The sequence below is a fragment of the Prionailurus viverrinus genome, chromosome C2, assembly GCF_022837055.1.
Source record: "Prionailurus viverrinus isolate Anna chromosome C2, UM_Priviv_1.0, whole genome shotgun sequence".
NCBI lineage: Eukaryota > Metazoa > Chordata > Mammalia > Carnivora > Felidae > Prionailurus > Prionailurus viverrinus.
Window position 1 is genome coordinate 145,463,894 of NC_062569.1, and position 71,705 is coordinate 145,535,598.

Genomic DNA, 71,705 nt, shown 5'->3' on the forward strand with positions numbered 1-71,705 from the left:
TGAAAGACTCACATAATCAAAACTAGTACAAAATAAATATGAAATCTAAATAACCTTATATCTTTAAAATATACACATATTTTTTTAAATGTTCACACACACACATACAACATTCAGGTCAAAGTTCTTAAATGATAAATTACATCAAATATTGAATTTAAAAATATCTATGTCACATTAAGGGAGGGGGAACATTTTTCCATGCAATACATAAGACCAATATTACCAAACAAAAATGTTTTAAGAAATATTTGCATAATAAATCTTTGTCAAATAAAATTAAACTAGGAATGCAAAGTTTTTTTTACCATATGACAATCAATAGATTTCACAATATGGACAGAATAAATAAGGCAAAAGATATCAACGATCGTCCCAACAGATGCAGAAAAAAACACTTAAAGAAATGAATTCACACTCATGTTAGCCAGAGGTAACCACTATTCGTATTGCTATCATTGATAATTAATGTTTTTCCTGTCCTTTAGCTTCCTATAACTTTATATAAATAAAAGTATATTGGCTGTATATTTGGCATCGGTATACATGATTTGTATATTAGATACAAAATATTTTGTTCGCTGTCTTATGGTCCTGTGTTCCAAGCTGCCGGAACAAATACCCTGAAACCCACTTTCACAACATGTTAATAATTAAGAAATATTATTCAAGACTACAATGGCTTCCATCACATTCTAGATCACCAATTTGTATCAGGAATCAGATGTGTGTTCAAGAATAAATATATTTGATATTCAGTTCTGCAAAATGTCACCAAAAATCCTTCAAATTTCCATTTCTGAGAATTGGCTTAATTTGGCATAGCTAAAATAGAAATTAAAATGCTTCACCTATAAATTTGTTGATCCACTAAATGGGATAGTGTATGCAAATACTCAGCATTGGCCCAACATATATTTTAGTAAGGAGAAATCATTTCCCTCTTCTCTTCATATTTTCTCAAAGGAATGATCACCAACTTCTCTACCCAGTCACTAGTTGGGAAAGTCAAGTTAGCACTTCATAATGGATTGACTTTTTCACTTTGTGGAGGAAGTAGATGCCAACACAGGGTTCTTGCCTCTGTTTGCTTTTAGAAAGCCTGCAGTTAGGGACCAATGAGGATAATGCCAGCCTCTCATGTTGATCTACTAAGTATAATCCCTACATGGATCCTTTTTCATTAACAGGCCTGCTATCTACAAAAATGGCAAATAAAAAATAGTCACCATTGTTTCTTTATATTCTACTGCCATTTCTTTATATTATGAGTGCCTAATTAAGACTATCAATAAATAAGGAAAATAAAGGTAGGGATTCATCACCAGGAACTTCACTGAAAGTCAGTTAAGCTACCAGGATTGAGACCATACTATTAAGCCTCCATTTGGGCCAAACATGTGCTTTGTATGATGTGATTCTACCTGAGCCACCACTTCCTGGAAATAGGGACTCTGCCAGGAGATGACCAGAGTCTGACACACTTAAAAGACTCATTGAGACTGACCTTAAAATGAGATCATCTTTGCTGGGGGAATACCAGGTTATCAGGCATATCAACCAGCTGCATAGAGATTCTTATCTGTGAGTGGAAAGGAGATATAAGAATACATAAGGTAGGGGTGATATTATATCTGTCTAGAAGCGCATGTTGAAATATATACTATCAGTATAGAGAAAATTGGGGTGGAAAATAGAATATTTCATAGGCAATAGTGCTACCATTTTTACCCAATGACCTGGATAAAACACTGAATTTTCCTAAAATGAGACTTACATTAGATTAATGTAGAGCATAGTAGGTCTTGGAGCTGCACGTGAAAATACTTTTACGTAGATGCCCATTAGAAAAACCATTAGTCATGACTTACCTGTTTTGCCACACCAGTAGTTAAATAGCTACAAGGGCAGCAGTATCTGTCTCCTTCTCCTCCCCCTACACCACCACCACACACACACAACACACACACACACACACACACACACACACACACACACGAGGGTGCAAATGATGGAGAGACATGAATATTTATGATAAGTACTATATACTGCAAAAGTTACTAGTTTTCTTGAAAAGTAAAACTAGAAATTTTCCCACATGAAAATTGTTAACACTATACATAAATATATGAGAGTAATAAAATATCAAAGTATTTTTCCCCCTAATTGATAGGAAAGTCCACCAATCAGTGCACATATGACCCACAGGAGTCAAAGATTAGATTTGGTCAAATTTGGACAGACGATAACAATATTGTATATTATTTCCAGAGTGAAAATTCCATTTTGTTTACTGGAAAATTCACACTGACATGGTCAAGATCTGTCTGCTAATATGTTCCTATCAAGAAGGACACTAACATTTCACAACAATCATGTGTTTATGTATTTTGTTTACAAAAATATATTTACAAAGACATACATTGAAAGGAAACATTTTGAATAAAGAAAAAAGTTGTTTCATTTATAGGTTTGACTGAGTTAAAATCCTCTTTCCTTATTTGAATTTCTTATCAAGGCAGATGAAATCAGTAACATAAAGATTTTGTGTCCTCGCACCTCTGATAATTAGGGGAGAGCTGATTGAGATACAGAGGATCGCCCAAATTAGTTTCATACTATATTTAATCTTTGTTCCCTACTTTAATCTCATTACTGTTACGTAATCCACAAAACATAATTTGACTCAGGCTAGAACAAGAGGTAAAACTATATTATGGAGGGCAATAGAATTTGGGGAGGTCAAAGAGAAAAAAGAATTGCGGTCAAGAGCAAGTCAAGTGAAACTACTGAAAATGTTCCCTGCATTATATGATATCTGGTTATAGAATGTTATAGTAAAGATTTGTTATGAAAGACAGTTTTGTACGTGTGACTCTACCATCTTATTAAAGGTCTTCGGTGGTTAAAGCAAGCCTCCTTAATGCCTTCAGGCATTGGGCTCTGGTCTTGAAAAACACATTAATTAGATGAGTCAAAAAATTAGCCAATGACAGGAGCACGTATGGGAGCCACCCCCCAACCCTGAGGCATATAAAAGGCCCCCTGCAGGGAGAAATCCACACCTAAGTGACACTTCTCTCCTCTAGCCAAGCACAACCTCAACAGCCAACACCATGTGTGGAAGCTACTACGGAAACTCTTATGGAGGCTGCGGCTATGGAGGCTGTGGCTATGGAGGCTGTGGCTATGGAGGCTGTGGCTATGGGGGCTGCGGCTATGGAGGCTGTGGCTATGGAGGCTGCGGCTATGGAGGCTGCGGCTATGGAGGCTGCGGCTATGGAAGCTCTGGCTACAAAGGCTGGGGCTACAGAGGCTGTGGCTATGGAGGCTGTGGCTACAGAGGCCTGGGTTGTGGCTATGGCTCCTGCTATGGCTGTGGCTCTGGCTGTGGCTACTAATAACGAGGGCACTGTGGGGGAATCTCACCCTCTACACCTGGACGTGGGATTCACCAATTCTGCGCCCCACACGTTCTGAGCCTTTCCCTTGGGTGATGATATCCTGCAGGATGAAAGTCTAGTAGGTCTGTTGCTGTCTACAGCCTAACCTACAGATTCCCTGGATTTACCTCGTGGAGTGGAAGATGGTGAAATTCACCTGTGACCCCACAGTTCCGCCTTCATCAGGATGATGGTGTCACAGCAACTGCCTTGATGATGTCCATGCTGGAGTTCATTTCTGTGTTGACCTAATAAAATTGTCCAGTCTGAACAGCAGCCCTGGTTTTTATGTCATTCATTTGCTGTCCCAGGTGTCTTCCTAACATATTTTGGTTTCAGTTTACAAGAAAGGTAACAATTATCTCCTTAGGGAGATAGTTTCCTGATATTCCTAGGTCAGCTTCTTGACCAATTCCATTGTCAATTGTCTTAGGAAAGTAACTTATTTTTTGGAAGCTTCAGTTTCCTCCCCTGCTACTGAGGGAATAATCTTTTCATGCTGTGTATCTCTTAACACCAAATGAGATATTATTTTATAAATTATAAGTTAAGTTTTGTGCGGTGTATCATAAATAATTAAGAAAAATAATAATTTCCCCAATGTTATATTCATGTATCTCTTAAAATAAATGGATGTGGTTATATTCTTCTCTACTTCTTTTTAAAAAAATATTTTAATAAAAGAAACAACCTAAGGAAAATTTTTATAATCTATTACTTCCTAAGGTAGGAGTAGATTGTAAAACTATGTGGCATGCATGGTGGGCCATAATAATTGGATAAAAACAGCACTGAAGGTATAGGCAAAGTTTCAGGGTCTCACAATGCAGTAACCAAGATGTTTGCCAGGTGCTTGGTCTCATCTGAGTCTCAACTGAAAAAGGATCTGCCTCCAAGCTCACATGCTCGGAAGAATTCAGTCCCTTATGTGTAACTGAAGCTCAACATTGACTGTTGGCTACAGGCCTTTGCAGGCTGTCTCCTGGAGGCTACCCTTAGCTCCACTAGGCTGCCTATAAGTGCCTGTCATGTGGATTCCCATATACTGTTGCTTGCCTTCTCAAAGCCAGGAAGGAAGGCAGAGAGACTCCAACAAGAAGGGTGCCACAATACGACACAATTCTATGCAACATAATCACATACACACAATTACATATGTCTTACTATCTTTGCCACATTTTATTTATTATAGGTAAGTCACAAGATTTGCTCAAACTCAAGAGAAGGGGATGATACAAGGCACTGACACCAAGAGGCAGAAATCACAGAGGCACCTTAACTGTCTGTCCACCACTGTTATCAGTGCTGTGTGTCCTTCCTAATAGGGAGTAGGAAGTTACCCTTCGCCTGCAATGCTCTGGAACCATCTATAACGCATTCAAAATACCTTGTCTCTAAAGATTTGGTAGAATTTCTCTGAGAAAATATCTGAATCTGGAATATTTTGTGAGTCACTTCCTTAATAATTTTCTGTTTGTTCTAAGAAAATTAATCTCTTTGTAATTCCTCAGTGTAACACTATCAATTTTGATAATCTCTATTCCCCTAGGAATCTGGGTTTTCAAGTTTATACCCATAAAAACGAGCAAAGTAGATTTGTATAATTTTAAAACTTATTTCCATATTTCTTTCTTTCTTGTTATTTATTTTGTACATACCATTTCCCTTTTTTTTTCTTGACCAAGTTTGCATGTGATTTATAAATGTTAGTTGTTTCAAATAATAGCATTCTGAGTCATTTTTAAAATTTCTTTTTTTGTCTTTTCTCTACTAAGTTCTGTTTATCTATTTGTTATCATTTATTTAAAATGTTTCCTTGCACTTTATTTGGTTTACTTAGTTGTTAGTTATGAAGCTTCTCTTAACTGGGTTGTTAACTCATTCATGTTATTTCTTTCATTTTCACTGACAGAAAGTGTTTAGCGTTATGTGCTACGATTTTTTCCTCTAATTACTGCTTGAATTTTCTTTAATTCTGTTAACTACTCTTTTTATTACTGTTATTTTAAAATGCTATAGCATTTATATCATATTAATATATACTCTTATGTATATTAATATGATATAATATTCATATTATATTTTATTTTCACTTGAGAATTGTTTAACCAAAGAATTACTTTCCAGGTGAAGGGGATTTTCTATTCTTTGTTTTTGTTAACAATTTTTAGCTATACTGCATAAAAATCAAGGAGTGTTTTTGCAGTATTTTTACTCTAAAAATTTACTAATTTTTTCTTTGTGACTTAAATTTTTTTTCAATGTTTATTTATTTTTGAGAGAGACAGAGACAGAGACAGAGACCAAGCAGGGGAGGGACAGAGAGAGTGGGAGACACAGAATCCAAAGCAGGCTCCAGACTCTGAGCTGTCAGCACAGAGCCTGACATGGGGCTGGAACCCATGAACTGTGAAATCATGACCTGAGCCGAAGTCAGATGCTTAACTGACTGAGCCACCCAGGCGCCCCCTTTGTGGCTTCATATATGATTAATTTTGGTGTATTTTATGTGGAAGCTTGGGAAGGTTTATTTTCTACTATCAATGTAGAGATAGATGGATAGATAGATATCCTTAAGTGCTACCTTTTATTAACTTTTTGTGAGAATGGTATATTAAAGACTTCATTATTAGTGTGTTTCTATCTACATCTCCTTGAAAAATAGAGAAGGGATAGAGTCATAGACATGTATTCTTCATAGAAATAGTTTCTGGGTTCCAGGGCACCTGGGTAGCTCAATCAGTTTAGCATCCGACTCTTGATTTCAACTCAGGTCATGATCTCACTATTCATGAGTTTGAGCCCAACATTGGGCTCTGCGCTGACAGTGCAGAAACTGCCTGGGATTCTCTCTTTCTCTCCCTGCTCCTCCCCCACTCACACTCTCTCTCTTTCTCAAAATAAATAATCATTTAAAGAAAAGAACAGTTTCTGTGTTCTGTGTTTTGGGCACAAAAGTAAAATACTCACAAGTGTAATAGCTCTTGTTCGGTATCACTTTGGGAGAAAAATATTGGGGTTCAAGTACCAAGGCTTCTGCGATTTTCTTAAGTTACACGTAAGAATGTGGCATAAATATTTAAAAGAATTTTCCAGTGAAGACACCTGGGCCTACAGATTTTTTTTCAAAAGTTATTTTTTTAAGTTTATTTATTTATTTTGAGAGAGAGAGAGAGAGAGAGCAAGGGAGGGGCAGAGAGAAAGGGAGAGAGGGAGAATCCCAAGTAGGCTCCATGCTGTGCACACATAGCCCAATGTGGGGCTCGATCCCATGAACCGTGAGATCATTACCTGAGCTAAAACCCAAGAGTCAGATGCTTAACCGACTCAGCCACCCAGGTGCCCCTCTGTCTTATATTCTTGATCAATCTGTCTATAATTTGTCAATTTGGCTGATTTATTCAAAGTGCCAACTTTGGGTATTATTGATTTTCTTTTGTTTCTTTCCAGTTAGTTGACATACAGTTAACATACATTAGTTTCAGGTGCACAATACAGTGATTCAACACTTCTGTACATCACCTGGTACTCATCACAGTACACTCCTTAATCCCCATCACCTATTTAACCCATCCCCCCACTCACCTCCCCTCTGGTAACCATCAGTTTGTTCTGTATAATTAAGAGTCTGTTTCTTGGTTTGCATCTCTCTCTCTCTCTCTCTCTTTTTCCCTTTGCTTGTTTTCTTAAATTCCACATATGAGTGAAATCATACGGAACTGTGTTACGATCCAGCAACTGCACTACTAGGCAGTTGACCAAAGAATGCAAAAATATTAATTCAGAGGGATACGTGCACTCCAGTGTTTATCACAGCATTATCTACAATAGCCAAATTATCAAAACAGCTCAAATGTCCATCAACTGATGAATGGATAAAGACGATGTGGTACAGATATGTAAGATGCAATATTACTCAGCCATAAAAAGAATGAAACCTTGCCATTTGCAATGAGATGGATGGAGCTGGAGAGTATTATGCTAAGTGAAATAACTCAGAGAAAGGTAAATACCATATTATTAATTTTCTTTATAGTTTGTTCATTTTCTGTTAAATTGATTCCTCTCCTGTCTTTATTTTTCCTTCATTCTTCTGACTTTGTATTTAATCTTTCCTCCATTTCTAGCTTTTTAAAGAATCTTATAGCACTGAGTTTTAAAATGTTCTTTTTTCTGACATAAATATATAAAGCTATAAATTTTCTTCTAATAACTTGTTCGATGGTAAGCCACACATTTGGTATGTTGTACTTCTTTATTAATCAAGTCAAAATATCTTTGAACTTCTCATGTGAGTTTCCTTTCATCTATATATTATTTAATGGGAGTTATTTCCTGATCCAGGAAGACTCTGTCCTCATGTACCTGAGGCTCCCATGCTCCTTTCATAAGACCTCTAGGCAGTGAGGGAGATAAGTGGGGATTCTCACCATGTCACTGCTCCACCAAAAGACACACAGCAGATAAGCTGGCAAAACTCCTTCCACACTTTCAGGTAGCAAAGGCAGGGGCCAGTGGGACAACCGGCAGTGCAAGATAAACCAAATAGACCAAAGTAACACTGCAGCAACTCTGAAAATAATGAATCATAGCCCACAAGACCCATGTGCTTAACCTAAACAGGGTGACTACCTGCTTTTGAAAAAACATTTTTAATAGGATCAGGATGCTTTTAATACACAAAATTACCACCATACCATCATACCAAGAAACAAGAAAATTATAACTCCGATGAGAAAAGATAATTAACTGACCCTAACACTATCAGGTTTTCCAATTATATGAACAAATTTTAAAGTAACCATCATAAAATGTTTTAACAATCAAATCCTCTTGAAACGAATGACCTGAAAGTAAAATAGGAATATACGTACATATTATGCAAATAACAACTAAGAAAGCTGGAATGGTTATAACAATATCAGATTAAATATACTTTAAAGCCAAAAAAATTTGGGGCGCCTGGGTGGCGCAGTCGGTTAAGCGTCCGACTTCAGCCAGGTCAAGATCTCGTGGTCCGTGAGTTCGAGCCCCGCGTCGGGCTCTGGGCTGATGGCTCAGAGCCTGGAGCCTGTTTCCGATTCTGTGTCTCCCTCTCTCTCTGCCCCTCCCCCGTTCATGCTCTGTCTCTCTGTGTCCCAAAAATAAAATAAACGTTGAAAAAAAAAAGCCAAAAAAATTTAATAGCGATAAAGAGAGACATTTTGCAAAGATAAGTAGAGTAATCTATCAGGAAGATACAGCATATGTACTGGTGTTAAATCCACCTGGTGCTAAAAATGGAGCGCTGAAGTAAATAAAAAATTGACAGAATTGAAAGGAAAGGGAGACTGTAACAATAATAACTGAAGATGTCAATATCTCACTTTGCATAAAGGGTATAGCAACTACATAAAAGATTATAATGTGTATAAACTTGAAAAATAAAAAAACACTATAAACCAAATAGACCTAACACCCTTCTAGAGAGCATTTACCCAACTCCAAGAAAACACAAATTTCTTTCAAGTACACGTATAGAATGTTCTCCAAGATAGATCATATGCTAGGTCATAAACAAGAGCCAATGAATTTAAGATAATTGAAATCATACATAGTCCCACGTGCTATCTTCAGCTGATGGAGGAAGACATATCTACCTAATTCTCTTCTTTAGATGCTTTTAGAAAACATGCGTTTGGGGGCAGGATAAGATTTTGGTCAGCCTCATATTTTCATCTCTATTCAGAAAGTAATTTTGTGTGGACCCATGGTCAGTCTTCATTTTACAAAATTCCAGTGTTACTTCTTGAAATATTAATAGATACTGTTGATTCATATTTTATTATCGTTGGCATTGTTATTAATAATAATAATAAATCTAGTCAATTAAAAGAAGTTACCGTAAACACGTTTACTGAACAGACTACCAGGATCAAGGATACACTTTGCATCCTGTATTTTGGATCAGACTTATGTTTACATAATATGTAGTCCACACAAGCCACTGCCTTGTCATGAAATAGGTCTCTTTCCAAGAGGCAAGCAGAGATTGACCCCTTGAAAGTTTCACTGATTCTATATCTTCCTCCGTATTTGTCATAGAACTAGAACAAATAATCCTAAAATTAGTATGGAACCACAAAAGACCCTGAATAGCCAAAGCAATCTTGAAAAAGAAAAACAAAACTGGAGGTATCACATTTCCAGATTTCAAGTTATATTACCAACCTGTAATGATTAAAACAGTATGATATTGGCACAAAAATAGACACATAAATCAATAGACCAGAATAGAAGTCCCAGAAATAAACTCATGATTATACGGTCAGTTAATATTTGACAAAAGAGGAAAGAATATACATTTGTAAAAAGACAGTCTCTTCAACACATGGTATTGAGAAAACTGATCAGCTACATACAAAATAATGAAACTGGACCACTTTCTTACACCATACACAAAAATAAACTCAAAATGAATTAAGGATCTAAATGTGAATATCTGAAATCAAGAATCCTAGAAGATAGCACAGGCAGTAATCTCTCTGACATTAGCTGTACCAAGATTTTTCTAGATGTATCTCCTGAGGCAAGGGAAACAAAAGTGAAAATAAACCTAGGACAATATCAAAATGAAAAGCTTCTGCACAGCAAAGGAAGCAATCAAAACAAAAACTAAAAGACAGCCTACTGAATGAGAGAAGATATTTGCAAATGACATATCCAATAAAGGGTTAGTATCCAAAATATATAAAGAACTGACACAACTCAACAACAAACTAACAATCCAATTTAAAAATGGGCAGAAGACATGAACAGACATTTCTCCCAAGAAGACATTCAAATGGACAACAGACACATGAAAGGATGCTTATCCTCACTAACCATCAGGAAAATGCAAATCAAAACCACAGTAAGATATTACTTCACACCTGTCAGAATGGCTAAAATAAAAAACACAAGAAACAGCAAGTGTTGGTGAAGATGTGGAGAAAAAGGAAACTTAATGCACTCTTGTTGGGAATGCAAAATGGCACAGCCACTGTGGAAAACATTATGGAGGTTCCTCAAAAAATTACAAATAGAACTACCATACGATCCAGTAATTCTGCTACTAGGAATTCACCCAAAGAATATGAAAACATGCATTCAAAAAGATAATTAACCCTTATTTTTATTGCAGCATTGTTTACAATAGCCAAATTATGGAAGCATCCCAAATGTTCATCAATAGAAGAATGAATGAAGAGGATGTGGCATGTATATACCAGGGAATATTATTAAGCCATAAAAAGGAATGAAATCTTGCCATTTGCAACAACATGGATGGACCTAGAGAGTATAGTGCTAATTAAAATAAGTCAGTCAGAGAAAGACAAATACTATAAGATATCGTTCATATGTGGAATTTAAGAAACAAAACAAATGAGCAAAGGGAAAAGAGAGAGAGAAGCCAAGAAAGACTCTTAACTGTGAAAAACAAACTGATGGTTATCAGAGGGGAGGTGTGGGGGGATGCTTGAAATAGGTGGTGAGGATTAAGGAGTATACTTGTCCTGATGAAAAGTAGGTGGTAAGGAATTGTTGACTCACTATATTGTTCACCTGAAACTAATATAATACTGTATGTTAACTGTATCAGAATTTTAAAAAATAAAAATAAAAATAAAAGCAGTGGTTGAATGTAGTTATTCAACCACACCTCTAACTTACAAACTAAAGGTATCCAAAGGGTCAACAATCACACACACACACACACACACACACACACACACACACACGAAACCTAGGTAAATAAATATACGCAAAAATGTTGTAGGTATGCAAAACAGATTGCTTTTAATGAAAAATGAATTTAGACATTTTCCCAAATGGAAATGATGAAGATTATTTGTGTTCGATCATAAAATAATATAAGATCAAATGAATACATTTATAAATTGTTGAAAACTCCAGTTATTTCAATCAAAAAAGTTCTGATGTTACATGGTAGTCTAAGATTCGACTGTCACTATTTGAACAGACAGTAAGTAACATGTCTATTATACATAATAAAGGAGGTACATACAGTACCTCATGGGAAAATTTCCTAAATAGATTAGCAATCTAGAATTTATCAGAAGAATCCAGAATACCAATATCCACCATAGCAGCATGGACGATAACAGGCATATCCATAGCCACGATAGCCACATCCGTAGCCACATCTCAGGCCATTATAGCCATAGCCCAGGCCACCATAGTAATTGTTGTAGAAGTTCATAGTGTGAGGAGAAGTCTCAGATGAAGAGAAGAATCGTTTTCTAGGGTGTTAAGTTTACAATCTACAGGGGCCTTATATGCCAATTGAGTGATATATGGGGCAAACCACAATCTATTGGATTCATGTTTCAAACTAAGTGGCATTATAATCATCTCAAGAATTCCGCGTAACCAATATATCTATAACACAATTTTGCCATGTGTCAGGATGCCTGTAATGAAATCATGCGTTTTAACGAAAGTTTTTTCACCTATTGTGGTGACTTGTTTGCTCCAGATGTGAGATCTAAAGTATATTACTAACTACCACGAGATCACATAACCCATACAGATTTCACTTCTTCAAAATTCTTTTTTTTTTCTTTAATAAGATCCTCCTTCCCATCTGCAAATATGCACCTTTGGAAACAAAAGAATGGTTTCACAGAGGTAGAGAAGGATGGAAAACTTGTGGAGAAGATGTGGCAAAAAAAAAAATTTGTGGGGGGGTATGAAGAATCAAGAACTTAGTTTCACTTTATTAAATTCTTGAGGGATGTCAAGTGATCATTTGGATATGTGTCAGAATTGGAAATGTGAAATGAGATCAATTGGCTAAAATAATGTATGTAAAATAATCCTTGAAGAGAGCTTACATACTATATTGTACACCTAAAACCAAAATAACACTGTATGTTATCTACACCAGAATTAAAATTAAAAACTTAATTTAGAAAAAGAGAATTTCTGGGGCACCTGGGTGGCTCAGGCAGTTGATCATCTGACTTCGGCTCAGGTCATGATCTCGTGGTCAGTGAGTTCGAGCCCTGTGTGGGGCTCTGTGCTGAGCTCTGTGCTCAGAGCTCAGAGCCTGGAGCCTGCTTCGGTTTCTGTGCCTCCCTCTCTTTCTGCTCCTCCCCAGCTCACGCTCTGTCTCTCTCTCTCAACTCAAAACTAAATAAACATTAATTTTTTTTTTTACAAAAAGAGAATTTCTATAGAAACTATAAAAGGGTCAAGCGCCTAGCTGGGCACCTTCATATTTGAAAACAAAATCTGAAAAAGAGAAAAGAAAAAAAAATACTAAGAGGGAGCAACTGGAGATGCTGAAATTAAATCAAATGTGTGTGGTAGGATGTAGGTAAGTGTCGGGGAGCCTTTCAGGAAGGAAAAGAGAAACGGGTGAATCTGAACACTTCTCAGAGACTTAGTAAAATGAAGAAGGCTGAATCTCTAGATGTGACAAGATTGGGGTGTTGGTGAGACGTTCAGGGGCGGTTTTAGTGGGGCGTGGTAAGGACCAAAGACCAAAAGGTGTGATCAAAGATGTAGAGAACAGAAAGCTACGATGGAAACACGTGTGGTTTGCAATGAAACAGAAGAAAATGGGATATTAGCTGCAAAGGAGGACGCAAGGAGCGTTCTTTTACTCTGTTTTTGATTATGGGATGTACTTAAGAACCAAACATAGTTCAGAAAATCACAGCAGAAAACAAATTGTCAATGGAATCTCACTGGGCTGGCAAGCTCTTACTGCTATCATCAGAGAAAGAACTCAGTTCTCCAGAAGAAACAAATCAGCTCCAGGAAGTAAATTCTATAGAGAAATAACCTAGTGAATGTTGTTATTAGAGACATCGTATTGCACAGAACAGTAATGTCTTTTGCAGCTACGTTAATCAACTACCAAAATTTTTTTTAAAAGTTAATAATAGGGTTTTTTTTTTAAATTGACTGTTACCATTTAGCAATACAAATTTCAGGTGATGTTCTAAGAACTTAGCCTCGAGGAAGACTGATCATCACGTTATTTAAATTAGTTTTTATTTGCAAACTTATTCTAAGTTATTACTTGATTGACTGCACTGTGACAGTTGAAGTTACTTTTATTTTCCTTACGAAAAATTTGAAAATGATATAGTGAAAATGTCCTCTCCTTGTAATATCTCAACCCAGCACATGGTGAATAAAATGACCCAATAATGTGTCTATTTCATAAAAATGAAGCTACCAAAAGACATGCATGGAAAGAACATTCAAACACACACATTAAATTACAGGTTGAATGTGTTTCATAGGATCCTTAGTATGAAAACAGTCTATTTTTTTTAATGTTTAATTATTTTTGAGAGAGAGAGAGAGAGAGAGAGAGAGAGAGAGAATGCATGAGTGGAGGGAAGGGAAGAGAGAATTTGAAGCGGGTCCTGTGCTAAAGAACACGATGTGGGAACTCAGGAACCTTGAGATCATGACCTGAGCCGAAGTCGGACACTTAACCGACTGAGCCACCCAGGTGCCCCTGAAAACGTTCTATTTTATTAAGAGGCATTGACTCATTAGATATACTTAAAAGGACAGATGGATTGGAAAAGTTTTAAATCTTATGTCTTCATTCTTATGATCTCTGGAGAAGAGTTAACTAAAACGCAGAGAGTGTCCAACTGCTTATTCTCTCTGTCCCCACCTACGGTTATGAGGGGATACATAAAAATAATAGTTTGACTCAGAAATATCAATACAATAACAGAAATATACTGACAGATTACACATGATGTGTGGGTAATGACACCTCCCCAAATTCATTCTTGTAAAGTCTGTCATGTGAAGCTATTCTCACTTTTCCTGTGCCTCCCCATGGGAGGCATTTTCACATTAATTTGAATAAAGACTAATAATAATGCCAAGGTTATGCAAGAGAACACAATATGATTGGTTACAAAGAGAATAATGATTGGGTGTTTTGCTAAAGGAACGGACCTCTGTGTGATACACTGATAAACATAAATACGTGATGTTAAACCTGTTGGATAGTTACTTAGAATATAATTCTAATATTAATGATAATACTAATTTGTATAATTGTGTGCCTGATTTAGAGGGGAAAAAGCAGAGCATTTGGATTCTGAGGGATAACGTCTGTCTTGTAGTTCTTAGGTAGAGACTGAACATAAGTGAGAATCAGACCTATTGGTATACATAGAAAAGTGTAATACATTTTGCTCAGACTTGGTATTTTGAAAAATTTAACTAGATTATTATCAATATCATGAGGATGAAAGTTACATTATGGTTTTAGTATAGAAAATGAGCTGAAACCCTGAAGAAAACAATTAACTTGGATCAAGAGAAGATGGGGCACCATCGGTTAAGCATCCAACTTGGTTTTGGCTCAGGTCACAATCTCACATTTCGTGGGTTCAAGCCCTGCATCGGGCACTGCGCTGACAGCACAGGGCCTGCTTGGGATTCTCTCTCTCCCTCTCTCTCTCTCTTTTCCCCGACCTTCCCCGACCGCACTGCTCTCTCTTTCTCAAAATGAATAAATAAACCTTATTTCTTTAGAAAAAGAAAAACTGATGAGTCAAAAGTAATTTGGTTCTGGGGCGCCTGGGTGGCGCAGTTGGTTAAGCGTCCGACTTCAGCCAGGTCACGATCTCGCGGTCCGGGAGTTCGGGCCCCGCGTCAAGGCTCTGGGCTGATGGCTCAGAGCCTGGAGCCTGTTTCTGATTCTGTGTCTCCCTCTCTCTCTGCCCCTCGCTCGTTCATGCTCTGTCTCTCTCTTCCCCAAAAATAAATAAAACGGAAAAAAAATTTTTTTTAAGTAATTTGGTTCTTATGAAATGTTAAAAATGTTAGTGCAACCAACCGATGCCAAGAGCAAATAAGATTGAGACTAATAAATGTATTCTTTCTTGATATAAAGGATGGTTATATGAAGCTGAAATGAAAGTCTAATTTGGGACAACACTGCCTTGGTGTGAGGGTGTATCTCCTCTCTTTGAAGCCCTCAATTGGGTAAGGAGAGTCCAAACTGACAGCCAAACACAACAAGCCTCCCAAACACCTCCAAGAATTATTTTATGGTAGAGGAACAACAGACTAATTAGATTAGTCATAAAATTAGCCAGTGGCATGATATATATGGCGGGTGACACCCACATCGAGAGCATATAAAAAGGCCCTCTGGAGGGGGAGTTGTCCACAGTGAAGTGACACTTCTCCTCGCCTTCTCTACACAAGCACAACCTCAACAGCCAACACCATGTGTGGAAGCTACTATGGAAACTATTATGGAGGCTGCGGCTACGGGGGCTGTGGCTATGGAGGCTGTGGCTATGGAGGCTGCGGCTATGGAGGCTGCGGTTACGGAGGCTGTGGCTATGGAGGCTGTGGCTATGGAGGCTGTGGCTACAGAGGCTGTGGCTATGGAGGCCTGGGCTGTGGCTATGGCTCTTGCTATGGCTGTGGCTTCCGCAGACTGGGCTATGGCTATGGATGTGGCTCTGGCTGTGGCTCTGGCTGTGGCTACTGGTAATGAGCACCCCATGGGGGGCTCTCACCCTCTACGCCTGGATGTGGCATTCACCAAATCTGAGCCCCACGCGGTCTGACCTTTGCTGAAGGCTTGCCTTCTGGTGCCCTTTGGTCAAATACAGAATTATCATTCCTGTATTCAACTCATGAAAAGTGGGAGCATTTGAAATTCACCCTGAGCACTGCGTGGTTCCTCATTGCCTTGATGCAGTCACAGATTCTCCGTTTCGATTTTCATGCAAGAACTATTTCTCTGTTTTCTTAATAAACTTATTCGGTCTGAAATAATAAACCTAGCTTTCTGTTCATTTAATGTCCTCGTTTTTCTACTTGGGTAAGGCACTGATAGCACGTGTTATGCTGGTTTATTGTGAGGACGAGAAAAGATAATGTTTGTCGATTTAGTTAAACATTGCCTGGAAACGCTATTTGTTCCAAGTGCTTTTACACCAAAACCATAACCGGCAAAATACTTTAGAAGATACAAAAGTTGGCATACGATTCTCCAGTTCTAATCTGTTTTGGGGCATAAATAAGAAGCATTTCCTATGCTTCTTTGACACAAGAGGTAGAGAGGTTTAAACCTATTCTTCTACATAACTCCAATGTATCTGGAAATACATAGTTTTTTTAAGTGACAACTTTCCTAAAATCCATTACATATTTAACTTTAGAGCCATTTGATGGCATTCTATACTCTTGTTTTCTTGAGATTTCTTTCTCCTGTGATTTATGTGATTTCACAGTGGTAGCTGTAATCACTTGTTTTTCCACTAATTTTCTGTGACTAATGTGCCCGTAAACTTGGCCAATTATCTTCTCTTGATAGAGCATTTCAAGCTTTTGTGTTAGACATGAATGAGTTTAAGTAGTGTTTTAGCGCAAGATAATGGATATGTCCCAATTCATTTTGACTGGCCCAAGGTAGTAAAAAAGTTGAAACCATAAGAAGGAATTAAGATCCCTGGAAAAATCATAACCCAGAAGGAAAGCACCTTCTTTTTTTTCTTTAGAAAGCCATTATTTTATGAAAACTTGTCTTTCTTAATTTCCTTTACTCTTGAAGCTTAGAATTTTCTATTTCATAGTATGCAAAAGCTTGGATGGTCTATGCTGTCCATCCCAAGAAATGGTAGATTTTAAAACTATTTTGGCCTGCCTCATAGGTCATAATAATTGAACACAAATAAATTAGATATTGATGCAAATTAGATAATAGGCCCCTCATTATAGACTCACAAGACAAAATTGTTGCTGATTATAATTTTCCAAGATCTGCCCTTAAGCTTTTTTTTTTTTTTAACGTAGCCTCCACACCTAGCACAGAGCCCAACATGCGACTTAAACTCAAGGCCTGATCTGAGATCAAAAGTCAATGCTCAACCGACTGAGCCAACCAGGCACCCCTGCCCCTTACACGGTCTTAACATGACCATATTTGGTTGACATTGTTATCTTCTCTAACATATTTCACTTCGGGTTAAATACCACTGCTAACAGCCCCAAGCGAACATCTACCTTGTATTCACATTGGTTTGTTCACTTCTTTAATAGCTTCAAATTATGAATGACTCCAACCGAAACTGGAAAACATAAGATTCCTTTACATTTCCCTGTTCCACATTGCTTCTTTTTTTTTTTTCTTACAGTGAACACTCTGGGCCCCAACACATTGCTGTGTTAACTCTATTCAAACCTGCGCACAATATACAGTCTGAATTGCCACACTGAATGCAATGCCCGTGAGCAACCTCTAAAGTTTCTTAGCAGCATTTTTAGCATCAGAAGAGATCCCGCCAAGAATGGACAGATTATTGTGTTCAACATTTATATGAATTAATTTTCTTCCTGAGTAGTTATGCTATTCATTTTATGGGGGATATTCTTTTATTTCCATTTATATTCAATTTCAGGTGTATTTATTCTGTTTTTTTTAATATATTAAGTATTTCCATGGTTCAGAAATCAAAACTATATAAAAAGATATATTCAGACAAGTCTCATGCCTATATTTATCCCTCCCATCCATTTGCACTCACCCCATTTGTATTTTCATTTTCTTCTGCTTTCTTAGTGCAGAAGCAAGCATAAATATTGTATTTATGTATTCTTAGTTTCCTTTTGTGTTACCCAAAGGTTGCATACTTTTTGCACTCTTTCATCATTCTATTTTATGGGTTTTATTTTTCCTTTTTTTATCCTTTATGCTTATATTCAGCCTTTCAAAGAGGAGTCACTTACATTTAGGCATTAAAGAAGTGACTCACTGCAGATTTTGGTACTCCAAAAAATAGTATTTTTCTCTATATAAACTCATTTCTCCCAGCATTTACTTTTGAAAAATTTCAAACCCTCAATTAAGTGGAGAAGGCAATATAATGAACAGCTAAGTACTCTCTACCTAGATTTGACAATTGTTAGCATTTTGCCACGTTGGTTTCCCCCTTTCTGCCTGTCTGTTCTCTGTCTCTCTCTGTGGCTCTGTGTCTGACTCTCACCACACACACACACACACACACACACACACACACGAATGCACAAGCACATGCAATCATTCCTGAACAATACTGTTACATAATTCATAGTAAGATTCAATTTTTTAATATTTCTTTTTTAAATGTTTATTTATTTTTGAGAGAGAGAGAGAGAGAGAGAGAGCAAGCATGAGCTGGGGAGAGGCAGAGACAGAGGGAGACAGAATCGAAAGCAGGCTCTGCACTGTCAGCACAAAGCCTGACATGGGGCTCAAACCTGAGATCATGACCTGAGCCAAAGTCGGATGCTCAACTGACTGAACCACCCAGGCACCCCCTATATAGCTTTTATTTCTGATACAGAATTCAATTCATAAAAACTATCATATTTTGCAACTTATTGCTTATTATAATCTAGCATTTCATGAAATCTAGAGCACTTCCCAAACTTCTATTATTTCACAATGTTAATAAATATATATATATATTTTAATTTTAATGTTTATTTTTCAGAGAGAGACAGAGAGACAGAGTGCAAGCAGGAGAAGGGCAGAGAGAGAGGGAGACACAAAATCTGAAGCAGGATCCAGGCTCCGACCTGTCAGCACAGAGCCTGACCCAGGACTAGAACTCACAAACCGCGAGATCATGACCTTAGCAGAAGTCAGAATCCCAACCGACTGGGCCACCCAGGTGCCCCAATACATTAATATATTCTTAACATTGCAAGATAATTATTTACTAAAACATGCCAAAATCTATTTTTTCTGATTGCATCAATTATAATATATATTTCATAATCCAATACATATTTTAAATTTTTTAATATTTTTATTTTCATTTTTGAGAGAGAGCAAGAGCAGGGGAGGAGCAGAGAGAGAGAGACACACACAGAATCCAAAGCAGGCTCCAGGCTCTGAGCTGTCAGCACAGAGACTGAGGTGGGGCTTGAACTCAAGAACCATGAGATCATGACCTAAGCTAAAGTTGGACACTTCACCGACTGAGCCACTTAGGTGCCCCTCATAAACCAATATTTTCTGAAACAAAGATTAAGATCATTATATATGCCAAAAGTTAGGAAACCGAAAGGTCAATCAAGCATTGAGTGCACGTAAGGCAACTTTGTGCCTTATAATAAATCCTGAGACCAAAATTTCACCTATGAAGTATCAAAATTGTATCTCCGAGAATCCTGGGTAATAGGTGAATTACTTAAGAACTTTACACTATTTTTTTTTTACATTTATGATGCTTATACCCCTAACACACATAAGTTTCAATGTTGTGCATTCACCTTGGATCCCCATTTCCTCGAATTTTGGGGGGCAATAGTACTGTATGTTTTTCAGCAATGAGGAAATGACTCTCCATTTGCTGGGGGTGTTACAAGCAAAGTGCCTTCAGCTGAAGAGTACCCCTGGCACAAAACAATACCTGTTTCCTGCAGCCAGCCTCCTGTGATGGATCAGCGTAGGGTATAATGACATGCCTTCTCGCCCCAACCTCCAACTACTCTTCTGGGAAACCCCAACTTCAGAATCTCCCATATTGTTTCCTGAGCCCTCCACTGAACCTACAGCCAACTCGGCTTCCCCCCGCCCCATCCAGTCTGCCTCTGCCTCTTCATTTCTACAATATTCATTCCAGGAATTAATTGCTCTAAGAATGGTCTCATAGAAAAATAATCTAATCTGGGGTCACACAGTGCACCCAGTTGTCACACTGTCTAGTCTCTTCTATGACCCTAATATTCTTACAGATTATAAGAGATTGTCTTTTCTTTTAGAATATTCCTCAGTTCTGATTTGCCTAATGTTTCCTCATGATTAGAACAAGGTTACGTAGGGTGCCTGGGTGGCTCAGTTGGTCAGGTGGCTGACTTTGCCTCCAGTCAGGATCTCACAGTTCATGAGTTTGAGCCCCGTGTCAGGTGCTGTGCTGACAACTCAGAGCCTGGATCTTACTTTGGATTCTGTGTCTCCCTCTCTCTCTGCCCCTCCCCCTGCTCTCACTCTGTGTATATCTCTCTCTGTCTCTGTCTCTCTCTCTCAAAAATAAATAAACAAAAAAAAATGTAACTACTTTAGAAAAAGATTATGCATTTTGTCAAGCAAATAAAGGGAGTGCAAATGTTTTCTTTTCATTATACTCTGTCGGTTCACACTCGAAGGTGATTTGTTCTAATACTGATGGTGATAATTTTACACTTGATCCTTATGGTGAGGACCAGGTTTCTCGACTTGAAAGGTATTTTTACTATTCTGTTAGCCATTAAGAAGTACTTTGGTAGAGATATTTTGTGACTTTATAAATATTCCATTCAAATCCCCCAGTTGATCATTAGTCTTAGCACTTATTTCTCTTCCTTGCCTGAATTATTTACGATGATGATGGATTGCAAATGTTGATTTTTCTGATTTTCATCTTTTTTCATTACATTGGCTGGCATTCTACTGTAAGGGACTTTTTCCCTCTGCTTCATTGTTCCTTTATTTACATCAGTGTAAATTCATGGATTTCCGTTATAAATAATCCATTATTATAGCAGGAATCGCAACTCCTAGGCTGTCTCACGAGACAAAAAGTATGTATAAATACATTGTGCCAGAGTCCGGCTCCAGAAGGTCCAGGGGTTCCCAAAGGATGAACGGCGTCGCGAAAAGGTGAAAATAAAACTGAAACAAAAATAAAAAGGGACACAGACAACAGCAGTGTGTTGAACTGGCTGATTTATTATAGCAAACGTGGCATTATATATGCTAGTGATTTCCTTGTAGCATACGTCATCTATGTTTTTCTAACATCGCCTCATTTTAAAAATGTTCCTATGTGTGATCAACCTTTAAGAAATAACAGGGCGATTTTCTCGTAAAGTTCTTATATAACCTTTGATTCTTGATTAATTTCTTACATTATTCCATTATGCATCTGCGTTTATCTATAATCTACAAAGCATTTGCTTTGCTGTTCTCGTGAAAGGCCCTCCATTTCTCAACACCTCAAGTGGAACAGTTACAGGGACGTGACCTCCTAACCACATGAGGCCAGAAGAACAATGTGTTTGCCTCGGTCCGAGGTGCCAGAAAGGGGCCGAAAAAGCCTTAGAAACCCGTGCCCCATACATTCTCAGAGAGACAGTGCACCCAGGGACCAATGAACCATTCTGTACCTTATCCGACTAGGTTCAGTCATCATCTGGAATGTCTCCGGGAGGCCAGGTGGGTCTAGGGGTTGAAGTCACCTGTGCCCAGAGATATACTCTTTAGTTGCCGGAGTGGGGCTTTCAAATCCATATGTCTCTCCTTTACAGGCCCTCTTTGCTGGCAAACGTATGAGGCTATCCTTCCTGTAGGTAGAGTCTCCAAGGGGAATGGCAAGGGCTAAACGTAAGGCCGCACAATTTCTTGCGGAATCTTATTTTCTTCCCTGATGGTTCTTTTCCCAGGGGGCCTGCCGAAGGCCATTCCCCAACAGACGATACCCCAGGTACTTTATTAAGGCCAAATTACCTAAAAGTGGGAGGACAAGAAGCTTCACTGTCGGTGGGCTGCCTGCAGTCACCAATCCGTCCACAGCCCGGGCCCTGCCACTCAGGCTGGGGCAGCTCGGCTTCCAGCAACATTGCACTGTGTGAGACTTCGATTCCATCACTTAGCTGCCTATGACATTGGGCAAATTATGCAAATTCTTGGGCCTTGCCATTCTAATATAAAAATCACCACCTACATTTTAGTGCTTTTATGGGAATGAAATGTGTTAAGACATGTAAAGCATTTAAACCATGCCTGGAATTTAATAAATGTTGTCGATGGGGTATCATGCACTATTATATGCATGGTGTATTTTCTGCTTCTTTGTATACATGGGAATATTGTGTGTTTATCTTGCCTGGGGCTGTTCATGGAATTCTTACGTCAGAACTCTGTGTAACAATGTATAATTATTATTTTAATAATAATGACCATTCCACAGCAGTTACTAGCTGTTTACCACAGAGCAGTTACTGCGTGAAACCCCTTGGGTGCATTACCTCACATAATCCTCAGAAAGACTCTGAGATGTGGTAAAAACCATTGACATTTTACACCCGCGAAAAAGTAGAGAGGAGTAACAGACTCAAGCGGCAGTTCTCAGCACTACCTGATTTTTGTCTCCTGTATGTAAATATAAAATATTGTGTAGGTAATATTGTTTTAGAAAATATCTTAGGTAATATTTCCTGGGTGCTATTTTCCCCAGGAAAGGCAAAGCAACTCCCGGGACATTTAAATATTAGTATCCTTCAGGGGCGCCTGGGTGGCGCAGTCGGTTAAGCGTCCGACTTCAGCCAGGTCACGATCTCGTGGTCCGTGAGTTCGAGCCCCGCGTCAGGCTCTGGGCTGATGGCTCAGAGCCTGGGGCCTATTTCCGATTCTGTGTCTCCCTCTCTCTCTGACCCTCCCCCATTCATGCTCTGTCTCTCTCTGTCCGAAAAATAAATAAACGTTGAAAAAAAAATTAAATATTAGTATCCTTTAATTATTAATGTCTGATGATGAAGCTAAATAGGAACTCCCCTCCTGAAAATGCCCTTAAATGTTTCCCTGCTCCTCTTCTCTGTTTGTCACCTTGCGTGTGTACGATTCTTTTAAAAAAAATTTTAATGTTTTCATTTTATTTTTGAGAGAGAGAGAGAGACAGGGAGAGTGGGGGAGGGGCAGAGAGGGACGGAGACAGAATCGGAAGCAGGCTCCAGGCTCTCGGAGCTGTCAGCGCAGAGCCCGGCACGGGATATTTTTGTATCATTTTTCTCATTAGCCTTTTAGTCGAGATTTTAGAATTTCTGAATTTGCCCTCCATCTCACCCCATATTCATATTTTTCTGCCTTTAATGAATGTTTACATTTGGGTATCGACTCTTTCATGACAAATGTATTTTCTCGTCTCGGATTTTGCCATTTGCATGGATGCTTGCTATGCTTTTCTAAATTATGTGGCTCTTAAACATTCTAAACTTAAAAAAAAAAAATGGCCAATAGTGTTTCCCTTGTCTTCTTGTGAAAGGTGGAGTCATTACGCATCCCCGGATTGATCTTCTGATTTGGAACTGCTAGTTCCTTTCATAAAAAGATTGATCTATGCACACCCACTACTGAACTAGAGATTTATTCTATCAGAACGTATGTGTGTTCATATGTAAACCCCTCAAACATAGACAACTTAAAGAAAAGTATTCAGATTACCTCCTTTTAGTTTGCCTCATTGGGAATATCCATTACTCTCAGGGCAGGCAGAGTTAGTTATTTATAATACTGGGTAAAAGACTTTATACACATGTTCATTGATGTTCTACTTTAGATCCTTCTATCTTCTCCCTAGGTGAGATTTGTTTTCTTATACGAAGACCCCTAAGTTATTGTGATTATCTTTCATCCTAACTTTTTGTAGGCAGGTCAACAAGCAGATTGAATCTCCAGATTCTTATAGGAGGCAGATACCTGTGTAAGTCAACCATATTCCTTTGCATTAATCATTTTAGTCATGCTGGAAGTCTCCTACTGAAACCCCTTGCATTCAGCCTGAGGACTTTGTCCCTGCAAGTGGAAAAGATGTGAAGTGCCCCAACCCCCTTTAAAAGAAAAGTGGCAGCTGCACACACACACACACGCATGCCCACACACAGATACAATACACATACCTTCACACAGAGAAATGATGGAGATTAATGAATATACATTTTAAAAATATGCTTCCAGGGGCGCCTGGGTGGTGCAGTCGGTTAAGCGTCCGACTTCAGCCAGGTCACGATCTCGCGGTCCGAGAGTTCGAGCCCCGCGTCAGGCTCTGGGCTGATGGCTCAGAGCCTGGAGCCTGTGTCCGATTCTGTGTCTCCCTCTCTCTCTTCCCCTCCCCCGTTCATGCTCTGTCTCTCTCTGTCGCAAAAATAAATAAACGTTGAAAAAAAATTTTTAAAAAATATGCTTCCAAAGGAGCTTATATTTAGTAAAAATTAAATTAAATTTTTTCCTGAAAAAAAATTTGGTAAATACGTGAAAACATAGAGTAACACTCAGTTTATATATATCAAACATGCTCTACTGACTCCTATGATTTGATTTTTCTAGGAACGTAGAAGTTCAAAGTGGTTATTTGACTTTATCATTGAATTCAACAATGAACTTCATTGTAGTAAAAGCAATAACATAATAATTATAATAGTAGCAATGTGTTTCTCATATTTCCCATGGTATGGGATATTTTACCAAGAGTTTATTTATTAGGGAAAATCTAGTAGGTTCCACGAGACATTATCTCTGCCAATATTATTGTTTTAAATTAAAAATTCCATACTCCCATCAGATCACAAAGAGTATAAACATCTAATTCTTCAAAAAATATTTCATGAAAATGTCATTGCGTAAATCAAATGAAATCTCATCATTTTCCTTTTTCCTCACTGTGAATTCAGGATATAAATTTGAAACCGTGAGGAAAATATTTCATGCTTTAAAAATAGAGTGTTAAAAGCTTAAGAAACATTAATGCAAATGAGAAAGTCTAAGTATTTCCGAATACCAAACTATTTGTTTTTTATCAAAAGTTTCATGAAGCCAAGTAACTAATTTTGGCTTTTAGTGGTAAAGCATTGCTCACGTGAAAATGGGAAGAATCCCTCATGGAAAATAATAGGTTTGGAGCGGGAGGTAATAACAGGTGGAGAGATTTGAGGTTAAGGTAGAATAGCATGATCTGCTGAATGTCAATACCGTGAAGGTAAAATTATTTGTTGAGAGCAGGTCAGAGTTTGTCAATAAAAAAGCTATTTCTTGCCATAGAGATTGGTTACAAAGGGCAACTAAAGATCTTGTGAGTACAGCTTTGAGGCTGAGACAACTGATTCTCATTAAACGCCCACAAACTGGTTCAGATGTGGTGAAACAAAACAGATCTTGTCATTGCCTCTGAAGCCATGTCTAAAACCAGAAGTCAACAAATTACTCACACTGGTCCTACAAATTAGCCAATGACAAGACATGTGTGGTGGGTGAGGACATATAAAAGGCCTTCCGCAGGGGAACTGTCCACAGTGAAGTGACACTTCTCCTCGCCTTCTCTACCCAAGCACAACCTCAACAGCCAACACCATGTGTGGAAGCTACTACGGAAACTCTTATGGAGGCTGTGGCTATGGAGGCTGCGGCTATGGAGGCTGCGGCTATGGAGGCTGTGGCTACGGAGGCTGTGGCTATGGAGGCTGCGGCTATGGAGGCCTGGGCTGTGGCTATGGCTCCTGCTATGGCTGTGGCTTTCGCAGACTAGGCTGTGGCTATGGCTTTGGTTCTGGCTGTGGCTATTACTACTGAGAACACCATGAGAAATTCACCCTCTGAACCATCACTTACTGATTCAGCAGTTCTGAACCACACAAATTTTCTGCCTCACCCCTAAGTGATGTTTTGTCTACACTACCCTGTAAACTTCTGACATGATTTGCTAAAAGTCTGATATCTGGAACTGATGTCACTTAATGTCTGGAAGAATATAAAGTTCAACCTGTGAATTCATATTCCAACAAGATGACGTTGCTATAGTGCTATTTTTGTAATTTTATGCTAAATTTGCTTCTCTGTTTTCCTAATAAATTTTGAATTTCCTCATAAATCTGAAAGAGAAAACTTTTTTTTCTACTTATGTATTACGCAGAGTTTGACTCTGTTTTTTTGGTTGTTAGTGGGGTAACAATTACTTTTCTTCAGGAAATAACTGTCCTCAATATCACCTTGTGTTTTACTGTAGTGCTTCCAAGATTTGTGACTACAGAAAAATCTGTGACCTTTGTAAATATTATTTCTTATCTTGTAAAGAGAGGGAAATATATTTTTTCCTTATAATGATTTTAGCTCTTTATGTTTCTTGCTCTATAGATTTCTGTAGTTGCTTAATGGTTACTTCAGGCTGCCTCCAGTCTCAACAGAGACCTGGCATGTGGGGCTGAAGTTGACATTCCCCTACGTGGCCAGAGATTTAAGAGTACTGATGCTGTCAATAAGTTTCACTTATAGTACTTACATAAGACATATGGAACTTTGTCAAGTGCATGCCAAACCTACAGTGCAGAAAGCCCTGTATGAATTCTCTCCACTGGAATCCACACAGAACCCTAATCTTCACTTATACCTAGTAGCTCACAGGCCCTATCAACCATTCAGATCAGCCAAAGAAAATCTTATTTAGGAGTGGAGGGGAAAATAACATGGCTCAGTTTGCCCAAGTGCTCTATTGAAAAGATTTAGAATCTGCCATTGATACGGGTTAGTATCAATATTTCAGCAAGTTATTTGACACTAATTTTTATGGGTTCATAATAGACAGGAGATATTGCAGCCTGAGAACATATTATATGAACATAGCTGAATGTATAAAATCTTACCTTCTGGCTTCAGGTTTCTTCTTTAGCTTTGATATACTCGATCATGAATTTGAGACAAATTGTAGTAGAATGAAGCTCACCAGGCTGATCTCCTGCTAACGAAAACAACAATAACAAATAACAATGTCACAAGATTTTTAACAAGATCCAGATAATCACAACATAATATTCAAAATGTCCAAGGTACAATATGAAATCATATAGCATACAAAAACCTACTAATTATGATGCATTCTCAAGGGAGGCGACAATTGAGAGAGGTGCTCTGGTGTATATACTAAGATGGTCCGCATTTCCCCCACCTACTGATATTCACATCCTTCACACTTCCGTGTGGCAGGATCTGTGGCATCTTCTAATCAAAAAGTGTAGAAGAGTAATAAGATGTTGCTTTTGTGATTGTGTTATGTAAGACCATAATGTCCATCTTTCTTCCATATTTTCTTCTTCACAGGCTATGATTAAGCGCACAGATATGTAGTATATTGCCCAACGGAGAGGTCCATTTGGGAAGGAACTGAAAGTGGCATCTAGCCAATAGCCAGCAAGAAACTGAGGCCCTCAGTCCCATAACCTGTGTGTCACTGAACTGTGCCAACAAACACGTGGGCTTAGAAATGGATCCTTCCCCAGTCAATCTTTGAGGCAATTCTGTGTTTTAAGACCCAGATGACACCTTGACTGCAGCCTTGTGAAAAATCCTTAAGCAGAAGACCATTCTAAACCATGCCTGGAGCAGAGACTAACAAAAAATGCGAAAATAATAAGTAAGTGTGTGATTTTTAAGATGTTAAGTTTGTGGTAACAGCAACAGATAAACTATTATAGATGCCAACCCCCAAATTATCAGAGTTTTAAGCAACTTTATAACCATGATCCACGGGGTAAAGATAAGCATTGAATGAAAAGAAAAAAATGTATCTTCAAAAGAGAAATGGAATTGTTAAATGTACCAAGTGAAAAGTTTATAACTAAAAATATCAGAAATTAAAAGTTAATATCAGAAATTTAAAAAAAAGTTTCTTTGGATGGGTTCACTAGCAGAACTGAGATATCAGAGGAAAGAGTCAGAGAATATGATGATAAATCAAGAGAAATTATTGAATGCAAAAAACAATACAGTTTAAAAATATGAATAAAAATCCTCAGGAGTTTGTGAGACCTACCAAAATTTCTAACATTCACGGCATTGGAATCTCAAATGGAGGAAGAATATAGATTGGCACAGAAATCATATTTAAAGAAATAATGGCTTAAATTTTCTCAAATTTGGTACAATTCTCAAATTTACAGAGTCAAGAAGTAATAAATCCCAATTAGGATAAACTAAAAAAAAATTACGATTCTATGTTACTGAACCAAAGTGAGTTTCACTCCTTGGTGAGTTAGAAACTGCATCGGGCTGAGGGGTCACACAAAGAAACTTATTTGCAGCAAATAAGGAAATCATGGAGAATCTATATCAGTAGAGATATAGCCAAAAAGTCACAAGACAAAATCTAATATTAAAAATACGTAAATAATACAAAATAGGCAGTGAAGTGAAACTGAGAAATAGAAACAGAAATAAATGGTAAAATGGTAGAAATAATTCCCATGGTAAAAATAATTAAATAATATGTGAATATTCAGGTAATCAATCAATTAAAAGACAGAGATTGTCAAATTGGCTAAAATTAGACTGTCAATTGGCTAAAGTATATAATAAATGTATCATTTATAAGAAAATCACTTCAAATACAAAGTGTGTGTGTGGCTAAGAGAAAATTTACAGGGATGTTAAAAATATTTGAATTAACTGAAAATTAAAATACAAGGTATCAAAATTTGTGTGATGTAAATAAAGCAGTGCTTAAAAGGGGAAATTTATAGAAGTCAATTTTTATATTGAAAATTAAGAAAGTTTTCAAATCAGTATTCCAAGATTCCTCCAAAATAATTAATAGAAAGTACAAAAAAAGGAAGGGGGAATAATAGAACTAACAGCTGGAAGTAATATAATTTAAGACAGAAGATAGAGAAAATAAATGAAACCAAACACCAACTCTGAAAATTTCAATCAAATTGATAAACCTGGAGTGCCTGGGTGGCTCGGTTAGTTGAGTGTCTGATTCTTGAATTCATCTCAGGTCGTGATCTCACAGTCATGAGATCAAGCCCTACATCTGGCTCTATGCTGAGCATGGAGCCTGCTTGGGAGTCTCTCCCTTCCTCTCCCTCTGCCCTTCCCCAACTCATGCAGGCATGTGTTCATTCTCTCTCTCAAAAAAAAAAAAAAAAAAAAAAAAAAAAGATAAACCTGTAGCAAGACTCACAAAGAAAAAAAAGAAAAAAAGAAGATACATATACCAGGAGTAGCAATAAAATAGGGACATCACTACAGACCCTATAATCATATCAAAAACAATAAGAGGACACAGGGAACAATATCATGTTCATAAATTCAACAACTTAGGTGAAATGGATCTGTTCCTTAAAAGGCAGGACATTGCCAAAAACTTGCTCAAAGGGAAATATATATTTGAAGGGTCACATGACTCATGGGAAACTACATTTTGTGATTAAAATCTTTCCAAAAAAGAAAACTCACAGTTCATATAATTTCCCTGGTAAATTCCACCAAACATGAAAGGAAGAAACAATGCAAGTCACATGGAATCTCTCCAGAAAAGAGAGAAAGAGAGAAGAAAAAATTAAAAAAAGTAGGAGGGGAGGGAATATTTCTCCAGTTATTTTATGAAATCAGCATTACCCTGATACCAAATCCAGGAAATTGGATGTCAGAAGTGTTCCCACCATTCCCTAACTGATAAGCAAGACTCACTGTGCCTAGATTTTTTGTATAAACAATGTGGTTTTTGCTGAACTAGTGTTTTCCTTGTGGGAGTCTGGAGCCTTTTTGATCTGTTTTCAGTTAAAATTTTGGGCATTAAGTCTCTAATGGGCTTCCTTGAGAAGAAATAACACCCATGGATTGCTTCATTTCTGTTGCTGGGGGAAGAGTAAGTTCTGTGTGGCCCCTCCTAGAGCGAGAAGGAATAAGAAGGTCTTCACAAGGATACCTCCAGAATCTGCTTGGGTCTCTTCCCCTTACTATCTAGCTATGTATCATGACATACTTTGCTATAATAAATCTTCACCAAGAGCACAATTCTATGCTGAGCCCATGAGTCTTTCTAGCAAATCTCCAAGACTGGGCATGATCTTGAGGAACCCCCAACACAATATGACCTGGAAAAGGCAAAGGTGTAGATAGATTGAACAATCCATTATTTATAGGGTTTAGGAGTGTGAGGAGGGCTTGATTGCAAAGAGGTTTTGAAAAAGCACGAGGGACCTCCCTACTATTTTCCAGAGTGGCTGCACCAGTTTGCATGCCCACCAAGAGTATGAGAGGGTTCCCCTTTCTCCACATCCTCACCAACATCTGTTGTTTCCTGTTCTGTTAATTCTAGGTGTGAGGTGATATCTCATTGTAGTTTTGATTTGTATTTCCCTGATGATGAATTGAGCATCTTTTCTTGCCATTTGCAACGCTGTAGGTGGAGCTAGAGTGTATTATGCCAAGGGGAATGTCAGTCAGAGAAAGACAAATACCATACTATTTCACTCATATGTGGAATTTAAGAAACGAAACAGATGAACATGGCCAGAGGTGGGGGAGGAAGAGAGAGAGGCAAACTGTAAAACAGACTCTTAACTTCAGAGAATACATTGAGGGTTGCTGGAGGGGAGGTGGGCAGGGGCATGAGCTAAATGGGTGTTGAGCATTAAGCACGACACTTGTGATGAGCACTGGGTTTTATATGTACGTGATGAATTGCTAAGTTCTACTCCTGAAACCAATATTACACTGTACGTTAACTAACCAGAATTTAAATAAAAACTTGAAACCACAAAGAAAACAAAGCATGAGAAATTTTTGGGGGGGAGTGTGATGGCACTATTTTACATCTTGATTGTGATGGTTGTACCACGACATCATGCATTTTTCAAAATCACAGAACTCTACACCAAGGGAGTGAACTTTTCTGTCTATAATTTAAAAATAAAACATAAAAAAAATGATTTAGGGAGGCTTTGCAGATGATGGTTTATGCAGGAAAAAGATACACAGAATATTTACCATGAGCTAAGCAAAATGAACTAATTGAAAAATGTTATGTCATTCAGTCTAAAACCTCCCAGCAATAGAGACACAATAGAACTGGTAGAGAGCAAAAAATATATATGGCAAAAACAAGCAATTTCAACCTTTCTTGGAATCAAGCAAATACAAAAAAAAAAATTGTTAAATACAATAAGTTCTATTCCTTATAATAAATAGAAAGAAAACCAAGGTTTCTATTTCAGATTAGCCAAATTTATTAAGATCACTGGGAAACATGCATGAGAATTATCAAGGTAGGATCAGTGACCAGTAAGAAGGTAAAGTGGGTTCACAGGATGAAAATCACATTCTCCCTTTTTAGGAAGCAAAGGTTGGGGATAAATAACTAAGGTTTTCAGATCCAGACAGGAGCCGCCAGACTGTAGGTAATCTGCAAATCACATCAGAATTATCCCAATCTAGTGTGGGAACACAAGGGCATGGGAATCAAGGCTGGTGAAGGATGAAGTTACATGTGCAGGTGATAAAAGTCTCCCATGGTGTCCTCAATAGTAGTAGCCAAAGCCACAGCCGTAGCCAGAGCCGCATCCATAGCCGCAGCCACAGAGAGAGCGGGAGCCATACCCGTAGCCACAGCCATAGCCACAGCCTAGTCTGCGGAAGCCACAGCCATAGCAGGAGCCATAGCCACAGCCCAGGCCTCTGTAGCCACAGCCTCCATAGCCACAGCCTCCATAGCCACAGCCTCCATAGCCACAGCCTCTGTAGTAGTTTCCATAGCAGCTGCCACACATGGTGTTGGCTGTTGAGGTTGTGCTTGGGGAGAGAAGGCGAGAAGTGTCACTTCACTGTGGACAACTCCCCTGCAGAGGGCCTTTTATATGCCCTCAGTGTGAGTGGGACCCACCACACAAGTCAGGCCACTGGCTAATCTTGTGACTATAATTAGTTTGTTGTTTCTCAACCATGAGATAAAACCACAGAGGCATTAAAGAAGCTTGTTTTTTTATCTAGAGACTCGGGACTCCCTCGAGATAATTCAATGTCAGCGATGAGAGCAGATAGACATACAAATCTCTGCATGACACCAAATACTCAAACCTCAAGAAACAGCCATCATTTCAAGAGGTAGCATTTGCAGCAGGCCAATTTTGACTTGCTCTTGGCACAAAATAAAATCTCTATTCTTCTCCCTATCGTTCCAAAAACCAATAGCACTCATTTTTAACCAATGAGTTTTGCCTCTACCTTGTTTCAAAACATTCTTCCTCTTCAGTGTTTCAGCTGTCGGTCTTCCCCTGAAATGACGCAGCACAGAAAATCGCAATGCCTGTCCATCTCTGTAATACACTTAACAAACAGCCAGTCTTGGCTGTTTCCCATGTCTTGAGAGCCAGCCTGAGCCAACTGCATTTCCGGGTTTTCACTTATACAAATTAGTCTTTTATTTTTTATGCCTAATTCTTCTTCAGGACACTAAAAATAGTTTATCCTATGAACTGCAATTTCTGTTCAGAGCCTACCACCAGAAAGAGTGATAATAATTAATCCTGTTTTATTAAGACTTCTATCAATTGCCATTTTCAATTGGCCATTTTTTTAACTTTGAGAAATGTATCTGAAATGTCAGTGCTTCCCAAAACTTTTTTTTTTTTTTTTTGGTAATTCTTCACCAGTCAATAGGGAGATCTGTTCACATTTGGGAATATATAATAATCAGCTAATATTCTGACTAACTGATATTTCTTTTTATCTTCAGATACTTGATTTTGCCCATTATACAAAGGAAAGTTCATTTGTAAAGATATACAATGTTAAAAAGGCAACCTATTTTTAATCAGGCACATGGAACTCTCTTAAATAATCATTGAATTTTTTTTATTTCATTGTTTTCACTATGATAATCCAGGCTATTAGGAGGTACAGAAAACCCAGGAGAATCTTGTCATCATGTGAAAACAACTAGATTTTATGCCATCAGGATGATTCAGGAAGGAGGTACAATTACACACACAAATCCATAGTCAGTGACCAGGGTGGTCACAATACAATGATTTTCTGTGTCTAAAGATTGTTATTACATATCTCTTCATATAACCTTTAAACATAACCAAGGAGTATAAGATTGGGTTATGCAGTAGCAAAGAGGGTTCGAGACTGAAAACCACAGTCAACCCTGCTGTGGAATTCAGTGCCCAAGATCTTTGTAATTCATTCAGTTCATCCGCTTTGATAAGTAATTCAAATTATCCAAGGGTAAATAGCCTCTAAATGGAACACAGCAATGTTTTTCTACTAATAATCAGGTTAAACACAATCACATCCATTTACCATGCATTTTTCATGTATTATTTATTTATTTTATTGATAAGTGTATTTCCACAAACTAGACACATCATTACAGTCGTGTATCATTTCAGTCCCTCCTTCACCATGGTAATAACTGTTAGAAAATCTCACTACATCAGATACTTGTTTCAAATTATCATACTTTAGATTCCATCAATCAGTTATCTTTCCATGGAAATTTATTTTTTAATGAATGCTGGTTGGAATATTGCGATTGTCATTTTTTTAGACTTAAATCCTATATATTGAATAAATTCATTGCCAGAAGGGTGTATGACTAAATTATATTAGTTAACAAAATAATTATGTAGCGGGTAGTTTTGTAACTGGTTAAAATGATTGTGGAAGTTTCCATCTGTCCCATAACTATCAACATCTGGAAGCAGAATGGAATATGTTTTACAACCAATGGACCTACACTGACATATTAACAGTCAAAGTCTATAGTTTAAATTGGGATTCACTCTTGATTTTATACATTCTATGGGTTTTGACAAATGTATAATGACAGATAGCCACCATTGTAGTGTCACATAGAATAGTCTCGCTGCCCTAAAAATCCTTTGTGCTCTGCCTATGTATGCACCATGACATTCCAGGTTTTTTTTAAGTGTTGTTGGCCAATGCTTTGAAATATAATTACTGCTAATTGTCTCTCATGAAAAACAAAGCAAACAACAGACAAATCTTTCCCCAACAAAACTCCTTGAGTTTTCCAAGGTAATTTCTTAATTCACTATTCTTCTTCATAGAAATTTCAGGAATGTATTTCTAAGATACTGCATCTACTGTCTTGTATCCTTTTCTCTCAAACATTTAGACTGTTGACCCACCACTCCACTGAAAGCGTGCCTGTCATGTCTTACCAAATCTAAATATGGTTTGTTTCTCTGTATTAATTTTACCAAAGCTCTGAAAATTCAGGTCAGTTGAACTCTTTGTTCTTGACCTATTCTCTCTCTTGGATTCTGATACAATCTACTCACTTATTTTGCCTCCAACTTCACTTTTTCAGAAATTTTTGTATTATATGATCCCTACTTTGACCCAAATCTCAGACCATTGTTTTTGGCCTTTCTATGTCCTTTATCTTCACCCTTTTATAGATGTCCACTCAACTTTCCACTTGATAATTCAATTTTTATCTTAAATAGCCATCAGAAATTTAACATTCCCCACAAAGAGCCCATTATGACACCGAATGTATTCTCTTCCAATATCTCAATCTCATGGCTCAAGAAAAAATTAAATCATAGCCTCCCCTGGGGCATACCTACATAGACTTTCCATTGCATTTAGAATATCCTACAATAAACTATCTCTTTCCAACACTGTCCTCTACCATTTTCTTTCTCATCTTCCATATGCCAAACACAGTGGCTCTTCAGTATCTCAGACCAAGTTTTCTCCCTCCTTGCCATTGTACTGTTGACCTCCCTGTCTGGAAATTACAGCAGGAATGCTTGAATCCTACCTTGAGCAGGTATCAATTAAAGTGCTATCTCTTCAGATATGTCTTCTCTGACCACTCAGTTTAAAATTAACTCCCCCAAGTAATAAATAAGCTTATTCAACTCATTGGGGTTTTTGTGTTTTTCAAGTAGTCATTCTTATCAGAATTTAATATATTTCTTTCAGAGTTTAATTGCCTATTGTGTGTCTGTCACTGACTGTCTTCCTTACAATGAGAAATTTAAGTTCCTTGAGAATATGGACCATATCTATCATTTTCATTTCCTCATCCCATATGCTTGAAATGAATCCCTAGCATGGAGTAAGTTCATAATAAAAAAACAACTAAAAAAAAAAAAGCAACAATGTAGAATAGCTTTCTAAATTGAGATTTCCAATAGAATAAATATTTCTTCTCCATGTCTAAGTCCCATAAAGATAAATGGCACAAACCCAGCCATAAAAAAGAAGGCACTTCTGCCATTCGGGAGAACATTGATCAACTGGGAGGGCATTATACTAAGGGAGATAAGCCAGACAGAGAAAAATAAATACTGTATGGTATCACTCGTGTGTGGAAGCTAAAACAAAAAACAAAAACAGAAGACAATTTCATAGAAACAGACAATAGAACATTGTTTGCTAGGGGCTGGGGCAAAGGAAAAAATGGGGTGATGTAGGTCAAAGAGCATAAATTCTCAGTTATAAAAGTTCTGAGGAGCTGACGTACAGCATGGTGACTATCGTTCACAACAGTTGTATGCTTAAACATTGTTGAGAGAAGATCTCACGCACTCTTACTGTTTATGAAAACTGACCTATGTGTTCCAGAGCCGACATATAACATGAAGACCGGGATTAGGGATTAAGAGGAATGATTGTTGTATTACCTTACCAGGCAAATGATGTTGCAACAGGCTAATGCCTTCAAAATCGCAGATCCACCAGGGGTAAAAGGCTGAGGGGTTTTATAGGAAAATACAGGACCTGAGTGGTTTTGATAGGAATCTGGTAGTCCTACCAGTCACTTTCCTTATCCCTTCAAGGTGGTCTCATGACCACCGCTGGTGCGGTCTATCTGAGTGTTGTTCCTAAGTGTTCACTGAGGTCAGCCGGTTGCCAATATGGATACCGAGGTCCTGGAAGAGAGGATTCTACAGAAAAACAAGTGGGAGAGAAGGGGAGGTTTCAAGAAAAGAAGAGAGAAATTTGTTTACTTTAAAGTCAAGTCTTGCTGAGACACTAGGGTGTCCATCTTAATTTCCATCTATCTTTACATTTCTACAGCAGTTTCATTACCACACACACACACACACACACAAAGAGTTAACGATGTAAGATGATAGACATGTAAACATGCTAGTTATCCTGATCGTGGTAATTATTCCACAGTGAATATGTGTATCGAAGCATCATGTTGTACACTTTAAATGTATACCATTATATTTGTCAATTTTCCCTAAATAACTTTAAAAAAAGGAGCTACCTATCTTACCTTTTAAAAATCAAATCTATGGATACCAGAGGGGCGGTGGATGCAATAGGTGATTGGGATTAAGGAGCACAATTGTGATGAGCACCGGATGCTGTATAGAAGTGTTGAATTACTATCTTGTACACCTGGAACTAATATTACGCTGTCTGTTAACTAACTGGAATTTAAATAAAAACTTAAAAATTTTCAAATCGAAGGTGCCTGGGTGGCTCAGTCGGTTAAGCATCCAACTTGGGCTCAGGTCATGATCTCAAGGGTTGTGAGTTTGAGCCCCACATCGGGCTCTGTCTGGACAGCTCAGAGCCTGGAGCCTGCTTCAGATTCTGTGTCTCCCTCTCTCTCTGCCCCTCCCCTGCTTGTGCTCTCTCTCTCTCTCTCTCTCTCTCTCTCTCTCTCTCAAAAATAAACATTAAAAAAGAAAAAAAAACCTTCAAATATTTTTTCAAATTAAATAACAACATTATAGCCTTGCTCATAAGATCTCTTAGAAGCTGGGTTCTCAAGTAAGCAAACACTGTGTAATTAGGAAACAAGTTTTGTTTTAAAGGCACATGACACTACAGCAATAGAGTCCCCAATATATTGGTTATAAGGAATTCTTCAGATTTTTTTTAATATCATTTGTTTGGAAATGAGTCAATTCTGCCTGTGGTTTACCCACATACCACTCAGGTTGTATAAAAGGCCCTGTGCAGATTATGAAATTCAAACTCAAGGAACTGATTCTGCTCCTCAACTGAACCCTCTGCTCCTGACACCATGTGCTATTACGGCAACTATTATGGTGGCCTGGGCTATGGCTATGGTGGCCTGGGTTGTGGCTACGGCTGTGGCTATGGTGGCTATGGTTATGCCTGCCACCGTCCATGCTGCTTTGGAAGATACTGGTGTTCTGGCTTCTATTGAAGTATTCTAGACTTCTGATACCTTGGATAGTTCTTGTTATTATATAAGGATTGTTTATTATATTAGTATTATTTTCTCTTCTAACACTAATATCTAAATCCTAGGCCACCTGTGATAAAAAAAGTCACCAATCAATTCATTATCTAGACTATCCAATGATTTTTTTGGAAAAAATATCCGTTCGTTTCTATACGTGTGCACAAATCCAATCTTAATATTTATTTGGGAAAATTCCGGTTTTATTTTTCATTAAATAAAAGCTCATTTGCAAGTATGCCATATATTTGTTTACATACATTTATTTATCTTCATCATTTCTGAGCGTAAGAATGTGTGCGTGCGTGTGCGTGTGTGTGTGTGGCTGTATAGCTGCTATTTTTCTACCAGCTAAAGTCTGCTCCAAAGACGTGACTTCATTGGCACTTGAAAGGACAAAGACTTCATTCTGAGAACTGCAATGGCTTGCACTAGGAGGCCATCAGCATGAGTGAAATGATGAATGAGACACTGATGAAGCACCCTCAAGCATCATCTAGAGTTTATTCTTTACATCACTCAGGTGCAGGCGTATCTCATGTCATGTTCAAGTTTTTCTGTCACCACTCCTTAAAGACAATAGCCGGTCATGAATTCTGAAAAACAAAACACTATTAAAGAACAGCAAAAAGATTGGTCGGACCAGCCAAAGTCTCCTTTCAGCTCCAAACTGCTTTCTAAGCAGTAATCGACATTCATTGTCTCTGTTCTTTATTACCTATTCTCCATTGCCTTCAGAGTTTTCTGGCACCTCTGCTGGTCTTGGCAGCTAAAACTTTATCCTGAGAAGCCTGACCCCTCAGGTCTTGTGCCCGTGTACAGCAGTCCTTTGGGAATAGAAGCGACCCCAGTAGATCCTGTGAGTTTCTGCTATGGACATTCAAACTCCCACTATAGAGCAGAACTACATCTCTTCATTATAATCAATACTGTAATTAATTTCTCTGTCTACTGGTAGGTGGAGCCCACGATTATCAGGTAGGCAAAAACTCTATATTAATTCATTAACTAGTGGGTCCCAGGGAGCCATGGTGAAAGAGAGCAATTTTACCTAACAGGTGTTTTTTTCAGACCAATATATTCTAGATATTGGGGACGGGGTAGCATTGGTTAAAAATATATTCTCCATTGTAAAGACAATACTAAATATCACAAACTATAATCCTTAGCACATTCATTCGCAGCATTTTAAGAAGCCATTTCAGCGGGCTGATGTGGTATGTGCTAAGATGAATAGATCTCATAGCAATGGGTGCATTATTTCACTTTCTTCTCAGAGACTGTCTCAGTCCAAAGCAATGTTGTGCAGAATTCTGTGATGATAAATAAGCCACCACATGTCTCAGATACTGGTGATGATCATGTCACTGTGGGCAGCTGAGACAAACCCATACCCAGAATATCTATCATTCTTATTAAATAGCAACTTCCATCTATATGGAAGGTGCCTGATAAAATCAACTTGCCAGAAAGAGCTGGTTGGAATCCTCTAAGTATGGTATCCCCACATCAAGGGCTCAGAAAAATCCTTTGATGCTTTCAGATTGGATATTCAATTCCAATATCAGCTAGATCAGCTTTGTAAAAGAAGAAATAGTTCTACCACTATGGCTATTCTATTCTTGGGCCCATTGCACATATGCTGGTATTACAGATGACAGAAGCTGTTAGACATTTCCTGGCCGAGTTACTGTCCACCTGATTGTTTTGTACGTTCTCTGTTGTGGATGCACTATGGTGAAAACTGACATCAAGCTCAAAAATCTACTTAATTTGTATCCACTCCAATATGTCCATCTGTACAATTCTTCCCCAGATCTCTGTTTAATCATACTCTTTCTGACCCCTGAACAACTAACCAAACTATTAATAACTGTCCAAATGTCCTTGTATGTTCTTTCCTCAGGCCACATCTCTCTCCACGTAAATTTCATGATTGGGTATACTTCTAGAAAGCTCTGTCTCCTGGGAACATTTTCCCTTACTATTCTTTCTCAGAGCAATTCTGAATGCAACAGCAGTCCATTTTCAGGCTAATTCCAACATATTGAGAAGACCCATCCATGAACCAGGCCTGAATGTATTCTCGCTCTGCCATTTAGTCAATTGAACACCCCCGTAGGGCTATAGCAGTGAACTGATAGAAAGACTTCAGTGCTACAGGTAGGCTTTAGGCCCCCTAAGTCTTCAGGCAGGGAACACGTGCAACTCATTCATGCCCTTTGCACCTGCTCTAAGTGACTCTGAATCTATATTACCACTTAACATCAGACTCCTGCCGCTAAGTCTGCCAAAATTTATGACTTGGTGGGTCTGAGAGTACCCAGTCATGAAGGTCAGCACACATCGTCATTTGATGTTGCATAGTGACAGATGTTCAGTCTCTGCTTGGGTCCATTAGTATGCCAGGAGCTTCTTTTTGCGCTGTGAATATATTCTGCCACAATATGGCCTTGCTCCAGAAAGCTAGCCATCTGTGCTACAACTCGCACATGGGGGTTTGCCAAAAACTGAATTTTGCAGGAGGAACAATAATGAATCAAGTGTGTATGTGATGGGTATCACTATTCCTACATCCTATAAGTCTTTAATGGTGGCAATAATCCCTGTCATTCTATGCTATGATGGTCAATTTTATGTGTTAACTTGACCGGGCTAATGGATGCCCAGATAGTTGATACAACATTATTTCTGGATGTGTCTGTGAGGATGTTCCTAGATGAGATTAGCATTTGAGTTCATAAACTAAATAGGGAAGGTCAGTCACCCTCACCAAGGTGAGTGGGCATCATCCAATCTGCTGAGGGCATAAATAGAACAAAAAGGGAGAGAAAGGGTGAATTTGCTCTCTGCCTGACCCAGGATGCCCATCGTCTGCCTTCAGACATTGGTGCTTCTGGTTCTCAAGGCCTTTGGACTCACATTCCACTGGCTTTCCCAGTTCCCCAGCTTGTAGATAGCAAATTGTGAGACTTTTCAGCCTCCATAATTCTGTGAGACAATGCCTATCATAAATCCTCCTTTCTCTCTTTATATATATTTTTTCAGGGTCTTCCATTCAAACATTCCCACTATACTGGTGAGGGAACATAGCTTCTACGTATATCCATTACTGTGAAATGGGTTTATGGAACCATTAATCCCATGGTGAGACAGATTTGGATCAGAACTCTGACTGACATCTGGTCTTTGTGTGCCTCCAGCCTAATAGAGACAATTCTTATATTTAGGGTCCCTATATAAACGTGAGCTCAGACCCTATGACAATAGCATTCTAAAAATTTAGATATTCTCTTTTCCTAGACTTCAGTTGCCCTGATAAATTCCAAAGTTCCCTCAAAAAGAGATTGGATATTGGGGCATCTGGGGTGGCTCAGTCAGTTGAGTGTCCGACTTTGACTCAGGTCATGATCTCACTGTTCGTGAGTTTGAGACCCATGTCAGGCTCTATGTTGACAGTTCAGAGACTGGAGCCTGCTTCAGATTCTGTGTCTCCCTCTCTCTTTGCTCCTGCCCTGCCCTTCTCTCTCTCTCTCTCTCTCTCTCTCTCTCTCTCTCTCTCTCAAAAAAAAATAAAAAAACATTTTTAAAAAAGAGAGATTGGATATATATCCATTGAGAAAGAAATGAGTTGGGGGATGCTTGGGTGGCTTAGTCGGTTAAATATCCAAGTCTTGATTTCAGTTCAAGTTGTGATCTCAGGGTGGTGAGAGTGAGCCCTGCATCAGGCTCCATGCTCAGTGTGGAGCCTGCCTAAGGTTCTTTGCCTCTCTCCCTCTGCCCCTCTCCCCTGCTCACATTCTCTCTCTTTCTCTCTCTCTCTCTCTCTCTTAAAAAAAAAAGTTGCAAAAATCAAAGAATCTATCTAAGGGCTTGGAATAAGCCCATCTGTCAAAGTGCTATTGCAAAATAAGGGAGAACGCTTTAACATATTTTTTTTATTCTAGAATTCATAATGTTTAGGACACATGGCATAGATGATGCTATTACAAGTATACAAGCAAACAGCAAAATATAAAGGGAAGAAACATATATTTGTCATGAAAAATGTACTAAATTTACTGGAGGTAGAAAATTTAACATAAGCTGAGATGGGGGGGAAGGACTGAAAGACTCTCCTAAAATTTGAAGCAAAAGCAGAAAAAGACAACAATTGTGCCAAGTAGAGTAAGACATATACGTCAATGATTCTAGATGACTAGCAAAGGAGACTTGGAATTTCATAACCAAAGTGGCAGGAAGAGAATAAAGGAGGAAGGAAGAATGTAATGGAAGACTTTTTAATGGGGAAGAAGCGTTAGAAAACAAACTTAGTCATCACATTATACACAAATTTAATATTAGTTAATAATAAATGCTACTAGTAACTCAACTTATCTTTCTTTTGCATTTAGTGGGGGGAAAAAAATCCTGGCAATTATGTAAGCAGGACAAACCAATAGAAATTTATATTCACACGCACAGAGAAAACAAACAAGTAGTTATAAAACATTCCTTTGCCACATTAAAACTGCCCGTGAGAAAGTGAGTGAACTCATTGCTTGTTTATTCAGCTGTAAAGCAGGGTAATTTTAACACATTGTAGAGTTGTTCTGGCCCTTCTGTGGGATGATATGCATAAGGACTTGGCAAGTGATTGTCCTATGGTAAACAGCTAAAAAATGCTACATTATTATTATTATTATTTAGATTATAAATATATATTATAAATATAAATATATACAGAGCTTTGGCATATGAATTACAGAAGCAGCACAGAATAAGCTTGACAGAAAATTGTTCTTTTATATGCAAAGAATTCAGAAAATAAACCATGCATGAGATAGCAAAAAGTTACATTTACTAGATACTAACACTTCATAGCAATCTGAGAAGACTGGTTCTACCGTTATACCTCACATTTAGGTAAGAACACCAATTTCCAAGGGGTTCCATAATTTTTCAAATGTCATGATACCTATGTTTTACATTTTAGGGTGGTAATTTAGGAAATATTTTGTGTATATCGTTGGATAGGGTAAACACAGCGTTGTTGGGGTGGAGGTTTGTCACTCTAGAGAAAGAGAGACACGGATAAGGAATAGGGTAATGTGTAAAAGATGCCTATATAATTCAGTTTCAATTAGAGATATTCATAATTTGAAGACTTTGAAGACACAAACCAACCAATATGAGCACAAAAATGGATGTTTCTTTGGGGATGATAATGGTAACATTTAACATCAGATTCAATATGTTAGAGCTACTAAGAATGTTAATTAATTCTAGGTGACATTAAAACGTATGGTGGGCGGAGATCTTGGAAAATCATAACCAACAATCTTCACTCGTGAGCTATATCAAAGGCATTGCTTGTCTCCAACTGTTTTGACTTACCAAGCAAGTTAAAATAGTTGTAAAATCTACTATTTCTTTCGATGTGTAAGCATAGATTGGCTAATTTTTACTCAATACTAAACAAAAATTCTAAGCTTCAAGAATAAATAGGAAAGACAAGTCCTCACATAGGTATACTTTGGGGAAAATATGCTCTCTTTGGGGGTTTGATATTTCCAGTTATCTTAATTCCTTCTTGCAAGGTCAATAATTTCAAAGTGTGAAGCTATCAACCTGTGAACTGGGGCATATCCATGACCTTAAACTAAGCACAGCACTTAAACTCATTCATGTCCAAGATTTAGAAATCACTTTTCAAGAAAAAATAATTGACAAGTTTACAGACATATGAGTCACACACACACACACACACACACACACACACACACTAGTGGGAAAGGCAAATAACTACAGCTACAACTCTGAAACCACACAAATGATGGGAAAGAAACAACTCAGGATAAACAAGTACCCTGTTTTCATGGGGGATGCCATGAAACAGCTTTAAACATAAATACATAATGGGTTTTAGAAATGGCATAATCTTTTAAGAACTATTTTTTAAACTATAACAAGACTTGTTAGCTGGAAACAGGCTGGGGTGGATTTGAACCACTTTACTCTTGAGTGGAACAAGCGTAAGAAACACTTGTTTACATGTGCCCCAACCACGCCTGGGTGGCGCAGTCGGTTGAGCGTCCAACTTCAGCCAGGTCACGATCTCGCGGTCCGTGAGTTCGAGCCCCGCGTCGGGCTCTGGGCTGATGGCTCGGAGCCTGGAGCCTGTTTCCGATTCTGTGTCTCCCTCTCTCTCTGCCCCTCCCCCGTTCATGCTCTGTCTCTCTCTGTCCCAAGAATAAATAAACGTTGAAAAAAAAAATTCTTTAAATATGCCCCAACCAAAGACTAGATATTGGAATCATGCATCAAAACTCATATCTTGTAAGGAATTTCACATAGATGAAAATGTTGATGTAAACGTACATGGAATATATAGTACTGCGTAACTAAATTGGCAAATACCGTCTTGTTTATCTTAACAATAGCCCAGCGTCACACATTATTACTGCTTAACCAGAGAAGAAAACTGACCATTACAAAGATTGTTACTTTCTTCATATCACAAATCAAGGACTTGGTATGACAACGGAATTAGAAATATAAAAAGAAAATATCCCCTAAAGAAGGCTATTGCTTCCTTTAATACAAATAATTTTTCACAAGCCAAAAAGATAACTATTAATATTAAATAAGAAAACCAGGATTGTTATGCCAAATTGAAGAAGTTTATTAGAGAAATGGAGAAAAATATTCAGTATGAAAATCAAAAGACAGGAACCATGACAGCCTCATCCGGATGAAACACTACACAGGAGCTCAGAGGATAATTTTCACATTCTTCTACTTTTCACGGGTTATATTCAAGAAAGGAAGGACTTGTCGTTCAGACGTAGAGAGAACCAGAGTTCAACTCTTCAGAAAAGTGGTGTCTAAAACCTGTGATGTAGGATAATCAGCACCCAACAGTGTGAGGCTCAGAATTGGTGAATCCCACGTCCAGGCGTAGAGGGTAAGAGTCCCCCATGGTGCCCTCGTTACCAGTAGCCACAGCCAGAGCCACAGCCATAGCAGGAGCCATAGCCACAGCCCAGGCCTCTGTAACCACAGCCTCCATAGCCACAGCCTCTGTAGCCACAGCCTTTGTAGCCAGAGCTTCCATAGCCACAGCCTCCATAGCCACAGCCTCCATAGCCGCAGCCTCCATAGCCACAGCCTCCGTAGCCACAGCCTCCATAGCCACAGCCTCCGTAGCCACAGCCTCCATAGCCGCAGCCTCCATAGCCGCAGCCTCCATAGCCACAACCTCCATAGCCGCAGCCTCCATAGCCGCAGCCTCCATAGCCGCAGCCTCCATAAGAGTTTCCGTAGTAGCTTCCACACATGGTGTTGGCTGTTGAGGTTGTGCTTGGGTAGAGAAGGCGAGGAGAAGTGTCACTTCACTGTGAACATTTCTTCCTGCAGAGACCTTTTATATGCTCTCGATGTGGGTGTCACCCACTACATGTGTCATGTCGTTGGCTAATTTTATGACTAATTGGGTTAGTTTGTTGTTCTTCAAACATAAGATAAAGCTTCAGAGGTATTACGGTGATTTGCTTTGTCCGGACGTCATGTATCCAGTTTAGAACTTGAATGAGGGGAGGCACTCAGTCACATCTACACAGTCCTACCCCAAATTAGACCTTCACTTTAACCTCCTATAATCATCCTTTATTTCAAGAAAGAATACATTTGCTATGGTCTTGGCCCCCAAATAATTATATTATTGTAAAACATTTCACAGAGAATAGCATTTCTTTTCATTCATGAGTTTTTCTTCTCTTTTGATCCAAATAATTAATTTCTTCAGGGATTTAGTGGCTTTTTCTATATTGAAAACATAATGCATCTCTCATGCTCATAATGTTGATAATAATTTAACTCATTAAAATTTCAAGGGAAACAGGTCTGAACAAAATATCTTCTACTTTTGCACTTATACCAATGAGTTTTATTCTCATTTATGTCCAACTTCTATTGAAGGACAAGACAATGCAAGTTATTCTGGTGGAATCCAATTTTTACATTTCTTTTTTTTTGTCCTAATTACATATGCTATCATTAGTTACTATTCTAAGTAACTGTCCAATAGGCTTAGCATCATGCATTTTTGTTAATAAATTTAGACAGAGAACTGTTTCTTTCTCAAAACAGTATGCTTTGTGACCTGACATGCTGAGCCCTCTTGTATAACCCTTGAATTATAACTATCTTCATTCAAATAGTGTGATAGCTCATCTTAAAGTGATGCCAAAGAAAAGTGGGGAGGGGGAGTTTTATGTTAGAGTTAAAAAATGTACTGCTGTGTATTTGAGAAAAATGCATGTGGGAAGGCAATATTACCTATGTAGTCACATTGATTTCTGATATTGGGTTATAGTTCTTAGGCAAAATGCCATTTTATCTATTATCTCAAGTAATGTTAGGCAGGGTTTGTAGAATGGAATTGGGGATGCTTTATATCACCATGAAGATGGTTCAAGAAGTTAGACACCTTCTGCATTTTAATCAACTCTCTCTGGAGATCATTAGAATAATGACACAGAGTTGCCCAAATTATTCAATTTGTCTTACGTGGTAACTATTTCAAATGAGTAAAAAAAAAAAAATAGCCTCTTAAACAAAAAGTTGTTTCATTCTAATGATCACAACAACACATTCATCACATTCAGTGATCATGTTTTTGAATGTACTTTCCAGGTGCATTTCTTGGTAGGTGCATTTTTTGTAAAGTGCCACATTATTGTGACATTTTAGTCACTATCGGCTGGACCAACATATAGGTGTAGGACATCTTCACCACATGACATTCAAATTTCCCACGTAGTAAATAGCAATAAACTCAATTCTCAGAGTTCAGAGCCTTAGCAAACAATTATTTTTTAAGAAAAAATAGTGGAAATAGCATGATTTTTATTGTTCTTCAAAGATACTTACACTCTTAAAACATTGCCTAAATTTGGTAAACATGAATTGCATCAGTTAATTAAAAAATTTAAAAAAAAACTATAATTAAGGTTTTTGTATTTGATTTAAAGGATATCGAATACATTGCATTTTGTACAAATGATATCTGTAATAACATTTGCTAGACATTTATCTCTCTAGAATTTACTTCCTAAAATTAATGTGGTTCTCCTGAAAAATTAAGTTATTCTCTCTGATAATAGCAATGAAAGCTTCGCACTTGCTTTTTCTTTTTTTCTATCTTTTCTGGTGTGTTGTCCTAAATATACTCCATTCTCAATATATTCTATTATCATAAATTAGTACTCTTCCGAGTAATCCCCATTTCTATATCTTGCCTCATAACAAAACTTCACAACTGTATTTCCATGGCAGTGTTCTGAGAACCTTTATCGCTCTGGTCCTGTGTTTCGATGTTTCATCTCCAATATGCTTCTGAGACTGCTCTTACTGAGGTCATCAAGACCGCAGTCCTGCCAAATCTAGAGGTCAAGTCTTTATTTTACTCAGCCTCTGAGCAGCGTTCAGATTCACCAACTTCTGTCTTCATTCCTGAAAGGCTCTCCAACCTTCACCTTCAACCTACCAGGCACACTTGGTTTAATCCCAACCTCAGTAACTGCTTCTTCTAAGTGTCCTGTCTTTTTACGTCTCAGATTTTACCCTCAAATGTGAGAATGTCTCACTAGGTATTTGCCCCACTTATGGTCTCTGGTCTCTACCCAAACTCTTGTTAGATGGATCACTTTGTATACATTCTCTTCTCCAATCAGTCTCTATGTATATTTCCAATCTCATTGCAGGTGTATTATATATAATATTTCATATACTTCTAATCTTAATATATAAATGTATATATCCTCATAGATTAATCATCATTAGAAATTTAACATGACAAAATTAAGCTGATGATTATTTATACTACCCAGACTTTTTCATTCTTTCCTGTTATGTCTCAAGGCATGCGTAGCACAGATCAGATCATGGCCCTCCTTGATGGTAATCCTTCAGTGTCTACTACCCACATTAGGATGGCTTGAGTACCTACCAGGCATGCAGTTAAATTTGAATTTCAATATTTATTTGCTACACCTAGCAACCCCGAAGCTTAGCAAATACAGCCGACATGACCCTGCATCTCAGAGCCTTGACTACATCTATGAGCTCATATGATTCCTCTCCATTGTAATATATAGATCACAGTGGTTTCTCAGCTCTTCAAATGGCCCTAGCTTCTTTCCACCTTAAAGTCTCTGCCTTTGATCCCTTGAAGTAACATCGAGAATGGCTTATCTTTCTCTTGCTTCTTTCAGTGAAGCTTTCCATGACCAGTCAGTCTGAAGTAATCCTTCACCAATAACTCTTGAAGTTTTCTTTAGCTCATCTTGATTTATTATTTACATAGACTTGTCACTATCAGAAATTATCTCATTCACTCCCTTAATCTTTGTCCGTCTTGAATTTTCTGCCCCTACTTAGTCTAGAACATAAGTTCTGTAACAATAGCATCCTTGTCTGTCCTGTTCATTGCCCCATCCCAGTGCTCATAATAATGCCTAGTATATAGTTCGTTCTTAATAAAATTTGACAAGTGAATTAGTAAATGGCCAAGTCAATAAAATGAAAGATTATTTTTACTTTTCTTTTTAACTTCATATTTTGGAATAACTTTAGACCTATAGAAAGTTGCCAAAATAGTACAGAAAACTCTTATATGCCCAACACTCAATGCTCTATAATGTTAACATCTTTCATAGCCATGGTATATTTATCAAACTAAAGAAATTAACTTTGAACAATACTTTAAACTGTAGATTTTACGGGTGCCTGTGTTAAGCATCTGATTTCAGCTCAGGTCATGATCTCACGGTTCATGGGTTGAACCCCTGTGTCGAGCTCTGTGCTGACAGCTCAGAGCCTGGGACCTGCTTCAGATTCTGTGTCTCCCTCTCTCTCTGTCCCTCCCCTGCTCATTCTTTGCCTCTCTCTGTCTCTCAAAAATAAATAAACGTTAAAAAAATTAAAAATAAAATAAAATAAAATAAACTATAGATTTTGTTTCACCATTTTTTTCCACTAGTGTCCTTTTTATGTTTCAGAATCCAATTCACACTGCATTTAGTTGCAGGATCTTTTTAGTCTCTTTCAATTAGTGACAGTTCTCTGTCTTTCCTTGGCTTTCCTGGCCTTGACAGCTTGAAAGATTTGGGTGTTTTGTAGAAGAGTTTCCAATTTGGATTTATCTGAATTTTTATCATACTTAGATTGAGGGTATACATTTTGAGCAAGGAAACCAGAAGAGATGTGTCTTTTTGGGGCAACATACCCAACAGTGCATGACATCAATAAACCACTTGAGAGTTTCTGGCATCCTTTAAAACTCAAATTTCTAATAAAATAAGTCCCTTCTTTTCTATATATTTAGGGGTAATTGGGTCAGACTTCAAGGTCACTGTCTGGTTTGGGGTCATGTATATAATTATAGATTACATGTACATGTGAAGTAAAAACCAAAGCTAATAATATTACTCCCCCCAAAAAAAGATAAAACACTTAGTCATTCAATGTTTACAAGTGAATCCTGGCACTATGTCTCCTCTCCCACAATTTTTCCATCTTTCTCTCCCCCTTTGAAACTGTCCTTTTGTTCCCAAGACAGAAAATATTCAGGTGTAAGGAGAATATTTTTACATAAAACTAGGGTTTTACACAGGTAGAATCTGCATAGGTTGTATGATGGCATGGTAGCAATAACATAGTCTAAATTTGGAATCTGGAATAAACAAGTCACCAAAGTAGAAGAATCTCTCATCAAAGGCACATGATTTCATTATAGGCATCCTGACACACAGTAAAGTTGTCTTAAATATATTGGTCATGAGAAATTCTTGAGATGGTTTTAATACCAACTAGTTTGAAACATGAATCCAACAGTGCCTGTGGTTTGCCCCACATACCACTCAGTTCGTTTGTAAGGTTCTGGGTATATTATAAATTTAAAGCTCTAGAAACTGACTCTGTTCTTCTGAGCCTTCTTCTCACAGATGAGCTTCTACAGCAACTACTATGATGGCCTGAGCTATGGCCATGGAGGCCTAGGAAATGGCTACTACAGTGGCTATGGATATGCCTCTTATCGTCCATGCTGCTATGGAAGATTCTGGTCTTCTGGATTCTTCTCAGAAATCTAGATTGTTGATCTTTATAGATCATAACCCTGTGAGGCACTATGTGTATCCCCTCCATTATTTATAATAACAGTATTATGGGCTATTCAAACAATGACAACCAAATCTTGTCCTATAAGAACCACATCAGGACTTCTTTGATCTATTATCTAGAGTTTCTAACAATTTAAAACAAAAACAAAAAGCCTCAATGTTGTGTTATTCATACATGATTAAATATAAGCAACCTTAACAATTACATTTGAAAAAATATCCAAATTCATTTTTCACTGAAAGTAATCTTATTTTACAAATGCACAGCATACACTATACACGTGTGTTTATATATATATATTGCTGTATGTGTGAAAGAAAGAGAGACAGTTTGCTCGCCCTTTGGCAATGTATAGTTGATAATATGGATGTGTTAAGCCTGATCGCTGTATTCAACCAGCACTTTGGCAAAATGTGTTTTCATGGGCAGATCCAAAGGCTACTGTAATATACCTTGGTCTTATCAAAGCCTCATCTTCAGTATCTCCAGTGTTTGGCTAAAATCATTGGTAACAACAGTGCCCCCTTACTTAATGCTTCATTCAATTTCATTGTTTCTTGATACTCAGCAGTTGAATTTGTGGTTCTGGGCAACTGTAACTGTTTTCCTCTAAATTATATAGGATGCCTGTTTCTTGTCACTCACCGACAAAATATATTCTCAAACTCAATCTATGCATTGTGGTTACACAGGTAGCTATTCTGCCTGCGGTTCCAATGTGGGCATAGAGTGAACACAGAATTTAAGTCTGCTTCCCTAAATTTTTCACAGAGGTTGATATTTGCCTGCCTTCAAGCCAATGACCTTTTATTATTCATAACAAAGCAGTAATTCGGGTAGGCCAAATTCACAAAACGCAACTTTGACCCAACTATAGGCTGGAAAGTGCAGCATTGAGCCTTCTAGTTTGGTTCGTGTTCAGCAAATAACACTTCTTCATTTACCCCATTTATTATTAATGTTAATGATGATGTCAATAATGGTAAAGTATAACATAACAATATCTTCTAAACATTTAATGACTATGTTAGAATTTGGGGCCTTTACAACTAATTTAAGATTCATACAAAATTACTTCCTGAATGGCTATTAAAGTATGAAGCTGGAAAAACTCTTAACCAGCAACAAAATGCATGTTTCCTGAAGGCATCCAGAGGATGTCTGTTTATCCTCCATCAATTGAAAACAGACAACACATAATTGTACCACTCTGACATCTACAAACATTGACAGGCAGTGAAACTAGAGGGAGAAACACTAAGGTAAGTCCCTTTCTAATAAGTTTGGCTTTGGTCCTGCCATAGTGGGCAGAAGTCTTAAAAGGCAGGTCAACAGAGGGCCCTGTCTTAAAGCAGTCGAAAAGGTCAGAGTGGAAGCCATGTGGAAGCTATGGCTTTTGACTCAATCCCACACACTTAAAAAGTGGCCATCAGCTATCAGGCCCTCTTCAGATATATTACACGCTTAAAAAAATTCAAGTCTTTCTGAAATTATCACAAGGACACAAAACAGATGAAGAAACATTCATTCAAAAAAATCAACATAATCTAGGTTTAGTGAGAGTCTTGATCTACTTAAGCTACAATCTGCTCCTTCTGTTTCTTCTCCTCCAGGTTAATATGGCAGAAGGTCAACACTGGGCAGAGGAGGCCATAAAAATAGTAGCCCCTCTTTGTTGTCAAAGGCTACAGTATCTCTCCTGTGTAGGCAGGCCATTAGTATATCTCATGATCTCTTGTTCTATGTTGCAATGACTAAGTTGCAAGTGAACTTGGCCAAGAGGTAGGTGGTTCCCTTCATCTACCCATTCCTACCTGTAGTGCCAAGCTCTACCCATCACCCAACAAGCTAACAGCCATAAGTCCCTATCTTGCTTTCCATCACACCATTCATAGGAAGGAGGTTTCATGACAGGATGGGTACATCAAACCTAAAAACCTAGAGGCTATTGCCCAAGCCCAGTGACTACTAGTAATGCAGATGTGTCTCTATGAGAGAATAAGCAAACAACTGTTTCTATCTCCAGTTCTGGAGTAGTTGCTCAGATATTTTGCACAGAGCAGGAGGCAAGCCATAAAAACAAAGAGCTCTGGGGTGCCTGGGTGGCTCAGTTAGTTAAGTGTCCAACTTTGGCTCAGGTCATGATCTCACAGTTCGTAGGTTTGAGCTCCATGTCGGGCTCTGTGTGGACAGCTCAGAGTCTGGATCCTGCTTCGGATTCTGTGTCTCTGTCTCTCTCTGTCCTCTCCCCCGCTCACGTTCTCTCTCTCTCTCTCTTTCTCAAAAATAAATTTAAAAACATTAAAAATAAATAAAATTAAATGAAAAATAAAACAGAGAGCTCTGAACACTTCTTCAAATGAATTAGTTTATTTAGAATAGTGTGTAGGAAATTCAAACTTAAGGGTATGCTTCAAACAATAGAGATTTTGATGATAAACAATTAAGAGGAAGTTGATTGCTCTAAGACAACAAGCTAAACCATAAGCTGGCTAGTTTACCAGAGAGAACCAGGAGGAAAGATGGCTAAGAGCCCTCCTGGGTGCAGGGCAAACCTTAAAGACTAGCCTAAAAAACAAGCAAACAAACAAACAACAACAAAACAAAGACAAAAACTATATATATATTCTCACTGCTGGGTGAAGAATTCTATATATGAAAAACTCTTTTGACTGATTGTGTTCTTCAGATCATCTGTCTCGGGTTATTTTCTGCATACTAGTTCTATCAGTTTGTCAGAAGGGAGTTGAAAATATCCAAGTGTAATTGTAAATTTCTCTATTTCTATTTTCAACTGGATCACATTTTATTCATATGTTTTGATACTGTTTGGTGTATACTTAGAATTATTATTTTTCCTGGTGGATTAATCCTCATAAGATATGTAATAGTTCTCTTTGTCTCTGGTAATTTTCTTTGATGTGAGGTCTATTTTATCTGGTCTTAATGTGGCCACTCCTGCTTTAGTTTGTTAACAATTATAGAGCCTAACTTTTTCCATCCTTTTACTTTCAGCCTACCTATGTCAATGAATTTGAAGTCAGTTTCTTATGAACAGAATATAGGTAGGTCATGTTGGATTTTTTTAATGCACTTTTCCAATCTCTGTCTTTTGGCTGTCGTATTTAGACCACGTGCATTCAATGAAATTGTTGATATGTTAGCAAATAAGTCTGCCACTTTATTATTTGTTTTCTATTTGTTTCTTCTAATTCTTGTTACTCTGATTATTTTTCTTGCCTTCTATGTTATTTTTTAACATTTTATAGCATTACATCTTAATTTTTTTGGTTTTTTTAATTTAAATTTTAGTTAGTTAATATACAGTTACATATTGGTTGCAGGAGTAGAATTCAGTGTTGCATACAACACCCAGTGCTCATGACAAGTGTCCTACTTCGTAGCCATCACCCATCTAGCCCATCAACCACTGACCTACCTCCATCAACCCATAATTTGTTCTCTATCGTTAAAAGTCTCTTGTGGTTTATTTCTATCTCTCCTCTTTCCCGCCCCTTCCCATATGGTCATCTGTTTTGTTTCTGAAATTCCACATATTAATGAAATCATATGGTGTTTTTCTTTCTCTAATTGACTTATTTTTCTTACTATAATACATTCTAGCTCCATCCATGTCATTACAAATGACAAGATTTCATTCTTTTTGATGGATGAGTAATATTCCATTATATATGTATATAATGTGGGATGTAGTATATACATACTACATCTTCTTTAACCATTCATCAGTCGATGGACATTTGGGCTCTCTCCATAGTTTGGCTATTGTTGATAAACTACTATAGACATTAAGGTGGATGTACTTCTTTGAATCTGTATTTTTGTATCCTTTGGATAATCCCTAATAGTGCAATTCCTGGATCATAGGGTAGTTCTATTTTTAGTTTCTTGAGGAACTTCCATACTGTTCTCCAGAGTGGGTGCACCCCTTTTCATTCCCACCAACAGAGCAAGAGTGTTCTCCTTTCTCCTCATCCTCACCATCACCTGTTGTTTCTTGTGTTGTTAATTTTAGCCATTCTGACAGGTGTGAAGTAGGATCTCATTGTGGTTTTGATTTGTATTTCCCTGATGATGAGTGATGTTGAGCATCTTTTCATGTCTGTTAGCCACTGGATGTCTTATTTGGAAAGGTGTCTGTTCATGTTTTCTTCCCATTTTTTAACTGGGTTATTTGTTTTTTGAGAGTTGAGTTTGATAAGTTCTTTATAGATTTTGGATACTAATCTTTTATTAGGTATGCCATTTGCAAATATCATCTCCCATTCCATAGGCTATCTTTTAGTTTTATTGCTTGGTTCCCTCACTGTTCAGAACCTTTTTATCTTGATGTCAACATGATGTTATCATATTTACTTTTTATTTTCCTTGCCTTCAGCAATGTGTCTAGTAAGAAGTTGCTCCAGCCAAGGTCAAAGAAGTTGCTGCCTCTAGAATTTTGATGGCTTCCTGTTTCATATTTAGATCTTTCATCCATTTTGAATTTATTTTTATGTATGCTATAGAAAGTGGTCCAGTTGCATTGTTCTGCTTGTCACCATCCAATTTTCCCAACACCATTTGTTAAAGAGACTGTTTTTTTCCCATTGGATATTCTTTACTACTTTGTCAAAGATTAGTCGACCATACATTTGTGGGTCCATTTCTGGGTTTTCTATTCTGTTCCATTGATCCATGTGTCTGTTTTTGTGCCAGTACAGTATTGTCTTGATGACTACAGTTTTGTAATGTAGCTTTAAATCCAGAATTGTGATGCCTCCAGTTTTGTTTTTCTTTTTCAGGATTGCTTTGGCTATTCAGGGTCTTTGGTGGTTCCATACAAATTTTAGGATTGTTTGTTCTAGCTCTGTGAAAATGCTGGTGGTATTTTGATAGGGATTGCATTGAATTTGTAGATTGTTTTGGATAGTATAGACATTTTAACAGTGTTTGTTCTTCCAATCCATGAGCATGGAATGTTTTTCCATTTCTTTTTGTCCTCTTCCATTTCTTTTATAAGTGCTCTATAGTTTTCAGAGTATAGATCTTTTACCTCTTTAGTTAGGTGTATTCCTAGGTATCTTACTGTTTTAAGTGCAGTTGTATCTGTATTCCTTGATTTGTTTTTCTGCTGCTTCATTACTGGTATATACAAATCCAACAGGGGTGCCTGAGTGGCTCAGTCAATTAAGCTTCTGACTTTGGCTCAGGTCTTCTTTAATTTCTTGGTTAACTCATTCGTTCTTTAATAGGATGTTCTTTAACTTCCATGTATTTGAGGGCTTTCCAAATTTTGTCTTGTGGTTCACTTCAAGTTTCATAGCATTGTGATCTGAAAATATGCATGGTATGACTTCAATCTTTTTGTACTTGTTGAGAGCTGATTTATGACCCAATATGTGATCTATTCTGGAGAATGTTCTAGTGCACTCAAAAGGAAAGTGTATTCTGCTTCCTTAGAATGAAAAGTTCTGAATATATGTTGAGTCCATCTGGTCCACCGTGTCATTCAAATCCATTGCTTCCTTGTTGATTTTCTGCTTAGATGATCTATCCATTGTTGTAATGGGGTGTTAAAGTCCCCTACTATTATTCTATTATTATCAGTAAGTTTCTCTATGTTTGTAATTAATTGTATCATGTATTTGGGTGCTTTCAAGTTGGGAGCATAAATATTTACAACTGTTAGATCTTCTTTGTCACAGACCATGAGTCTGGAGTTCTTTCTTGTCCAGCAAGAGAGCAGATGCAGAAATGAAAATGAGGAAGGCTAATGTCTGGGAGAAGACAAGGATCCCAAACAGGGATTTTGTCTTCATGTTCATTGATCTCTCAAGATCTTCTACACATGGTGAATGTGAAGAAAACAATCAGATAGTAATCATTAACTTCTGTGTGTAAGAAGCAAAGGTCTGGCGGGCGGGGGGGGGCAAGTGGAGTTTGAAGTTGGGATCAAAGTATACAGGTGCCAGATGGAAAGTAGTCTCTTGCAGATAATATGCCAGCTACTCTTGACTCCATCATAATACCTCACTAACTAACTCTGGGAAATTTTGCCCTGTGGCAGCGGCTTCCCACCCTAAGCTTTTTTTCTACTTAATGATTAACTTTGGGTGCTTTTGCCCTGTGGTGGTGGCTTTCTGCCCAAAGCTTTTTTTAACCCTTTTATGTACGTATAAGGAATTCTTGAACCAATTTCCCCAAACTTCTTGATGGATAGATCCTTTAATTAGGATGTAGTGTCTTTCTTCATCTCTTGTTACAGTCTTTGTTTTAAAATATAATTTGTCTGATATAAGTATGGCTACTCCAGCTTTCTTTTTATGTCCTAGGTCTAAAATGAGTCTCTTGTAGGCCACATATAGATGGATATTGTTTTGGGATTTTTTTTATACATTCCAATACCCTATGTTTTTGATTGGAACATTCACAGTTGATTATTGAAAAATATGAATTTAGTGCCATTGTGTTACCTATAGAGTTCGTGTTTCTGATGATGTTCTCTGATCCTTTCTAGTCTTTGTTGCTTTTGGTGTTTTGTTTTGTTTTCCTCCACTTATAGAGTCCCCCTTAAAATTTCCCATAGGGCTGGTTTAGTGGTAACAAGCTCCTTTAGTTTTTGTTTGTCTGGGAAACTCTTTGTCTCTCCTTCTATTTTGAATGACAGCCTTGTTGTAGAGAGTATTCTTGGCTGCATATTTTTATCCACTCAACACGTTGAATATATTGTGGAACTCCATTCTGGCCTTTCAAGTTTCTGTGGACAGATCTGCTGCAAACCTGATCTGTCTTCTCTTGTAGGTTAAGGACTTTTTTTCATTTGCTGCTTTCAGGATTCTTTCCTTGTTTGTGTATTTTGGGAATTTGAATTTTTTTTAACGATTATTTATTTTTGAGAGAGAGAGAGACAGAGAGAGAGAGAGAGAGACAGCACGTGAGTGGGGGAGGGGCAAAGAGGGAGACACAGAATCCAAAGCAGTTCCAGGCTCTGGGCTATCAGCCCAGAGCCCGGCATGGGGCTCGAACCCACAAGCTGTGAGATCATGACCTGAGCTGAAGTCAGACGCTGAACCCACTGAGCCACCCAGAAGCCCCAGTATTTTGTGAATTTGACTATGATATGCCTTGGTGATGGCCAGCTTGAGTTGAATTTGATGAGAGTGCTTTGTGTTTCTTGGATTTTGATGTCTGTGTCCTTCCTCAGATTAGGAAAGTTTCAGCTATAATTTTGTCACATAAATATTCTGCTCTTTTTCTCTTGCTTCATCTTCTGGGACTCCTATGCTATTAATGTTACTACATTTTGGGGTGCCTGGGTGGCTCAGCTGATTAAGTGGCCAACTTCAGCTCAGGTCATGATATTGTGGTTCATGAGTTTGAACCCCACATCAGGTTCTGTGCTGACACGCTGGAGCCTGGAGCCTCACATTCTTCAGATTCTGTGTCCCTCTCTCTCTGCCCCTCCCCCACTCATACTCTGTCTCTCTGTCTCTCTCTTTCTCTCAAAAATAAACATTTATTTATTTTTTTTTTTTTTTTTCAACGTTTATTTATTTTTGGGACAGAGAGAGACAGAGCATGAACGGGGAAGGGGCAGAGAGAGAGGGAGACACAGAATCAGAAACAGGCTCCAGGCTCTGAGCCATCAGCCCAGAGCCTGACGCGGGGCTCGAACTCACGGACCGCGAGATCGTGACCTGGCTGAAGTCGGACGCTTAACCGACTGCGCCACCCAGGCGCCCCATCAAAAATAAACATTTTTTTAAAAAAAGAATGTTATTACATTTTAATAAATTGCTGATTTCCATAAGTCTGCCTTAGTGAGCCTTGACCTTTGTTTCCCTCTTCTTTTCAGCTTCATTATTTCCCATAATTCTATATTCTATATTGCTAATTTGTTCCTTTGCCTTGTCCATCCTTGTTTTTATCACCTCTATTTGTGTTTGCATCTTGGTTATAGCATTGTTAACTTCAGCCTGACTAGATTTTTGTTCTTTTTTCTCTGCAGAAAGAGATTCTTTTGTGTCTTCTACACTTTTTTCAAGCCCAGATAATATCCTTATAATCATTGTTTTAAATTCTAGTTAAGACATCTTACTTATATCTTCATTGATTAAATGCCTCGCTGCCTATTCTCCCTGTTCTGTAGTTTGAGGTGAATTCCTCTGTCTTGTCATTTTGGATGAAGAAACACAATAATGATAATAATAATAATAAAATGAAATTAAAATTTTAATATTTTAAAAAATCAAATAAAGGAAGCTTGATCTTATGCATATTTTGGTCTGATTTTTAAGAGAAGCTTGATAGAAAAAAGAGAAAAGAGACAAAAAGAGAAAAAAAATTAAAAAACTAAAAAGCAAAAAAAATAGTAAAATAAAATAAAACAATTTGCTATTTCTCCATCCAATAAACAAAAGAAAAGAAAAACAACAGCAACAGCATAAAAACAGAAGCAACAACAACAAAATGAATAAACATAAATAACCAAATGGAATTAAATCCAGTTTCCCCAGAGCTGAAATTTTGTAGAACTCTATGGTCAGTGGACTAAGCAGGTGGAAGGGATTTGTGCTGGTCTCCTGGGGGAGGGACCTGCTGCTCTGATTCTCAGGCCAACTTCTCCTACTGGAGATGTGCCTGGAGGGCACAGCACAGTAATGGCTCCATTCTCCACTTGGTGGCACTGTTTAGTTCACTGGGGTCTATCAGTGTTGATGGGCTAATGTTAAAATGGCTTCATCTGGTCTTCAGAGCAGGGAGTTTGTGCCTTCACAGATGCACAGTCATCCTTCCTTTATCCCCCACTTCCATCAGCTCCCCACCTTCCCCCTGTGTCCAAGCTGTCTGCCCACCAGGTGGTACCTCTCTCCAGAAGTTTAAGTGCAGCGGTATTTCAAAACCCACACTTCAGCGACCCCTGAGGTTCAGACCCACAACATCTGGGGAACCGTCTCACCGTGCTGTGGCTGGTGTCAGCTTGTCCCAGGAAACAGTCATGCCACTGCATAGCCACAGCAGCTTCGAGTTTATGATAAATCACTACACACACCGGCACCAGGATTTGCTGCCCTCAGCTAGACTCTTTCTTTCTATACTGGTGAACATGAGTCTACGGTCATACCACCCTGAACGCGCCGGATCCCGTCTATACTGGTGAACGTGGCAGCTTAATGAAGTCCAGTGGGTCTTTTGCCCACAGAAGCAACTGCATCACCTCTACCAAATGCACTCCAAGCAGGGTACCTGCTTCTCCCCAGTCCACCCAGGGAATCCTCAGACCACACTGCCCACTCCCTGGGCTCTGCTCTGCTTTCTCTCCAGAGCACCACCAGGGGCTGACCTCTGAAACTTCAGACTCTGTGCTCTGCTGTTTATAAAAATCTAGTGGTATTAAAACCTGCTCCTTTTTTCTCTGTCAATGGTTTTAGGGAACAGTTTTCTTGTGTAGTCTCCTATGTAGGTCTCCCAGCTGCTTTCAGAGGGAACGCTTTCTTGTGCAAACTTGATGAACTGCTCTCCCTCTCCCTCTTTCTCCTCTTGGTAAGAACGGCACTGTCCCCTCTCCAGCACTATGGCTCTTCTCTCCTCCAGTTCACCTCTCCACACTAGGTACCTGCCTGCCCAGTTTTATCCCTCAAATTATGCAGGCTATTCTGTTAATCCTTAGATCAATTTCCTAGGTGTTCAAAATGGTTTGATGTTGATCTAGCTGTGTTTGAGTGAGGAGACAAACCCAGGGTCTCCTTACTACTGTGTCATCTTAACTCCCCTCTCCTCTCATCTTAACTTATGGTATTATTGAACGTATATATTTGCATAGTTTTTTTTTAATGCTTCCTCTGGGTATTACTGTATGCACATGTAACTTATAACAGTGTACTGGTATATCAATATTTATGGGCACAAGTGAAGTGTTGGGCATTTCCTTTGATTAGATTCCTTCATCATGTCTACTTTTAATATTATTGCTTATAGTGTTATAATTTTTATTTCCATCACCAACTATGATTTCTAAAAGTCATGAGGAAGAGATTGGTCTATTGGATATACTCATATTTCTGTTTTTTCCATTGTGCCTTCTTGATGGTTCAAGATCCCCTCCTTTAGCATTTCCTTTTTGTTTGAAGAACTTTTTGAAGTCAATCTTTAAATGTAGGTTTACTAACGACAAATTATTTATTTTCTCCTGAGGATGTTTTTATTTCCCCTTCATTTTTTTAATGTTTACTTATTTATTTTGAGAGAGAGAGAGAGGAAGAGAGTACAAGCAGGGCAGGGTCAGAGAGAGGAGAGAATCCCAGGTGGACTCTGTGTTAGCAGCCCAGAACCAGCTGAGCCAAAATCAAGAGTGGGATGCTTCAGTTCATGGGTTCGAGCCCCACATCAGGCTCTGTGCTGACAGCTCAGAGCCTGGATCCTGCTTCAGATTCTGCGTCTCCCTCTCTCTCTGCCCCTCCCCCTCCTTCTCTCTCAAAAATAAAAAAATAAACATTAAAAAAAGAGTGGGACGCTTAACCAACTGAGCCACCCAGGGACCCTACCCTTCATTCTTCAAAATAGTTTTGCAAGATGTAAAATACATTGACAGTTCTTTTTTTCCCAGCATTTGAAAAATACTATGCTGTTTTTTATTACTCCATCCTTTCAGATGACAAATCAACTGTTATTCAAATTGCTGTTATTTAGATAATGTGTTGTGTGTCTGGTGATTTTCAAGACTTTTTTCTTTGTCTTTACTTTTCAAAATTATAATTTTGATGCATTTTGGTATTAATTTATTTTGCTTGATCTAAACATTCTCATTGACAGGTCCTAATTGGAAACAGAGAACATTATTATAAAATTATTAATTATAAATATAAGCTATTAAAATAGTATATTTTAATGATTAAGAAAGCTTACTCAAGGCTTTTAGGCAATCAAATAATTTACATAGAATAAATAATTAGGCTATTAGTCAGAATTTTCAAAAGCTGCATTCAAAAAGAGACAGAAGAGAATCATCTAAAGACTAATAAAAACAAGCATTAACTAAAGACTTTATATCTAAGGAAGCTGTTATTCATATAACAATGTATTAGAACAACAGTTTTCAGCATAGAAGAAATTAGGAAATTCTTCACCCACAAGCCTATACTGAGTAGCAAAACATTGAAGACATAGAGATATATAGATGTGTGTGTGTGTGTATACATGTCTGTGTGTATACATATATACATATGTGTGCCTATGTGCGTGTGCAGTGATATATATTTAGTGTAACATACAGCCAAATCAAAACAAAGACTAGACTTGAGGATTATAATATATTAATTAATAATATATAATTTATATATTAATTATACATAATTATATTAATAATATATAAATATGTTATATAAATGTGTTGTGATGACAAACTAGTAATAATCCAACTAAAAGACAAGGGAGTAGCAGAAGAGGTAAAGAGGAAAATAAATTAAGCTGATGTTGTATAGACAACAGGGCAAGTTACAAATATGAATATAACTAGTATATATATATGTCAGATATATATGAATATATATGTGTCAGATAATAAAAGGTTGAATAAGCAAAAAGGAAACTAAGCACATTAAAATTGTTACGGATACAAAGATACCCAAATAACCACTAGAAAAACCACAACCATCCAAATACCATTTTTATAATTTATTAAAGTATATTGAATTATGAAACATATCCGTCATATCAACATATATGAATTGGCTTCATTTACCTATTAAAGAAAACATTTTAAATTTGGCTCATGAAACAAAACACGTATATATGTGCTCTACATATACATCTAAAACAAAATATTCAGGAATACAAAAATAAAGACATATACGAAGGTATCTGGGCAAAATGTCACAAGAAAATGTAACAATCCTGATATCAACCAAATAGAATTCAGGCCAAAAAGCATGAACTGCGACAAAGAGGGGAGCTTTCTCATGCAAATACGAAACCAACCACAAGAAATGTCTTACACTTCTCAAGATGCATATGAAGGTACAGATATATGATGCCAAGACATAGATAGTAACATATTAGTAATAGGTGACTTTAAAGCAGCACTTTCAGAACAAGACAAAGTGGAAAAAATAAGTAAAAAAAAGCGAAGACTTAAACAATGTGATCAATAAGGTAGCTTTTATGGTTAACCTTTATATACTAGTAACAGACATGAATCATCTTCTCAAGCTCCCACAAAACATCCACAAAAATTTATTATGTATTTACAGAAAGCATTAATAAGTTTTGTAAAGTAGAAATACTAGAAAAAAATACTCTCTGATGTCTGACAATAAAACTAATAATTGTTAACAAAACCAAAGAACAGAAAGCCCTTTAAAAATAAAATCAAGCTGTAAAAAAAAAAAAAAAAAAAAAAACCCCGCTTACATGGAAAATATAAAGCCTTCTGTCCAAAAATTCTTGGGTGAGAGAGGTCATACAAGTGAAATTACAGATTTTAAAATAATTAAAATGATGAAAATGGTCCATAACAGGGCCTATGAGAAATATTTAAAGCAGTGTTTTAAAAAGATTATAGCATGAAGACTTTCATCAGTAAAAATGAAATAAAATAAATTCATATTTCATACTATGCTTTAAAACACTTATAAAGGAAACTTTAAAAAGCAAAAAAGCACAAAGATAGAAATAATAAATAGAAACGTAGACATTAATGAGGTAGGGAATCACAAAAAAAAAGGTGATTTATAACGAGCCAAAATGCTGTTATTTGAGAGAATTAACAGACCTTGCTAATTTGATGAAGAAAAAAAAGAGAGACAGAAACCATATAAAAAATAAATAACATGAAGGAACATTAAAACAGAAGAAATTTTAAACATCATATGAGGCAGGCAACTTTTAAGAGCTCTATGTATATAATAAATTTGAAAACCTAGATGAAATAGATCATCTCTTAGGAAAATACAGATTACTAAAATGGATGCCATTAGATTTATAAATCAAAAGCAGACCAATTTCTTTAGAATAAAGAAAATCATTAACAAAATACTTCACAAAATAGCCAAGACACAGACGATTTCTCAGAATTCTACCAAATTCAAGGATGAGATGATCTTATTATCTTAGTTGTTGAAGAACACTGAAAATGAAGGACAACTTGTTAATTCCTATTATAAAGGATGAATAATATTGAGTCTGTGGTACACAGACTCTCCACATGCCCCCTTGATTCCTGCCTCCTGATGAAAATGCCCTGGGATGACCTCCTCCCTGTGAGTGTGAGGGAGACCTGTGACTTGCTTTGTAACCAATAAAATATGGCAAATTTAATAGTTATGTGTAAGTGATTATGTTACATGAGATTATGGCATTCATCTGGCTGGAGTCTTTCTTCTTCCTTGCTGGCTTTGAGAAAACAAGCAACCATGTTGGAAATTTACTTGGCAAGGAACCATGGGCAACCTTTTCCAACTGAAGGTGACTGCCAGCAGAGGGTTTGCAAGGGACCCTGGCCAACAGCCAGCAAGAAAATGAGCCTTTCATTCCTACAACTCCAATGAACTGAGATCTGCCAACAATAACATGAGTCTGGAAATGAATCCATCCCAGCTAAACCTCAGATGTGACCACAGTCCTATCCAACATCTGGAATTGGAATCTCATGAGACCCTGAAGCTTCTCAGCCTACTTGGGAAACAGAGATTTTATCTAAATATTATGGCCCACCATGCATTCCAAATAGTTTTACAATTTATTACCAGCTTGGGATGTAATAGATCGTTAAACTATTCCTTAGGTTATGTCTCTCATACCTTTAAAATGGATACCTTGGGGCGCCTGGGTGGCGCAGTCGGTTAAGCGTCCGACTTCAGCCAGGTCACGATCTCGCGGTCCGTGGGTTCGAGCCCCGCGTTGGGCTCTGGGCTGATGGCTCAGAGCCTGGAGCCTGTTTCCGATTCTGTGTCTCCCTCTCTCTCTGCCCCTCCCCTGTTCATGCTCTGTCTCTCTCTGTCCCAAAAATAAATAAAAACGTTGAAAGAAAAAAAAAAAATTTAAAAAAAAAAAAAATAAAATGGATACCTTGAGGGATGCCTGGGTGGCTCAGTCAGTTAAACCTCCACCCTTGACTCCGGTCATGATCTCACAGTTCACAAGTTCACAAAATAAATAAACATTAAAAAATAATAAAAAAAAAATAAAATGGATAACTTTAAAAAATGTGTGCCTATTAAAAAAAATTTTTTTAATGTTTATTTTTGAGAGAGAGCGTGCTCGCTTCGGCAGCACATATACTAAAATTTTTGAGACAGAGAGTGCAAGCAGGGGAGGGGCAGAGAGAGAGGGAGACACAGAATCTGAAGCAGGCTCTAGCTCTGAGCTATCGGCACCGAGCCTGATGCGGGGCCCGCACTTAAACTGTGAGATCATGACCTGAGCCAAAGTTGGAGGCTTAACCGAGAGAACCACCCAGGCATCCCTTAAAATAGTACCTTTGAGATGGAAGATTAAAAGTAGAGAAGCATACAGCAACAATGTTCATTTGATTTATGGAACACGAATATAAAAGTTTGGGGAAATTAATTTTTTATTTATTATGTACTATATGCCAGGCAATGCTTAACCTAATGTGTAAGTAGTACTTGATTTACTGCTACCTGTTACCCAGCATAAGAGATAGCATTCCCTCAGTAGCAGAGGAGGAGGAAACTGAACTTTACAAAAACTTTTCTAAGACGACTGACCTAAAGATAAAAAAAATACCTCCCAAAGAAAGCAGTTGTTAGCTTTCTTGAAAACAGAAAACAAAACAAAACAAAAATTGTAATACTGGGCATTAAATGACCAACATCAAAACCAGGACTGCCATTTGGATTGAACAAGTTTATTAGGTCACAGAAACGAACTCTAGCATGGACATCATCAAGGCAGTCGCTGTGACACCATCATCCAGATGAGGGCGGAACTGTGGGGTCACAGGTGAATTTCACCATCTTCCACTCCACGAGGTAAATCCAGGAATGTGTAGGTTAGGCTGTAGGCAGCAACAGACCTACTAGACTTTCATCCTGCAGGATATCGTCACCCAAGGGAAAGGCTCAGAACGTGTGGGGCTCAGAATTGGTGAATCCCACGTCCAGGTGTAGAGGGTGAGAGTCTCCCACGGTGCCCTCATTACTAGTAGCCACAGCCAGAGCCACAGCCATGGAGAGAGTGGGAGCGATATCCATAGCCACAGCCATAGCAGGAGCCATAGCCACAGCCCAGGCCTCCGTAGCCACAGCCTCCGTAGCCACAGCCTCCATAGCCGCAGCCTCCATAGCCGCAGCCTCCATAGCCACTGCCTCCATAGCCACAGCCTCCATAGCCGCAGCCTCCATAGCCGCAGCCTCCATAGCCGCAGCCTCCATAGCCACAGCCTCCATAGCCGCAGCCTCTGTAAGAGTTTCCGTAGTAGCTTCCACACATGGTGTTGGCTGTTGAGGTTGTGCTTGGGTAGAGAAGGAGAGAAGTGTCACTTCACTGTGGACGATTCCCCTACAGAGGGCCTTTTATATGCCCTCAGTGTGAGTGGGACCCACCACACAAGTCAGGCCACTGGATAATTTGCAAGACCTCTCTGAGTAATTTGTTCACTCCTGGTTTTAGGGTATGGCTTCAGGGGTAATGAAGACATTTGCTGTAACAACAGCCACAACCTGAATCATTTGTGAATCATTAATAAGAATCAATTGTCTCATCTTCAAAACCTTACTTACACAAGACCTTCAAATTAGCAATTTGTAACCAGCCTTTATGATAAGAAACAACATTTGTAGTAAACATTCTGGGCTCCAAACAACCAATTTTTTTACCCTTTTTTGGCTGACATCCAACAGGCCATAATAATCTACCTTCATTTGAGATTCTCCATCTCTTCTGTTCCAAACTCGTTTTTTTTTTTTTCCTCTTTAGGGATTTTCCATATTTTCACATGAGAGATGGTTTACTAGGAAAAGCCAAAAGGTATCACTCAATTTCATGAGACCATCGACAAAAAGCCAACAGTTTGAAATTCGGGACCACCAGTCCCGGGAAGACCGGGCTTTTCTTTTTCACTTACATTAATATTTCCTTTTATGATTCATTTTTAAAACATCAATTTTTTTCACGGTTTCAAATTTATGTCTGCATCTATAGCCAGAAAACAGAAATGAGATTTTATTTAATTTATAAAATTGCATTTTCATGAAAGAGTTTTCTTTAAAATCCAACACATTTGTAATGTTTGTGTTTTGACTCAAAGGTGAATATAGGCATTTCTTTCTTTAAAATAACAATACTGGCAGAGATATCTTTCACGGTGCTAATAGCGTTTCAACAACAAGCAATGACGTCTTGGTAAAATATCTTGGATTATGAGAAACGTTAATACGTTTCTAATGCCCAGTGTTTTTTAATGCAATGAGACTCTGAGCTTACTGCAATAATTAAGAGAAATAGCTCTCTGAACTTGTGTTCTTAGTAAGATTAATTCATAAGAGTCAGTAGAGCATAATAGAGAAGAATGAAACTTCTGAAATCAGCTCTCTGGGTTCAAATCTTACCCCTATCACTTATAGCTTTGTGACTTTAACAGTAGGCTCCGCTTGTATGTGGGATGGTAACAGTAACACCTACCCCACGAGACAATTTTGAAGAGTCAAATTAGCTAGTGTGTGTCAAGCACTTACAACACTGTCTGGCACGTAGTAGGTACTAGAATATCCTTTGCTCTTATTATCATTTATTTCATCTCCAAACTGTTTTCCTGGCTATAAGCTTTAGTGGAGAGCGGATGAGTTGAACAAGAGCGGTCAGACATACTTAAGTCCTCATGTAGGGGTCTTGGGTCATTGCAAAGGAAAAAGAAACCCCTACATGAAGGCTCTGCATCTAAAAGTAGAGAAAGGGGCACCTGGGTGGCTCAGTCGGTTAAGCGTCCGACTTCAGCTCCGGTTATGATCTCATGGTTCATCAGTTTGAGCCCCACACAGCCTGGAGCCTGCTTTGGATTCTGTGTCTCCCTCTCTCTCTGCCCCTTCTCTACTCAAGCTCTGTATCTCTCTCTCTCTCTCTCTCTCTCTCTCTCTGTCTCTCTCTCTCAAAAGTAGGTAAACATTGAAAAAAAATTAATAAAATAAAATAAAATAAAAGTAGAGAAAGGCACACTCTGATTTTCCTGAGAAGGAGCAAGTCCCATGAGTGACCCAAGAAACACAACACCAGCAGGTAGAGAATACACTTGGTGCCTACCGGATGGATTTGAGTGCAGGCTCATGATTTTCCCTCGCACAGCGAAAAACTTTTCTGGCTGTAAAGCCACAAAGATGTAGCACTGGATGGCAGGTAATGGATTGACCAGAGGAGTTTTTTGGTTAGTGGCAATGGAAACTGACAACCTGCATTATGCAGACACAGATGTCAGCGCAGGACAGATGAAGGCATTCCCTTCCAATCAAAAGCATACCTCCGCACAATAAAGTCAACCTCAAGAGGGGCAGGAGAGGTGAAGGTTTTAATTCAAGTGAGCTTTCATTCTGAAGACTAGAATGTCGTTGAATTTTGTTGTTGGCCTGGAAGGGACAAGAAGAAATGTTGTGCCGTCAGGTGGAAATGGCAATCCAAGATAGAATTTGGTAAAATATGAAAACAAAACATAGGGGTACACTTGTAAAGATTGATCTTATAAAAATGTCACCTGGGTTATGCATTTCAAATAAAATGAGTTGTTTTAGCTGAAAAGACGTATTGGGCAATATTATATATCTCATACTTTAAATAAAATTTACCCCTTAGCACTTGTGTTTTTCCAAAGCTAAACTGAGTAGCTTTTTCATCTGCAATGGGCAGATGAACTTGAGGTTGTTATTAATAAGCCCAAAACGATTGGAATCAATTAAAGTCTGCACAATTTTTGTGATTTCATAGAACTCCATTATGGAATTTAAATTTGAGCCCTCAGTGAGAGAGGGCTTTAAAACCAAGTCAGACATCTGTCATTCAATGCACATGATCTGACCGAAAACCTTGACACAACAGCAGAGCAATTTGGGTTCTGAAGGCTTCATGCTGCCTAACGAAATGAGAGTTTTGCAGTTGGTGTTGTTCGTAGTTAATGCAAAATAATTTGCAACACGCGCAACTTTGCCTGTGACTTGCCTCACCTCCTACGGAGGAAATATAAAACACCTCATGGAAACAGTGACATTCGAACTCAGGGAAGTATCTTCCTCTTCTACGCCATCCTCCCTGACACCATGACCTACGACAGCAACTGCTATGGGGGCTATGGCCGTGGCTACGGCTGTGGCTGTCACAGGTACGGTGGCTACGGATATGGAGGCTGCAGCCCATCCTGCTATGGTAGATATTGGTCATATGGATTGTACTGAAAAATTCTAGAACCCCTGGACTCACAAGACGTGTCCTCCTGCGAAACATGGATTCCGCTTCTGGTCGTATTCATCCCATGCTATCTCTTCAAAGTAGCAAAATCCTCAATCCAGGCTATGGTGAAAGAAAGGTGTCGTCTTTCTCTGGCTCCATCAGGCAAGCTCATACAGAGTATCTTTTAAAATGCAACAAAAGTTTTCTTCTTGATCTCTAAGTACATCTTTCAGTAAATTGAATCTTTTTTGCAAAGATGCTGTCACATTTCTTTATTTTCACTGTCATTATTGCCCATGGATGATTACAAGATAAAAATGTGTGTGTGTGGTTACTATCCCAGGTTGACACTACTTTCCTCCATCTGTTTTTTTTCTATCTTTTTTTTTTTTGGTCCCTTTAAATATCTTCCATTCTATTTAAAGCTGAGCCTCCATGTGACACGGTTGGTTGCTTCCCCCTCAATAAATTTGGCTTCTCTTTAATTTGCAGGCAAAATAGTTCAAAACACACCTGAAGTCTGGTAGCTGCATGAGGCTGGCCGGCTGCCCTGGTTTCCCCAGGACCCAGAGGAACACACCCACTCGTTAAGTGGTGCTTCTGTGAGTTTTCCAGGCGTCTGATTTCTAGTGGCTTCATCACAAGAAAGCTTCTCAGGTGCCTGATGTCATTTGTATAGAACTCATTCCCAGCCTGAAAGTGGACCTAGGGAGTGTTGGACCAGCCCTGAGAACCTGGCTGTCTTTAGTAAATTTCTTTATGTGAGATCATTCCGATTACGAAGTCCATTTCATATATCCACTCGGTCTCTCATTCGTTCAATACTCTGTGTTTAAAGGATGCCAGGCATGCCGCTGTGTTGGAAAGAGAGCATTTTGTAGATGGTCATTTGAGATGGTTTCCGTTGTCATGTTACTGAATTTTATATGGATGTACCATCGATTACACATTGATATCTATGTAATATTAAAATATGGAAGTGGAATATTCTAGTGTTTTAAAATTTTTCCCAAATGAAGAATTGAAGTGTGTTTTCACCCTATGTATATAAAACTAAAGATTCTCAACATTAATTTGTAAAAACAAACTGCTGAAATTAAGAAGGATATAGATTAGCCAAATTTCAAGAATAAAGTATATAACTAAATAATAGGATACAGATTGATTCCAAAAAAAAAAAAAGATTTGGTGAACATAACAAATATTACCTTTTTTCCAATAATTAAATTATTAAATTATTAAATTATTAAATTAAAATAAATTAAATAAATTATTAAATTATTAAATTAAAATAAACTGAATTTAGAGCCAAAACTTCAAATCTGTGTATTACAAAATCTTAAAAATTTTTCTAACATGTTAAGGCAGAGCCTATCAAAATGTGCGTTCTTACTGCTATAAATAATGTTGCATGTTTCTTTAAGATTATTTATTTATTTTGAGAGAGGGAAGGCACGTGTGCAAGCAGGAGAGAGGCAGAGAGAGAAGGAGAGGGAGAATCCCAAGCAGGCTCATGCTCTCAGTGTAAAGCTGGACACGGGTCTCAAACTCACAAACCACGAAATCATGACCTGAGCTGAAATCAAGGGTTGACTGCTTAACCTTACGAGCCACCCGGGTGCCCCAATTTTGTATGTTTTAATATTCAATGATTATTTAATAGTAATGAATGCATGTAACATATTGTAAGTAAATTCTTATCTTCAAATGCTGGATGCAGCCTGCAAATATTTACTGGTATAGTTTTCTTTTTTTTTAAGTTTGAAGAACACTGGGGTGTCTGGGTGGCTCAGTCTGTTAAGTGTCTGACTTCAGTTCAGGTCATGGCCTCACGGTACGTGGGTTCAAGCCCTGTGCCAGACTTTGTGCTGACAGCTCAGAGCCTGGGGCCTGTTTTGGATTCTGTGTCTACCCCTTTCTCTCTGCTCCTCCCTGACTCGTGCTCTGTCTCTCTGTCTCAAAAATAAATAAACGTGAATTTTTTTTTTTTTTAAGTTTGAAGATCACTGCTCTAGACCAGGGCTTATCAGACTGTGGTCTGTTGCCACTTGTGGGACCCAGAGACCCTTTCAAGGGGTTCATAAGCCCCCAAAGTATTTTCATAATATATGTATTTACCTATTCCACTCTAATAACCCCATGAATATGCCCTAGAGTTTTCCAGATATATGCTTTGCATGACTCGCTGCCACAATAGACTGAATGACGAAGCAGATATGAGAAACCCACGGCCCATGTTTCTTCTGCCACTATTTCAAGAAAATCTTCCCGGAAAAATCCAAGAACAACTTTAAAGCCAATGTGAGTATATGGGAACGCAAAAGGTGAAATGAGGGAGGAGAACCAGCACATAGGTTGAGATTGCTAAATAAATGCTTCATTGCATAGTATAATGGTGTAGTCCTCTAGAAAGTTACGGTTAACAAATAAGCTGAACTCTCAAGAGGAAAAAATGCAGCTTTGTATTCACTCTTTAACGGAAATATAGTCAGTTCATCGTCAGTAAGTAGTAGAAAATATTATTTGGTGTGAGGAATTGTTTGCCTGAAGGAAAGGAATTATAGAATTTAAAAGATATTTGACTTCAGCTAACCACACTTTTATCACTTCCTCTCTCAGACAGTCTCTAAATTCCTTGACTGTATATGTAGATATGCAATAGAAATTACTATTGTAAGAAAACAAAACAAAAACAAAGCAAAAAAAAAAACAAGGAAAATTGAGTCCAGGCGCTTGAATATCAACAACATTTCAAGGAACCTAAGTACAGACTTTAATAACAAAACGTGAGTGAGAAGATCTCTAAAATATAAAAAGAATCTAAAGACCTGTGACATGATTATTGTATTCCAAAAGAAATAGTTAGTAACATTTCCTATAAGGACATCTTCTGGCTTATTGAAACAAGTGTTTCGTGAAATGTTATTATTCAAACTTCGCCTAAAGTATGAGGCCATGCTGCCTCATACACCACAGAAGGTGTGTAAAATGCCACACGCAGATGGTGACATTCAAACTGAGGAAAATAATTCCCTGCTCCTCAGTGGAACCTTCTATTCCTGACACCATGCACTGTAACCACCACCATGATGGCAGCCTGGGCTCTGGCTCTGACTCGGCCATAGGCTGGATGTGGCCATGGCGGCTGCTGCCCATCTTGCTGTGGCAGACAGTGGCCCCATGAATTCTACTGAGGAATATCCAAGCAGCTCAGCCTACAGTACTCAGTACTCAGTACTACTGTGATTTCCTGACTCAGCTTCCATGGTTTTTCCCAAGAGCAATTCTATTCTCTATACAAATTGTGACAAGCTCGTCCATGATAATCTGAAAAACACAAAGTTCAGATCTGATGTCCTTCTCAGTTGATGAAGATGGCCAGGACCGTGTCGAAAATTATAGATAAGTCCTACCTTTGAGACTGTGTTACCAAAATAAGTTTGGTACTGTGTTTTCTGGTTTTGATCAATATATTGCATAATGGAAAAGTTTAAGTTAACTTTTGGATGAACTTGTTTTTTCATTTTTGGTATTATTTCACTTAGATCGATTTGCAGGTCTCTGTGGGGAACTGTCTTTGGACGTCGCCTTTGTTGTTATTCTGAGATGATCATTTTCAAAAAGGTAAGGATATGGCCATCATTCCTTTATAACAACATCAATATAAAAACTTTGCTTTCATATACAACGATAGGCAGCACTACTATTCATATATAAACAAGTTAAATGTCACTTCACATAATAATAGCACCATTTTTTATTAACCCGTGCTACAGGTGTCTGTCTTTGGCTTTTTTTTTTATAACCCCACAGTTCGGTTGTATCATTCAGATATGTGCCTTTGGTTACCTATAAGTGGTTCATTCTGCCTTTCATACTCCTCCCTCTTCTTCTGAGCTCAACGGCAAAAGAGTACAATACATAGCTGCAAACTGGT

The 71,705-nt window shown here is 38.0% G+C and overlaps 8 protein-coding genes across 8 annotated transcripts in view; 4 read left to right on the forward strand and 4 right to left on the reverse strand.

Moving 5' to 3' along the window:
* Positions 1-3,401, forward strand: part of LOC125174550 (keratin-associated protein 6-2-like) — an 8,496-nt gene extending 5,095 nt beyond the window's left edge. The window contains exon 2 of the mRNA XM_047874058.1: positions 3,090-3,401. Within this exon, the coding sequence (XP_047730014.1) occupies positions 3,090-3,401 (312 nt within the window). The remainder of the gene's footprint in view (positions 1-3,089) is intronic.
* Positions 3,402-11,538: 8,137 nt separating this feature from the next.
* LOC125174403 (keratin-associated protein 22-1-like) lies at positions 11,539-11,685 on the reverse strand. The gene has a single exon (XM_047873965.1). The coding sequence runs from the start codon at positions 11,683-11,685 to the stop codon at positions 11,539-11,541; it is 147 nt and encodes a 48-aa protein (XP_047729921.1).
* A 1,193-nt stretch (positions 11,686-12,878) lies between these two features.
* LOC125174551 (keratin-associated protein 21-1-like) lies at positions 12,879-15,978 on the forward strand. The gene is made up of 2 exons (XM_047874059.1): positions 12,879-12,922; positions 15,684-15,978. The coding sequence occupies exons 1-2, from the start codon at positions 12,879-12,881 to the stop codon at positions 15,976-15,978; spliced, it is 339 nt and encodes a 112-aa protein (XP_047730015.1).
* A 5,062-nt stretch (positions 15,979-21,040) lies between these two features.
* Positions 21,041-25,797, forward strand: LOC125174552 (keratin-associated protein 6-3-like). Its single transcript, XM_047874060.1, has 3 exons — positions 21,041-21,117; positions 23,882-23,935; positions 25,557-25,797. Exons 1-3 carry the CDS (start codon positions 21,041-21,043, stop codon positions 25,795-25,797), a joined length of 372 nt encoding a protein of 123 aa, XP_047730016.1.
* Positions 25,798-31,520: 5,723 nt separating this feature from the next.
* LOC125174553 (keratin-associated protein 6-1-like) lies at positions 31,521-31,769 on the reverse strand. The gene has a single exon (XM_047874061.1). It carries the CDS (start codon positions 31,767-31,769, stop codon positions 31,521-31,523), a length of 249 nt encoding a protein of 82 aa, XP_047730017.1.
* Positions 31,770-37,030: 5,261 nt separating this feature from the next.
* On the forward strand, positions 37,031-37,177 carry LOC125174679 (keratin-associated protein 20-2-like). Its single transcript, XM_047874292.1, has one exon. It carries the CDS (start codon positions 37,031-37,033, stop codon positions 37,175-37,177), a length of 147 nt encoding a protein of 48 aa, XP_047730248.1.
* Positions 37,178-44,184: 7,007 nt separating this feature from the next.
* On the reverse strand, positions 44,185-49,245 carry LOC125174554 (keratin-associated protein 6-2-like). The gene is made up of 2 exons (XM_047874062.1): positions 49,199-49,245; positions 44,185-44,554 (listed from the first exon to the last, which is right to left on the reverse strand). Exons 1-2 carry the CDS (start codon positions 49,243-49,245, stop codon positions 44,185-44,187), a joined length of 417 nt encoding a protein of 138 aa, XP_047730018.1.
* A 15,292-nt stretch (positions 49,246-64,537) lies between these two features.
* On the reverse strand, positions 64,538-67,317 carry LOC125174555 (keratin-associated protein 6-3-like). Its single transcript, XM_047874064.1, has 2 exons — positions 67,181-67,317; positions 64,538-64,850 (listed from the first exon to the last, which is right to left on the reverse strand). The coding sequence occupies exons 1-2, from the start codon at positions 67,315-67,317 to the stop codon at positions 64,538-64,540; spliced, it is 450 nt and encodes a 149-aa protein (XP_047730020.1).
* Positions 67,318-71,705: the final 4,388 nt, after the last annotated feature.

Excerpts from the sequence above, each read along its gene's own strand:
- LOC125174403 (XM_047873965.1), bottom strand. The coding sequence starts at position 11,685 with ATGAACTTCTACAACAATTACTATGGTGGCCTGGGCTATGGCTATAAT.
- LOC125174551 (XM_047874059.1), top strand. The coding sequence starts at position 12,879 with ATGAAGAAGGCTGAATCTCTAGATGTGACAAGATTGGGGTGTTG. Across the intron at positions 12,923-15,683 it reads GTGACAAGATTGGGGTGTTG|CACAACCTCAACAGCCAACA; the intron begins GTGAGACGTTCA and ends TCTCTACACAAG.
- LOC125174552 (XM_047874060.1), top strand. The coding sequence starts at position 21,041 with ATGTATAAATACATTGTGCCAGAGTCCGGCTCCAGAAGGTCCAGGGGT. Across the intron at positions 21,118-23,881 it reads ATGAACGGCGTCGCGAAAAG|GCAGGTCAACAAGCAGATTG; the intron begins GTGAAAATAAAA and ends AACTTTTTGTAG. Across the intron at positions 23,936-25,556 it reads TATAGGAGGCAGATACCTGT|CACAACCTCAACAGCCAACA; the intron begins GTAAGTCAACCA and ends TCTCTACCCAAG.
- LOC125174553 (XM_047874061.1), bottom strand. The coding sequence starts at position 31,769 with ATGTGTGGCAGCTGCTATGGAAACTACTACAGAGGCTGTGGCTATGGA.
- LOC125174679 (XM_047874292.1), top strand. The coding sequence starts at position 37,031 with ATGTGCTATTACGGCAACTATTATGGTGGCCTGGGCTATGGCTATGGT.
- LOC125174554 (XM_047874062.1), bottom strand. The coding sequence starts at position 49,245 with ATGGCCATAGCTCAGGCCATCATAGTAGTTGCTGTAGAAGCTCATCT. Across the intron at positions 44,555-49,198 it reads GTTGCTGTAGAAGCTCATCT|CACAACCTCAACAGCCAACA; the intron begins GTGAGAAGAAGG and ends TCTCTACCCAAG.
- LOC125174555 (XM_047874064.1), bottom strand. The coding sequence starts at position 67,317 with ATGGAGTTCTATGAAATCACAAAAATTGTGCAGACTTTAATTGATTCC. Across the intron at positions 64,851-67,180 it reads TTAGCTTTGGAAAAACACAA|CACAACCTCAACAGCCAACA; the intron begins GTGCTAAGGGGT and ends TCTCTACCCAAG.